The sequence below is a fragment of the Salminus brasiliensis genome, chromosome 12 (assembly GCF_030463535.1).
Source record: "Salminus brasiliensis chromosome 12, fSalBra1.hap2, whole genome shotgun sequence".
NCBI classification, from domain to species: Eukaryota; Metazoa; Chordata; class Actinopteri; order Characiformes; family Bryconidae; genus Salminus; species Salminus brasiliensis.
This window is the reverse complement of record NC_132889.1, coordinates 34863825-34935047: the sequence shown is the minus strand read 5'-3', so window position 1 is coordinate 34935047 and position 71223 is coordinate 34863825. Positions and strand designations below refer to the sequence as shown.

The following is a 71223-nucleotide window of genomic DNA, read 5'->3' as shown; positions in this document are numbered from 1 at the left end:
AGTCCTGGACTCTGCAAGTTTTCCTTGTGTAAAGTCACAGTACAACAATGCTGCACTCTACTCCGATCAGCCATAACATTAAAACCACTGTCAGGTGAAATTTATAACATGTTGCAGTGATTATCTGATTGCAGTTGCACCTGCCAAGGTGTGGGATCTGCAAGCGAACAGTCAGTTCTCAAGTCTTTGGACGTATTGACTTTGACAAGATATGCAGTGATCCTGGTATGCTGTGGTCATTACTTACGAATACTGCTTCGAGGAAAGACAACTGGTGAACTAGCGACAGGGTCATAAGGGCGCCCTAAGCTCATCGATGCTCCTAGAGGCCCCACCTCACAGCTTACAGGACTTAAAGGATCTGCTGCTAACGTCCTATTGCCAGATATGGAGTCCTTGCCTCGACAAGTCAAGAGTATTTTGCATAGGCAGGTGGTTGTAATCTTATGGCTGATCGGTCTGTGTCGAATAGTATTCAAACACCCTTTCTAATTATAGAATTCAGCCACTTTAAGTGCACCCAGGGGGGCTGAACACTGTTAAAAAGGGGTTGGTTTCCAAAAGGGTTCTTTTCGCAGTGCCACAGAAGTCGTCTTTTAAGGTTTACAAAACTCCATGTAATGTAAAAAATCTCGCATTTCTTTTTTAACCAGGCGAAAGTGCGTCTGCTATGGACTTTTGCGCAAAGGACCATTTGTTGCAGCGTTCATGGTCTCCATAGAAAAGCACTACCAGTAAAATAGGACGCTCTGGAGACGCCGCACATGAGCCCAGAGTGGCACCGTGTCGGCTAGAGGGGTATAAAGTCCCCCAGCATTGAGCTGTGGAGCAGTGGAAGAAGTGTGTTCTCTGGAGTGATGGAGCTCAATCCAGTACCTTAGATGAGTGGCAGACCTAATCATACAACATCAGAACCTGACCTCTCTCCTTATGCTCCCTCAAAGCTCTCTTGTTAATACCCTTGATTTCAGAAGAAACGCAGGATGAGCTGCTTTTTCCAAATCCAGACGGACTACAATTCATTAACATGGGCATACTGTACATACGAGATCAGACTGAACGTTTCCCAGGTCCCGATTTGCCAAACATGCTGGTGTTTTCCTGACACTCAGCACCTTTGTGAAGGCGTGAGGGCCAGCGAGTTCTTCTACAGATGCAGCAGATGTCCTCAGATCTGCATAAATCTGTCGGAGAAAGGAAAAACCGGAGTCCAAGCCGGAGTCCGGCCGCCTCCTTCACTGCTCTATATTTACTGGACGTTCTTCAAATGCTTTGAGGAATTTCGTGTCATATCTCTCCTCAGTAAGAGAGAGGAGGAGATCTGCTGATGAAATGATCCATTCCCCCCAAGTTCCCTTCACCGCCTTTCCAGTAGCATCCCTTTTTTAATCTGTCCGAGGCGTGACGTGTCTCAGGGCACAGCTTCACGGTTATCAAAAAACATTGAGGTTTTGCTTTTGCAAAAGAATATCCGGCTTCAGTAGACCCTCTGCTCTGGCTTCTCCTCTCCAGATTGCTGGGCTTCGAGGAATCGTTCCTGAAGAGCAGCACCTTCACCGAGCAAAAGGACGTTTTTGGTTCCTCGTGTTCCTTCAGTCCATCTGGGATGTTTTGGACCTGTTGAAGTTATTCTGACCAGAACTTGCTATAATAAGAAAATATCCTGGGCATTATCTAACTGTGTTTCATGTTATTGAGCTGTTACTCAGCCGCAGAAATGTATTTTCAGTGTATAGAGTTTTTAATTTTTCAATGACGTGATATATTTTCATGAATGACGAAGCATTCGGTTCACATCTGGGGCAGTGGATCAGAGACCACTTCATCAGGCACCAGGAGAAAAGCTGTCTGATTCAGTGCATTGTGTGAATTTAAAGCGCGGAACGGTGCGTTGTGAGATTCCAGGGCTCTGGCACACCAAGCCGACGATCGAGGAGCACCTGTGGCCTGTGACCATTGCCCATCATTTTTACGGGCTGTTCCACAGTGTTGGATCGGGTCAGATCTTGCCAGCCGTTTCTGACCAATGGTGAAAGAGAGAGAAAGAGAGAGAGAGAGAGAGAGAGCTCTGAAATACTGTTCAGCCTAGTGCAGTGTATCTCAAACCTGGTCCTGGAGGCCCACTGCCCTGTGCATGTTTAGTGCTTTTCCTGCTTTAACACACCCACTTCAGCTCAATAATGGGCTGTTAATCAGCTGAGTAGTTGGATCCGGTGTGTTGGGAGCAGGGAAAACACTGCAAAGTGCAGGGCAGGGGGTCTCCAGGACTGGGGTTAAGAAATACTGGTCTAGTGAATCAGTGCATGAGAAGAAACAGGAGAGTGATCAAAGCAAGCAAAGCAGTTTCTGCAGGTCTGAACTGACAAATGTCTCAATAGTATTTGAGTAGAGGGCTGAACGATATTGGGGAAAAACTGACATTGTGATATTTATTTCTGCGTGATATTAAACATCGTAGGAATTTCCCCCAGATTTCAGCAGAAGTCAATAATCCAACATGTTGTGATATTAATAACACTCTGAGTACCCAAGAATGGAGTAAAATAAACAATACTGGGCAGATTTACTACATTTACTAGACCTGAAACTAGCAGATTCATGGAAAATGAGAACAGCTTTTCTCCTTGATTTAAAGCTGCAAGTCCTGCAATGCGACTATTGTGCATGCGAAAATCATAGTGACGATGCTGAAACGATATATCGTGCCACCCTATTTGAGTATCTCATTCGCAAACAGAATATCATTGTCACACAAAAACCTTGTATCTCCATTTTTGCCATTTTCTCATGTTTTGACACAATATGAATCTGCCAGTTTTTTACATTGTATAAGACTTCCATGATGAATTGACCAATAGAAATGGTCCCAAAATGTTTCCATGGACTTCCATGGAAGGTTTTTTCCTTCTCCTGTGAAGCTGCAATTTTGGAGAAGACGTTTTTTGAATGACAGTGACGATATGAGAGCTCTGAAGGTTTCTCAGGCTGACAACATGCGTAAAGCCTACATAAAGAACCCAATGACCAGCCATGTCATGTTAGACTGGCATCCATTAATTAAGTATCCTTAACAGTGGATATGATAATGGATGGATATTTGGTTAACAGTGGGGCAGGCCAGAATAAAGCCCAGACAGAATGAACACAGAACTGTAGGCTTAGGCAGCCAGAAAGTAGCACAGTAGCACAACAATGTAGCAGCTCCCCGAGGAACACTTTTGAAAGGTTGAATTCATCCAAAATTGCCAAGGGACGTTTTTCAGTAGGTTGCACAATGGAGGGGTACTCTCCAGATGAGCTCCAGGAGCTGCAGGAGCTGCAGTAACATGGTAACTTGCTCATGTTAAGGCACTCATGCTACATTGTGTATCAGTTATACCTTAAAATAGCAGCATCTCAACCATGCTGATGCTCCACTGACTGAGGGATAACAGGGAGAACAGCGTCTCTGGGCCAGAATGCTGCTACTGCACTATAAAAGAACCTTGGTGGAGCTGCAGGAGGAGAACCTCTCTCCAGAACTGCCTCAAGTCTTGCAGTACTACTCTCCCGCCCACACATGCTTTTCTACCTTCAGCTGCTGCTTCTGGAGCTCAGCTCAGCCTGTCCAGAAATGCACATGTACAGCTGTCCACAAGGGGGCGCTCACAGTGTGATTTGTATTTACTGCAGTGGAGTAAAAGTGAATTCCACTCCCCACCTGTAGGGGGAGGCCAGGAGCAAAAAAATATCAGTTCTTGCACAACACTGCTTTAAGCCAGGCCTAATATAATATGAATATTAATAATAGCAATAGTCATAAATACATAAAAACACACCATGGGTATCACGACAAGTCCCTGACCCCCTTAGCCGCATTTGCCCAAATCTCTGCTATCCCCATGCTAGAGCCGTAGACCCTTACAGTGAAAAGTGACAGATTAATAGGCACACTTGTACTGTATCGTTGATTTTGCCGGATTTTCTTTTTCTTTCATTCGGAATCGGAGCGTCTGGAATTGAGCAGCACTACTATCCGCTGCTTCCTCAGCGTCGGCTTGGTGGCTCAGGGCCCTTAATGCTGTTCATTTTTTTAACTGAAGTGGATATTTTAAAGCCCTCTTCTCTGCTGGGTTGATGAGCGTGTGCTTAGGCATGTGTGTGTGTGTGTGTGTGCGATAGTGATAGTGGGATGCGTCAGACATGCTACACATCATGAGAGGTTTGTGTGCTCTTGTGTACTATAAACTGTCACTATTTTTGACGTGATTTGTGTGTGTGTGTGTGTGTAAGAGAGAGAGAGAGGGAGAGAGAGGGAGGTTTCTGAAGGTGGTATGAACCTGCATTCTGTAGAAGTTCTGGTCTATGTGGAGAGGATGTGTCTGGATCACAGTGTGCTGCTGGTGCTGAGTGGGCGTGGCCGTGTGGAGGAGGGGAATGTGTGTTTAATTCAGATGAAAACCTTATTGGACTGTTAAGGTTTCCAAAAGCACAACAAGCTTCTACTGTTATTACTGTTTCTGTTTTTTAGATTAAAGATTATTTATAACACACCAGTGCAGAATGTGCTGACTCTGTCTGTCTGTGTGTGTGTGTGTGTGTGTGTGTGTGTGTGTGTGTGTGTGTAATCATTTATTTTATGTTATGACTTAGGACTCTATGGACTCTGATCTGGTAATATTTATTATTATTATTATTATTATGAATAATATTCAGAACCTATAGTCTTATTCACCTCCCCATTTTGGGTACAGTCCAACAGAATAGGACTCTGGAGCAGATAAACATAAACCTTTTGGCTCCATGCTGCCTTATACTAGGTGTGTGCTAGAGGGGGATAAAGCCCCCCAGCATTGTGGAGCTGTGGAGCAGTGGAACTACTGTGTTGTCTGGAATGATGGATGGTGCTCAGATCCAGTACTTCTGGGATAAGTTGGGGAGTTGGGGCTCTTGCTGCAATCAAATCCTCACAGCAATGCTCCAAAATCATTAAGTGCAAGGCAGGAATAGTATCTCATCGCTGTCCAATGAAAACCATGTATCTCCAAAAATGGTCTTCCCTCTGAATGGAAGTCAGTGTAGAATAAGAGTTTATTCCAGGTGATTTCGAGCATTTCTATTGGTCCATTCATCCAGCAGTATTTACACAGTGTACAAAAGCAGCAACAGGGTTCAAACCAAGGAGAAAACTGACAAGCGGACAGAAATTGAGATTCTGCGTTGGACAGCAGCAATATAATAATAATAATAATAATAATAATAGTTCTGCACTGGCACCCTGTCCAGTACCCTCTTTGTACTCTGAGTATCAGTATTAATTTTACTGAACGTGTAACTCTTAATGCTATAAGCAATCTGTAATGCAGCTCCAGACAGATTTAGTCCTAATGTCTACTCATTATAACATGTTTATTTATCTGCATCAGCAGACATGAAAATAAAAAATATCAGACATTGGAATTGGGCCATAATTCCCAGATCAGCTGATTCCCATTATAAATGTCTGGAAACATAATGTGAACGACTGCGATTATGAATGCACCAGAATATCATCTTACTGCTACTGGCACATTATTTAGTCCAAGGTCCTACATTTTATCTACATAAGTCTTTATATGCACACACACACACACTGTATGTCCAAATATATGTGTTGGACCCAATACACCCATTCTAATGAATGCATTCAGCTGCTTTAAGTTGCACACATTGCTGACACAGACGTGCAAATGCACACACACAGCTCGTCTAGTCCCTGTAGAGAAGTACTGCCAATAGAATGGGACTCTCTGGAGCAGATCAACAGGAACCTATTGGCTCCATGCTGCCTAATGGCAGGTGTGGGCTAGAGGGGTATGAAGTCCCGCAGCACTGTGGAGCAGTGGAAGAACAGTGTTCTCTGGAATTATGATGGATGGTGCTCAATCCAATACTTTTGGGATGAGTTAGGGCTCTTGTTGCAATCAAATCCTTACAGCAATGCTCCTCCTAAATCTAGTAGAGAGCTTTCTACTCTGGATAGTAGGAAAAGTTACTCCAACAAAAGCAGTATATATATATATATATATATTTTTTTTTTTTTCTTTTTAAACACCCTTGATTTTGGAAAAAAACTATGAACAAGCAGGTGTCCCAATACTTTTGTCCACATAGTGTATCAGCATTAGCACGGAGATATGAACATTAGCATTGGCCCACAAGTATATATATATATATATATGTATATATGTGTGTGTGTGTGTGTGTGTGTGTGTGTGTGTGTGTGTGTGTGTGTGTGTGTGTGTATATATATATATATATATATATATATATATATATATATATATATATACACACACACACACACACACACACACACACACACACACACACACAGGTCGGAGAGTGTAGTGTTAGGAGTCTTTCCCAAAGACGGACTCTTATGGGTGTAGAGTGGTGGGCTTGAACTAAACCTCAGCTTCCAGTGGGGATGGGCAATTTTGGTACCCACTACACAACACACACACACACACACACACACACACACACACACACATTGGTTTCTATATTCCAGTGTGAGGCAGCCTCTTGTTCTAGCCTCAGGAATATTGGTGCAGCATCACTCAAATATCTCAAAAATCCAAACATCAGTCACGGAGCAGCTTTCTGGAAGAACAATGCAAGTTTATTAATAGAAAAAACATTGCGTTTGGGCACACACATGTAATCATATACGCACTCTGTCTGAGAGCACTGGGTCAGGATGAGCTCGCCAGAGCCTTCCCTTCCACCACGTTCACCTTCAGCTGTCCTGAAACACTGACTAGAACTGACTATTACAATGTACTCGTATCACAGCCAGGACAGTTCCCTGGACAGAGCAAATGACCGGAGACAGCGAACTTTGTCTGGAGAACAAAAGAAAGTCACGACATCGCATCGCCCTAGCTTATTTATAATATTTATATATGTATGTACATCTCTCACATTGAGCACAAACATGCTGTAAAAGGGAGTGGCCTTCTGACGGCAACAAAAGCGGGATGAAAAAGGCGAGGGGAGAGGGTGGGAAGGAGACCGAGGACACGAGTGAGGAAAACGTGAGAGCGGGTAAGATCTCAGCTTTCAGTTTTTAAAAGTAAAACAAAATAAAAAAGGCCAGACTGATCTCCGGCCCGTTATCTCCTGGCCAGATAAGAGCGACTTGCATTAGAAGACGGCCTCGGATATGAGGCGTCGTTTGGCTTACAGGTGGAGTTGAAGATGACTGGACAGTCAGGATGGACTACAGTTCCCTAATCTCTAAGCTCAAGTCTATTTAGCATGCTCACAGCTGTCAATCAAATGCAGCACATTTCAGTCATTACGTGAGGTTGACAGACCTGGATACTAGCATACCATTGATGTGGCAAAAAAAAAAAATTGTGGCGTTTGAGATGAAAGACAGAAATTAAACAGGGTTTTGGCATATTTCAGCAGATTTTACTTCGAGTTTTGCCACAAGCTAATTCATATTTATATAAAAAAAAAGAAAAGAAAAGAAAAGAAAAGCATCATTCCAAGGTAATCTCAGTGCTGGCGCTTGGTAACTATAGCTAGTCTTTTCTACTTGAAAACAGAGGATGCTTACACAGAGCAACATTGAGAGCATTTCTTTATAATATACTGGTCTGAAAACTCGGCTGTGTTCACGGCGTTGATATGTCTACACACACCGGAATATCAATATCATCGCAAAAGGAACCTGCCAGAGAGTTACAACGCAAACTGAAGAAAGGACCCCATAATGAGCCTAATACGAGAATACCAACATAAAACAAAATAATGAAGGACAAACAGAAATGAAATGCAACAAAACCACAAAACCACACGCATCTATAAACAAACCCCCCCCCCGCCCCACACACACACTTCATACACATTCATACACATGCATACACACCACCCCAGAACCTTCTCCACCCTACCCAAACCCACCAGCAACCTCTAGACCTCTACAACAGCACAGAAACCAGCCACTCCCTCCTTCTCCATCTCCTTCTTCTTCTTCTTCTTTTTCTTCTTCTCCTCCTCCTCCTCCTTCTTCTTCTTCTTCATCCTCCTTCTCCTCCTCCTCTTCTTCTTCTCTCTCGCTGGGACTAGCCCCGCTCTCCGCTTGCGGAGAGTCAGGGCCAGTATCAGCTTCACTGTTAAACCCGCAGGATCTCCAAGCAGTTGTTATAGCAGATGGCGATCCAGTCGGGCTGAGTGGACGCCCACTGCACGTTGTTGATTTCTCCCTCAGCCGTGTAGGCCAGGATGGGGTCCTCGATGGCCCGCGGCATCTGCTGGATGTCCCAGATCAGCGCCTGGTGATCGTCCGCTACAGTTTAAATGAAAGAAAGAGAGGACCAGGTAAAGAGGGCCGATCAAAACCGGGCACAGTGACCTTAGCTCTGAAATGTGGTCGATCAGTCAGATGCCTGGGATGCAGGCCTGTGGTTGCACCCAGGTCTTATTTCGAGGTCTCTGGCATTCGGGCACAGTGTAGTGTATGTATGGAGCTGTTGGTTATTGTGTATCAGTACTGACTTTTGTACTGGGCAGGAGCTAAGCCAGAGGGATCTTTGGACTAAGTGCCATCTGTGTAAATGTAACATAGATATCAAGTAAATGGAACTTAATGTTGAGTAATCAACAGACGTGCTCCTGTAGTCTCCCTAGCTTGTTAGCTACAATAGCCTCATATCTCCAGTGCAGGGCTAAAGAAGCAAACCGTAAACACGCCTTGGCTGATCGGCAACATTTGAAGTAAGGGAGAAAACTGTCAATTTAATTCATTCTTACTAGAAAACAATTTTCCCCCCAATCTCAATGTTTCACTTTTTGACATAATGTGAATCTGGCAGCTGGTCTCTACATTGTGTCAAAGTTTTAATAATGAATGGACCAATAGAAATGCTCCAAAATTACTTTTTTTTTTTACATCGACAGAATAAGGAAGGGATTTTCCTCCTCCTGTAAATTTGCCATTACAGAGATCAATAAAGTGTCTTTGCCCAAGTGAGGACTCGAAAACTAGTTTAGGATTAGTAGGTAAACCTAGTGTGTGTGTGTGTGTGTGTGTGTGTGTGTGTGTGTGTGTGTGTGTGTGTAGCTGTGCTGGTCTCTTACCTGCAGTACAGATGTGGCAGGAGGAGTGTGGAGCCCATGCGATGCCGTTTACACATGCACGGTGATTATTCAGCCGAGCCACCGGCGTACAGGGCACACGCACGTCCAGAATGACCACCTACAGCACAAACACCTGAGTTCAACACAAACTACACCACCAATCTAAACTACGGCTGCTGCTGCTGTCGCTGTCAAGGATTACAGTACTGTATAAAGGTTTTACCCCCCTGTGAATGAAAAGGCTGCTTATCTGAGCAGTAAGAATAACACTCCTACAGAAAGTGGTGGAGGTGGTTCTCCGTCACCGTGTTCATCATTAGAACATCTCCAGAGTTCTCCTCATGGAGTCTAGTATTATTTAGAGTTCTCCTTAGATCAACACCTGGTTTGGTGGTAAATCAGGGCTTAATGATGGTAAATCAGGTGAGCTGCTGCTGCTGCTGCTGCTGCTGCTGATGGAGTTGAACACATCCTCCACGCTGTGCTGGCTGGACTGGGGGGCGTCCAGGAGAAACCAGGAGGAACCGAGCTCTGTTCTTCAGACTAGCTCACCGACAAGATCTCACTACTTTCTTTCTTCAGAATGAGAAGCTCTTGTTTCTCCTTTTTACTGGATTTATGTTCACCTGCTTTATCTGTTCTGATGAGATCTGGAGCTTCTACAGTAAAAACTCTCTCACTGCTGAGAGACAAGGGTTTAAATAATGTGCTCAGGGGCTAAAAGTGCTGTATATCTTCAGCCTTGAATGCCATTGTTATCCATGTTCCTTACAAACACTATTACCTGTCTATAGGCTGTATACCAGGGTCAACTGTAGCCTAATAAATTAAAAAATAATAATTTTTGGTGTTTTTTCAGCCAAAAACATAAAAAGTGGCAAATGTTTTCAGGTGAAAATGGCAAAACATTAGGTTATTGCTAATGTGTTCAAACAGCAAAGTATTACCAATACAACTGATCAGTTTCAGCCAGGAATGTTAAACCAAATACAGAAATAAAGGTCACTCGCGAGATCATGAAGCTACTCATTGGGTTTATATGCTTGCCATGTTCTAACCGAACCCTAGACTCCCACTTGCTGAAGTTACCTCCATGCCGTCCATGGCCATGGTGGCCAGGTAGTTGGGGTCCTGCTTGTTCCAGCAGAGGCGGAGCAGCGGGTGGTGTTGAGGGTCTTCGTAGATAATGGTGCTGTGCTCCAGGTGACGGAGGTCAAACATTCGCACTGAGCCGTCTGCTCCCACAGACGCAAACATGTCTCGTCCTCCACCCGCACGGCTGAACGCGATGTCATACACCTGCGGCCCAATCACAAGGATGAGTTTTAGAAAGGGTTTACTGACACTGACCAGAAAAGCTGTTTAACGGGTCGCTGCTGCTTTGCAGGTTCAGTGGTTTAAACTCGAGCAGTACATATGCAGCACTAGTACAGGGGGAATGTTTTTTGGGCAGAAATGCTACTAATTTTTCTACCAGTCCCTTAAACCAAAAACTCCCTCTCCGGGCTTAAGGGGGAGGGCTGTTATGAAGGATGTTATGAACTAAATGTTATTCTGTAATGGTCTCAGCTCTACATTCAGTCGTTGCCATGGTGACTAAATAGGGCTGGATTCCCCGAAAGCATTGAGACAATTAGACAACCATATTGACCATTTGTGACATTTTTTGTGACACAGATGGAATTTGGCTTCCGCTTTTATCCCATCCGTGCAGCGCGCACGCACACACACACACACACACACACACACACACCAAAATGAAGATACAAGGCTTTTGTCTGACAGCAATATGTAGATATTAACTGATGCAACATATTTATCATCATTTATGTTCATTAGCTCTGTTAGCTCTCTGTTGTTTCTAAAAGGCTAGTGTGCACACAAGGTACAGATGATAAGTGATTTCAAACTTCTGAATGTTAACGTACATGAACACATTATTAGGAGTGTGGAGTGGACGGCATAAAGGCTGTCAGTACTGCGTTTATTATGCTTATGCTTCGTGTTGAGGGCTCACCTCTTTGTCGTGAGCAATGAGCTGAGTTTTGACATGCCCTGACACCAGGTTTACCCTCCCCAGCACCTGCCCCGTCTCCAGACCCCATATGGTACAGGTGGTGTCGATACTTGAAGTGCCTAAAAGACCATAATATAGATGATTATGAGATTCTGATATGATACAAAACACACGTACACATATACACATATAACACACACATAAGTAAATATATAAATATATATAAAAAAAAATGCAGCAGGTTTCTTACCCAGAAGATTGGGGTCGACCTCATTCCAGTCAAAAGAAGTCAGAGGAGCACAGAAGTCTGAATTTTTGTTGTTGTTCAGGAGGCATTCAAGACGAGTCTCTGTGTCATTCACCTGAGGCAGAAAGATGTGCCCGACAGTCAGTAAACAAAACAAACAGAGACATACAGAGCATTCATTTAATGTGCATTACCGCTGTGCACCAAGTTCTAGCGAGGACAGACCCAAGCGAGGAATCATGAGAAATAAGTGCGTACCCTCCAGATCCGCAGGTAATCTCCACTCGTGGCCAGCAAGTCTGGGTAGACCCCCTTAGTGTCAGGAATCCACATGATCTTGGTGGTGGGATAGGGGTGATCGAATGTGTTCCTGCACACGAACTCTGAGCTCTCCTCATCAAGACCAACTAGCTGCACCTACAAAGCAACACCAGGAGAAAGAAAGCTTAATGGCGTGAGTTTACTTTTTTATTATTTATGATTATCTGATTAATTGCAGGACATCTGTGTAATGTACTGTTAATAAACTGCCCAAAGGTTACTGTGGACATTTATGACCAACACCAGACACAGGCCCATTCAATTTATTCCTTATTCAACGCCTTAGAATAACCTTATAACAGACATGAACTGATATGGGAAATGTGGACTGATGCAGATACCTGATATACTTTCATGGAGTGTGGTTTTATAAGTAGTAAATAAAATAAATAAAATGCAGATATTTAATTTATGCAGATATAATATTTACTGGTCTGCACTTTTCTAGTTATAGTCTCATTAGTAGATGAGGACATTTTTCCCCTCAAACTCAAAACTCTGATTGTGAAGTGAATCAACCCCCCAAAGGCAGACTTTACTTTAAACTCTTAGTTCTGAGATACTACAGACGTATTATAATAACAATAATAATCCATTTAATTTCTATTAATTTACAGAGCACATAAAGTGCATTTATAAAGGCAGGGTTTTACCTTACTAAGTGACCCTCTAAACTCTGAAAGTAAGCTCACACTTCATTACTGTCATAATTTACATCAATTTCATAGGCCCTAAAATAGAACCCTGTGGGACTCCACAAACCCATTAGGACTTCTCTAAGCTTAACAGCTATACAATTAGGCCTGTCATGATAACGACACTTTTTTTTGGATGATATGGTCCCAGACATAATGAAGCACTGAATGATTGTCACTGAATATTGTCATTTTAAGACCATTTTATGGTCACTAATTTAATGATAATATAATAGTGTAATAATGCAACTGCACCCTCTTTAAAAAGCAATTAACTTTTGATATAAACAAATATTCAGATCTGAATATAGAAATGTTAGAATATCCTAAAATAAATAACACATAATATAATCACTGTTTTTAATAAAGTTGCCATACAGACTGACCATGTTAATGGGCTCTCCTCACCAAGTAAACACAGCAAAAATAATTGAGGTCAAATTCATATTTACATACAGGGCATACAGGTTTAGGTGCGATGCTGGATATGATGGGATAGGGACCCCAATTCCCAGGGAGATCAGCCCCGTGCTGCCTTCACCTCCCAGCACTATTTCTTACACTCTCATCTGGCTATCTAGGCCGATGGCTATCCCTGCGCTCAGAGCAGCGTTCTGCAGCTCTATAAGGGCTTGGACTTGAGCTGATGTCTTGACTCAGGAGCAGGAGAAGCGTACATATAGATTCCAAAATTCCCATGCTAGAAATGTCCAAAAGTTTTCAGACACCTGCTCTTCCTGCGTTTCTTCTGAAAACAATGCTATTAATAGATATTCTGTCCCCATTTGCTGCAGTTACAGGCTCCACTCTTCTGGAAGGGCTTTGCATAAGAGTTTAGAGCACTGCTACAAGGATTTGATTGCATTCAGTATTCAGAGAGAGCACTGAGGTCAAGTACAGATACTTGATGATTAGTTCTGCTGCTCCAATTCATCCAAAAGGTGCAGAACAGAACTTCATCACTCCAGAGAACCCGGTTCCACTGCTAAACAGGATGCTGACCTTTAGTGTGGCATTGGACATGTTGACCTTAATGTGTACCTGCTCCAATACACATCCCAGTGCATTCTGCTGGCATCGCTTTACAACAGCGATTATCCCAGATATGTGCACAAATTAAAAGGGGTGTCCAGATACTTAATGAATGGACAGTAGTTTTGGGGCACTAGTTAGAAGGGGTGTCTGGATACTTTGGGACATTTAGCACTATTAGACAACTGTTACAATTTTCGAAAATAGAGCCCTGTGGGACTCCACTGTTAAGCTAAAATGGATGTACATTCGTTTTGGGGCACTAATTAGAAGGGGTGTCCAGGTACTTTTGGAAATTTAGCATAGTACTTACAAAAAATAGAGCCTTGTGGGACTCCACTGTTAAGCTAAATTGATGTACAGTAGACACTAATTATAAGGGGCGTCTGGATGACTTTGGACATTTAGCACCATCAGAAAGAAGTCAATATTTACATCAGCTTCATGGGGCCTAAAATAGAGCCCTGTGGGACTCCACTGTTACGCTAAATGGATGCACTACAGTTTTTGGGCACTAATTAGAAGGGGTGTCCGGACACTTTTGGACATTTAGCATAGTATTTACAAAAAATAGAGCCTTGTGGGACTTCTACTGTACACCCATTTAGCTTAACAGTGTTTTGGGCACTAATTATAAGGGGTGTTTGGATACTTTTGGACATTTAGCACCATCAGAAAGAAGTCAATATTTACATCAGTTTCATGGGGCCTAAAATAGAGCCCTGTGGGACTCCACTGTTTAGCTAAATGGATATACATTAGTTTTGGGCACTAATTAGAAGGGGTGTCTGGATACTTTTGGACATTTAGCACCATCAGAAAGAAGTCAATATTTGATACTTTTGGACATTTAGCATAGTATTTACAAAAAATAGAGCCTTGTGGGACTTCTACTGTACACCCATTTAGCTTAACAGTGTTTTGGGCACTAGTTAGAAGGGGTGTCCGGATACTTTTGGACATTTAGCACGACCAGACAACTGTCAGATTTAACAGTTTCACAGGCCCTAAAATAGAGCCCTGTGGGACTCCACTGTTCAGCTAAATGGGTGTACGGTAGTTTTGGGCACTAATTATAAGGGGTGTCCGGAAACTTTTGGACATTTAGCATAGTATTTACAAAAAATAGAGCCTTGTGGGACTTCTACTGTACACCCATTTAGCTTAACAGTGTTTTGGGTACTAATTATAAGGGGTGTCCGGATACTTTTGGACATTTAGCACCATCAGAAAGAAGTCAATATTTACATCAGCTTCACAGGCCCTAAAACAGTGGCTGTACAGCAGCTGAGGTGCACCACATGAGAAGGAGTGACTGGATGCTTTCAGGGTTGGCGGCCCCTGGTAAACATGGCCGGGTTCGGCCCGCAGGACGAGCTCAGGCTAAAATAAAGGTGCAGTCTGGGGTAAAAGGGCTTGATCTGATTACCCCGCGTACCTTGTTATTGTACTCCTCCACGAAGCTGCCCAGAGCCAGGCGAAAGCGCTTGTCGGGTCTCACGCTCCAGTTCATCGCGTACACCGTCCACGGAGCCTCGTACTTATAGATCTCTTTCCTCTTACCGTGCAGAGACATGGCAGGCGAATCGGCTCCACACGAACCCGGACCGAGTACAGATGGTTCCTTACAGACGAAATAAACTTCAAACACGCGGGAAACGACGGATTTACGACGAAAACACGACCAAACGTCCCGTTAAGGCAAACAAAGGGAATGTCATAACACCGCCGAGGTTTTCCTGCAGCAGCGGAGCTAAACTACGCAGCCCGCGAGCTCAGCTCGGCTAGATTCCCTCGCTCCGCTTATCGCTATTAAAATGCTAATTATTCTGCATAACTAAAACATCCGATTCATTGTTTTTAAACCGATAAATAACCCCGAAGACTCATCGGGCCTTTTCTGTTGAGCACACAGCTAAAAGACGACGGGTTGAGGTTTTGATGGAAAATGTCTTGGTGGACTTCAAAATAAAAGTCCTGCCTGCAGCGAGGCTTTAAATGTAAATGTAAAATAAATAAAACAACTAAAAACAAACACATCGATTTTCAATTTAGTGATTTTTTGGTCATCTTTTAAAATTCTGAAGTCAAAATGGAAAAATACCTAAAACGAATTAAAATATATTTTTTATATTTTTCATATATATTGAAATTATACGTTTATTTTATGTATAATCTGCATCTATATGTTTAATTTTATTGTTTTATATGGTAGTTTCTATAAAAATATATATATATAACAATAATGTCGTTATATATAGTTTCACCGCCCACCACTTCCACTCATCATCAAGCAAATTACTGAATTATTTTTTTTAATTATTATTGTTATTTTATTATTAGTTTTATCTTTATGTTAAATTAATTATTTAAATTTGTGTTAAGTTGTTCTGCTCGGCAGTTATAATGCATTTAGTAATTAGCTATATATAGTCGACCAAAATATTCTACAATACGAGTGCACTCGCTAATGGCCTGTCCCAAAATCCAGGCATAGGATTAAAGTATTGGAGCACACTTAAAAACATTTCTCAATGTAGAAAAGGTGTAAAAATAAAATAAAATAAATAAATAAATAAAAAGTATTTCTTAAAGGTCCTTCCTAAATGTGTTAGATCAGCGCCAGCACACTGGACCGTAGGGCCAAGTGTCCCTTTGAAGCGGTAAAGGGTGCATTCAGCGAAATGGGACACCTAAATCCTGTCTGAACACATGAAATACACATAAATATGGACTTTAGGGCAAAAGATAAGAGACCATAGTGCTAACTGTTTTCGAACAGAAGTGAAAGCCAGTAAACGGTAAACAAGTGCTCACTAGCTAAGAGCCCTAGTGCCCTTATGAGAGCACAGACCCACGCCATATTCTTGTAGCGGTACTGCGTGGACTTGTGGGATTGAATTTGGGACGCGGCCCAGGCTAGCTGGAAGCGTCGGACGAGCTGAGCATTTCTGTCGACCCAAGCAAGACGCGCCTGGCTTATAACATCGTAACACAGGACAGAACTGAAGGTAAATGGGTTAACTTTGTACCACTGTTGTTGTTGTGGCTTGTTTGAGGGTGTAGTCTGAGCGCAGAGGGTCATTGTCTAACTTCCACCAAACCGATTGGGACATGGCCTCTGCGAAACGCTGGGCTGGGAGCACTAGCATTGAGTAGCGGTAGGGGTTTTAGGGGTTTTACAGTGTAGATCAAATGGATAAAGACATGGGATATAGCTAGCTAATATTCGTCGTTTCATCTAAACTGACTTAAAAGATAATTCACCTCTTAAACGAGGATTTCTTATCGTTCATTTTCTCCGTTCCACCTTAAACAGCGCTGCCGTTTAAGGTGGAACGGGAGAAACTTCGGGTCGCTGGCTGCTCTCGCTGCTCTCGCTGTTATTACTTAGCCACAAACTAACAACCCAGGCTTATAAATGCTTAGCTTTCTTATTTTAATACTTTATTAGAGCTAGATATCTAATAAATCTGAGCCACCTTAGTGGAGCACCTGTCCCGTCCCGTTAGCTTAGCCACAGGAAAGCTAGCTAGCTAGCGCTAGCTCCTTGCTTAATTAGCCAGCTAGCGTAGTTAGCTAGCATAGTTGCTAACTCGTTGTCGACGGGGATATTACACACGTAGTTCTAAAACTCTGGAAATACTGGAGATATTATAGCTAAGGACAGTCGGACTACGATATAGTTAGCTGGTTGAAGTAGCAAAAGCAGGGCGGTAGCTTGTGTTTGGGTGCGGGGTAGTGGGTCGTACAGCGCGGTAGGGCTGGGTGGGCTGCTAGCTAGCTAGCTTGCTAAGCTAAGCTAAGCTAAGCTAGTGCTAGCTAACTAAGCTGATGGGCTCTAATCTGTCCAGCTGGTTAAAATCAGTAGATTGAAATCTGTGGAGATTTGACTTGTCAGCAGTTGGACTCTTATTAGATTAGGGATTTGTCCCAGTTGCAGGTGGACAGTGGAGCTGGAGGTTCACTTGCTCTGTGTTTGACCTTAGTTTAGTGAAGTGAAGGGGAACTGATCAGGTGTTTGGGTGTAAGGACACACAGCTCGACTTGTGGGATTGAATCAATAAAATGTATATTTTTTTTTTTTACATGAACAGCCATAATTTATCTAATAAAATCACAAAGAATGGCCTAATTGAAATATTATATTGACCTCCATTGAATGATGATGTTTTCCCCCATTTTTCCTCCTCCTCCTGTGAAGTTGATGTGTGACAGCAGCTGTACACCGATCAGCCATAACCTCAAAACCACTGACTGGTACCGCTGAACGAGATCCTCTGGTTCCAGTGGCCCCTGTAGGCAGTGAGTGAACGGTCAGTCCTTGAGTCTGACTTAAGGTGCACGTATTTGTCACTGTACAGCGAAATGTGTCCTCCGCATTTAACCCATCTGGTAGTGAACACACACTCACACACACACTAGTGAACTAGGGGCAGTGAGTACACACACACACACACACACACCCAGAGCGGTGGGCAGCCAACTCCAGCGCCCGGGGAGCAGAGAGGGTAAAGGGCCTTGCTCAAGGGCCCAACAGTGGCAGCTTGCCGAGCCCGGGAATCGAACCCACAACCCTGTTACTTGAGCCTGAACCACTTTAACAAGACCCAAGCTGTGATGGCTAGACGACTAAGGATCTCCAAAGCATCAGGCAGGTGTTGTGGGGTGTACCCGGTACGCAGTGGTCAGTACCTACTGAAAGTGGCCCAAGAAAGAACAAACGGTAGACTGCTGACTGGGTCATGGGCACCTAGGGCTCATTAATGCGATCCATGGAGCCCCTCCTCACAAAGGGTCTTGAAGGATCTGCTGCTAACATCTTAGTGAAGTCTGGAGTGCCTTACCGTGCCGTGCCTTGATAGGTCAGAGCTGTGAGCTTTGCCAGGCTGAGGAGGGCCTACGCAATATTAGGCAGGTGGTGTTAATGTTATGGGTGATTGCTGTATGGATGTAAAATCCCAACACTTATCTTTGCATCTATGCAACACTTATCTAACTTCTCATGTGGCTTTTGTCTGGAGCGTTAGATTGGGACACTAATGTCTTTGTCTTCCTGAAGGGTAGTGTGTGTTTTGGCCAAGCCCTTAGGTCTTGGGTGGGAGTCTTTCTCTGGTTTACTAATAACAGAAGGTGAGAGTTGGGGGGATGTGGGCATGCTGTTGTAGAGTTTGAATGCCCGGTAAAGATGTTTGTTGTACACACAACTTTAACAATGGCTGTTTTCACACATCTGAGGTCAGTAAGACAGCTGCTGTCTTTGATTGAGGTGTTGGTTCTCTGAAGATGGCCTGCTGGTTGTGTTGGTTTCTGGTCTTGATCTATCAGGCAGATCTTGTGTTGTGGTTGGCTCATGACTGATTAGTTGGGCCTTGGGGAGCTATTTACTAAAATACCATGACTCCATATTTGAACACTGCTTTTTTTTTTGTAGGTGAGCACATTCAGCATTCAGACAATTGATTGAATTGAAGTTACACTTGGTTTTTTGATGCTCTTTATTTTATGTCATGTTTTTTAAGTAGGTTACTGATGTGTCATATTTCAAGAGTGCGCAATATTGATATTGTGACTTTGGCGAGTAGTAAATGCAGGAAATGTGCTAATGTTTCATGTTTATTTATATTAATTACACACTGAGCTGCATAAAGCAATAGTTTTTTTAATAATTGTATAATTTGGTTGTAAAATCTAAATCTGAAGCAGCCATAAGAATCATAATTGCTGCATCCCCGCATTTACATTTCTTAATTGCATGTCTCTCAACAAGAAGGTTTGAGATCCTATCCTATGAGATCTGATTTTATCCATGTGACCCTAAATTGCCTGTAAAACGCAGCTACTAGCTTATACCTTCATGACCTGGTACCAATGCTGCTGTATCTATATGTATCTATATGTATCTCCCTAAATGCAATTTTACATTTCCATCAGCCTCAGATTTACACCCCTATCTTTATCTCTGTTTAGCTTGTCCAGACTGAGCCATGAGGAGCGGTCTGTTTCTGCTCCCGGCCCTGCTGCTGCTGCTGGCCCTGCCCGACACAAGGGGGCGCTACAACGATGAGTTCGACGATGGTGAAGACCTGACTGAGTTTGATGACAACGACTTTGCTGAATTTGAGGACGTTAGCGAGGACCCAACAGTGGAGACTGAGAGTGAGCCTCCTCCACGGCCAGCGCCTTCGTCCGCGGCTGTAGAAGATGATGAGGATGAAGCCACGGTGGAGATTGAGGACGGGCAAGATGAGTTTGATGATGCAGATGCACAGGTGAGGGTAACATGCTTTCAGAGCCAAGTAAAGCTTGGCCTTCTGATTTTGGGTTGTTTAATTGTCTCATGATTTGTTCAGATGAACATATGAGCATGTAATTGCTGTTATGGGGGGGGGGGGGGGGCAGTAATTATGTTTAATGTTCTGGACATTTCTTCTTTTTTTATGACTGTAAATATTTAATTCATCCCAAAAAGGACAACATATTGCCTTCTGCCCCATGTGTATCATCCCGGTCTGCTTTTGCAGGATCAAGACATGTTCAACAAGTATGACAATGAGGAGTTTGAGGGTTATGATAAAAGCAACCCATCCTTCAAAGACACGCTCATCTATCGAGAGGTAAAATGTTTCACAGATACTCTGATCTTCATAGAGCTGCACAAAACTTCTAAAGCAACAAGAAGAAGAAAATACAGAGACTGATCTTGTGTGTTTACTGATCGTTTGTGTTCCAGGTCCCAGCACATCTCCAGAATAGCTGGGAGAGCTACTACATGGAGATCCTAATGGTCACCGGCCTCCTTGCCTACATCATGAATTACATCATTGGGAAGAACAAGAACAGCAGACTGGCTCAGGCATGGTTTAACTCCCATAGGGAGCTGCTGGAGAGCAACTTCGCCCTTGTTGGTAAATCACTTTAGAGCAAAACCGGTATCTTCATTATTCCAGAGACGCAGGCAGAAGTTTCTATTCTATTAGGATGAAAATTTCTTAATTTATTCAGTAATTGGCTTTTTGTTGTTGTTTTTCTTTTTCCTAACTTGGGAGTTATGTTTACGTATATGGCAATTGGCTGACGCTCTCGTCCAGTGTAGTGTTAGGAGTCTTGCTCAAGGACTCTTATTGGTGTAGCGCAGAATAATCACCCAGCTTAAAAAACAAACCCCAGTCTCTGTTGTGCAACACCATTTTGATCATTTTAATAGCAAATAATCCATTATAATAATGAATTTTATAATCATGACAATCAGTCATTATAAAGTAAAGCAGAGCTGTGAACAATTCTGCGCTTTAAAACCACATCATGAATTTGACTTGGACGTTTTAATGTAGTATGATTCTTATTGCAAGTCATTTTGGACAATTTCTCTCTGCCCAGTCATCATCATAAGTCTTACACAAGCTGCTATTTTCAAAGGAGGTGAAAATGTCCAGAGAGTCATGAGATTTTGATTAGGTGCCGTTTTCAGGTTCTGAAAACCTGTGTGCTGCTGTTGATTCACAGGGGACGATGGCACAAGTAAGGAAGCTACCAGCACAGGGAAGCTAAACCAAGAGAACGAACACATCTATAACCTGTGGTGCTCAGGACGCGTCTGCTGTGAAGGCATGCTCATTCAGCTCAAGGTAAGGGAAGTTTTGTTAGGAATAGCACATATCGTCACTGTCCAATTGTCCAAAGCTTTTCTATTGGTCTGTTCATCAAGAATTACTACTGGCTTACAATGATTGAGAAACCTAAAAACAGGCAAAAATAGAGATGCATGTTTTTCGACTGGACAGCAGCGGTATGTAGTGTTGCATTTGCTGTCCTGCCTTAACATAGCTGAATATACTCAAGTATACTCACGGATGTTTAATGATTTTTGTAAATGAAAATATTAGCAATATATTTTGACACTGTTTGTTACAGAGACTTTTTTTAATATATTAAATTGTTGCTTCACAGTTTCTGAAAAGGCAGGACCTGCTAAACGTGCTGGCCAGGATGATGAGACCAACCTGTGATCAAGTGGTGAGTGTACAAATGCACATACTCTCATATAGGCACATATAGGCCTTATTTACTAAAGTCAATGTCCTTTGAGTTACCCCTAATTTGTTCTTCAGAAAAGATTCATGATGTGTTTTTAAAGTGCTGAGTTTTTCGCAGCTCTGCTTTTATAATAATGGGCCTGATTGTATGTATACACAGAAAATGAGGGGTTAAAGATGTAATTTCTTTTTAGGAACAGCTGGTGAATGAGGCCTGTGGTCTTATGGAGTTTTGGAGGGTAGAGTTTGATTTGTATCTTTATTTCAACAGCAAATCAAAGTGACTCTGAATGATGAGGACATGGACACGTTTGTGTTTGCTGTGGGCAGCCGGAAGACCATGGGCCGGCTGCAGAAGGAGATGCAGGACCTGGTAAGAAAAGTTGTCGTTTGTGGCACATGCAGGAGATGAAGTTCTGCTTTTCTGCCTTTTGCTACCCTCTTTCTGTTAACCTGTCTTAAGTATTGTATTTCTTGTCTTGTTTGTCCTCCAGAGTGAGTTCTGCGGAGACAAGCCCAAGTCGGGGGCGAAGTATGGCCTTCCTGACTCTCTTGCCATCCTATCAGAGATGGGTGAGGTCACGGATGGAGTGTTGGACAGCAAGGTGAGCTGAAGACTCTGAAACAGCGGCTCAGTGTGGGCCAGGCTGCTTGTATGTTTGAAGTCCTTAGATCTGGTCGTTGTTGACGGGTCATTTTGCCTCTCTGTCTTTTAGATGGTACATTACATCATCAACCATGCCGACAAGATTGAGTCCATCCATTTCTCGGACCAATTTTCTGGTCCAAAAGTTATGCAAGAGTAAGAGTTACCAAGTGTTTATCTCATTTTTGCTGTTTATTTCATTTTAATGTAAAAATAAATGTCACATATCAGGGCTCAGAGTGGTCCAGGGGACTAAGGCACTGCTACTATGATTCAGGGATCTCTGGTTTGAATTCGGGGTCATGCTGCCATCAGCAGCCGGAGTCAGAGAGAGCACAATTGGCCTTGCTCTCTCAGGGGTGGGTTGATTGCACTTCCTCCCCACATTACTTCTAGTGTGTTGTTGGTCAGCATAGGGGTCTGTTGTATCAGTGCTGGGGAGCCTCGCTTGCTTCCCAATCCCTGTTTATGTGTTTCACATACATTGGGTAACTTGAAGAAAGAAAAGGAAAAGCTACATATATTGATATGCACTGTTCTGTTGTTGTGGTGTGTTTTAGGGAGGGCCAGCCCTTAAAGCTCCCTGAGACCAAGAAAACGCTGCTGTTTACATTTAACGGTGAGAGACATATGGACATGGAGAACCTGTCTATCTTAAACATCTAGAATCCTCTCATTGAGATTTTTCTGAATTCTGTTTTCTGTAATTGAGACCAAATGTTTTCTGTAGTTGTTAATATTAAAAGCATTGATTTGTGCCTCCAGTGCCTGGGATGGGTAACACATCTCCCAAAGACATGGACAGCCTGCTGCCCCTAATGAACATGGTGATCTACAGCATCGACAAAGTCAAGAAGCTGCGCCTCAACAGAGAGGTGAGTGCACAGACTGACACAGATGCTGAAATGTGTTCAACACAATGATCTGTGTCTCTCTCAGCCTCTCAGCATGGAAAATGGAAGTTAGGAGTTCTATAAAAAAATTAAAAAAAAAGCTGAGAGACTAGGCTTAGGCAGGTGCTGTTAGGGTAGAAAGCAGCAGGTTGCCACCCACTACTACTACTACTTAATAGAGGAAAAATCCTCTCTCTTGCATCATCAGTTGAGTTTACAGAGTTACCGATGCAGCAGAACTGAATTGTCACCCTATAGGGGGCATACTAGCTAGGTTTAGAACTGCAAAAGTGTAATTTATCATCATTAAATGGCTTTTGCAGGACAGATCACTTGTTTTAACAGATTCTACAAGAATTATAAAGATTTAAAAAAAAATTCTTTATTGTTTACTTATTAAAATTGTGTAAATATTTTTGAGCATTTCTTGTTTGTCTGGTATTTTTGATGTAGCACTCAAGTTTTCTCACAATTCTCTTATATAGGAGAGCAGATTATTTCATTATTTATAAATTTAGCCCTTCCAAAGTCTAGCCTGTCTAATAGGAGACTGAGCCACATTCCTATTGCTATTCCTAGAGCTGAGAAATCTGGGAAATTCAGCTTTGTGTAAAAACTCCTAGCTCTGCAAAAACAAACACGCATAAAATGTAGAGAGGAGTGTTTTGCTTGACTTTAGAACCCAAATGTTTGGATTTACAGGTCACTCACTGATTTGTTGGGGTGTGTGTGCTTTTGTAGGGAAAGCTGAAGGCGGATCGTAACCGTGCCCGTGTGGAGGAGAACTTCCTGAAGCAGACTCACGCTCAGAGGCAGGAGGCAGCTCAGACTCGTCGAGAGGAGAAGAAGAGAGCTGAGAAAGAACGAATCATGAATGAGGAGGACCCTGAGAGGCAGCGCCGCCTAGAGGTGTGTGGGGGGAGGGTGATTAATGGGAAAGACATGAATAAATTTAAGCAAATCACTGTAAGGTTAAGAGATTTACACCCCCACTGTGTGTGTTCTGCACTGTTTCACCACAGCCATTATTTAATTAATGGATGACCTGTTGGCACAGTAGTGAAAACAGACCATAAAGATAACTTCCACATTTAAAAGTAGCCTGAGAACCAAAGTATGGGCAGATGCAGATGGGGAAAATACAATTGAATCACTTCAGTGCACTGATGTAGTTAAACGTCCCCTAAATAATCAACTCCCCTTTCTCGCCGTTTCTCTTCCAGGAAGCTGCTCAGCGCAGAGAGCAGAAGAAACTGGAGAAGAAGCAGATGAAGATGAAGCAAATTAAAGTGAAAGCCATGTAAAAACACACACACCCTACTTCCACAGCTCCTGGCATCTGAGAATGTATCCACTACTTCCATTGCTCCTGCCTGAACCTGCCATCGGACGCTCTCTACTTCTTATTTGCATGCGTGCATCGTTTGATCTGCTGCTCTGCCCACAGAAACACTCTGTCCAACCCTCTTAATCAGTTGCTAGTTTTCAAATGGAGCAGTATGTTCTGTTAGAGGCCACTGGCTCGGGGAAGAGGCTGAAAATACTAACCACAAATACTAACTTACTACTCAGTAGTGTAATACAGAATTCAGCAGGATGTTCTGAAAAGGAAACCTGCATATAATACAGGGGCAACACAAGATGACTGCCATTCCTAATACTTATCTACTGCTGTATTCTTGGCGTTTTATAGGAATTACAGGCTGTTCAGCTTCTGTTTTTGAAAGCTGTGGTCACACTAGACATTTGCCGTTTACCTTACCTTATGATAGAGATGTGACAGAGGCTGGACCAGTAGCTTTGTTAAAAGTATGAGCAAAATTGATCATTGCACTAATTCCCATTGAAGCAAATTTAAATTTGCTCTCAAAAGTTCACAGACAGAAGCCTTGTTTTGGCAGAAAGTAGCAAAATAACCACTTCCCCCAATGCAGTCGTCTCCTCTAGCTCGATTTTTGCTCAAACCCACTTAAATGCAGCACAATCGAATTTCCAATCCAGTACATTTCACACTACATGCCACACAGATGCAGCTAATAGATTACACGCATCTGGTCCCAGATATTCGCTTCCTTATTCCACTAAACTGAACTAAACTCTCCTGTCCTTAAAGGTATACTGCAGTGTTTTCTAGTCTGAAGTCTGTCCTCCACCTTTGTATTGTACAGTCAGTTTCCACGGGCGGTAGTTGTGATTGTGCATTTCTCTGTACTCAGAAAGGATGAGCGAAAACCGACTGACTCAAAAGTCGCTTATAATAGAAGCCATGGGGTTCTGAATTCTGTGGGTTGAGCTATAGATGACCTGTACAGTGAATTAAGGACTGAGACACTGGGTGTAGGTGTAATCTTTACTTTCTTTTAGGTGGTCAGGTGACGCCTAACCTCTTTTAGTGGCTGCACTGGAAGACCCTCGAGTCCCTCTTTCCCATCTCTGAAAGAATATAGAAGATATACAGGGCCACCTTTTAAAAATGTGATCTACTAAAATACAGAACTCAGCTTCTGCCCAGTGGCTTCTATTATACACACTTTTGAGTGAACTGGTGTGGTGTTCTTCCCTGTGTGCGAGAAGTAAGTCAAAACTGTCCTCCTGAAGACGTTACAGGACGTTATACTGCAGATGTGTTGGATAGAAATTAGGTTAAAGAAATGCTGGAGTGTTGATTTTGAACCACTCAGAAAACTGTGCGCGGTGGGAAAGGGGTGTGTGGCTCCTTTAACTTCCTTTGCTTCACCTGTCCTGTTCCCTTTCTCTGCCCTTGTCCTGGAGCGGTAGCCATGCTGCTTTTAACAGCTGATTCGGGGATGATTTAACAGCTGAAACAGCGTTTTTAACAGGAAGCACATGCTGTGTTTTGTAATAATGCACGCTTTCCTGTCCCTTCTTTCTTTCGCAAGTCTTTAGATTCAGACTCTTTTATACACAAATGGTGAAAATTTTTTTAAGATAATGAGGAAAGGCTCGGCATGTCTGCTTGTCATTGTTGAGCAAATGCAATCCGTGTATGTATTTAATATAAGTAACGTTTTTAATTTATCTTAAGTGTGTGCTTCATCTCAGCATCGCGTGGACGTGTTCATGCTGGTGCTTATTGAGAGAGAAGCCCTACTTTTCCACCTGTTTCTGTAACGTTTGTCTTTTTCTTCAGAGACGGTGAGCAAATCTAAATAAAATGTGCACTGAACAAATTAATTACAGCCAATTTACACTTCTTTACCATCCTGTTTCTTAAGCCTTTGCTTGTTATATCTCTTGGAGAGCACACAGTTGACCTACTCTGATGGCACCTCCTCCCCACATCGCTACCTAGTGTCAGCACAGACATCTGTTAGCTGTTGTATCGGAGCTGGGGAACCTAGTAGCTTGGATGCACCAACACTGTTCAACCTTATTGATGCTATTGGGACTTTCCACTGTTTGGAGTTGAGACGTTAAAATACTAAATGATTCCTTTTAAAACTATAAAAATATGCCTTCTTTTACTGGAACGTCTAAAACCAAATTCATATGGTGCATGATGGGCTTGAGTAACTGAGGACTGTGCAACTGACAGCAGCTGGTGTCTACGTGGGGGTGTTGCACTAAATGTGGCAGTAAGCTGCGTCAGCAGTTTGGAACAGGACCGCAATACACTGCTTCATATTACAGCCGGGGGGTTTCGCATTTAGCTGAGGCTGGTGACCCTGAGCTGCCTCTGAACAGCTTTGGACAAAATAACAGAAACCATGTATAAATTGCCCTTATTTATGTACAAGTAATTTCTTTGTGTATTTGAGACTCACATCAGCTCTTAACAAAATCCAATGAAAGTCAGACACAGACACAGTCATGCACAGTTCAACAAGCAGTGAAATGCTTTGACAACAGTCTGATCACATAGAAGATGAAGAGACATGAAGAGATTTTAAGATAAATAGAATTATGAAAAATCATGGATTAAACTGTTTAATATAGAATATATTATGATAAGAATGGGAAATGCACATACAAGGACTGGACTAAAAAAAAAATCTGACCACTACCTCTGAAGGACAGTTAGCTAGGTGTAGTTCAGTGTGTATCTCTCAGTAGTTACAAAATATTACATGTTTATATATGTTATATAATTATGTTTATTTTTTTATGAATTCTGTGAGTTTTCTGAAAGTTGAAGATTTGGTCATCTGAACTGTCTGTCACAGAAACCAATGGAGAAAAACAAAGGTACACCTTACTTGGAGAATGTCGGCATATTTCCATGTTTTCTTTTAGAAAATTGCTGTTGAAAAGCTTTTGTAAACTGAGGAAATGAGTCAAAATGTTTGACAGACCTATATCTGATTTCTTACTTTTCTTTTGACAAAGCCAAAGTGGTTCTGTTCCTTCTCAGGAACCTTTTCCTGTTGGAAAAGGTTCAAAGAGAGTGTTCTATTATTCCAAAAAGACAGAAAGCAGCCCTTTCTCTTTTATTGAAAAATCTTTGTATATATTAGATTATATATATATATATATATATAAACAATACAAACACAACAACACAAAACAACACAAAACAAGTTCATATTTAACCCCTTAAATTTCATTACTTTTATAATTGACATTAATTCTATAGGCCCTAAAATAGAACCTTGTGTTACTCCACACAATCTCTGAACGTACATTGCTTTACAGTGCTTTTCGCTTCAGGATTAATAATGTTATTATTAATTTAAGGTTTAAGGGGTGGTTTTGTGGTTGAGGTTTGATGACGTTGGCCTATAGTTTCCAGGGCTGGCTGAGCACAAGGCTTGGAGTATGGTGATCACAGAGCTCAGAACAACATAAAAGACCATGAAGATCAAGTCAACTGGCTGAAAGTCCAAGTAGAAGTCGGTGTTCTAAGCCCCAAAGACAAATGACAAACTCTCTACTGATGTATAAAAGCACTACTACGCTATATGGACAAAAGTATTGGGACAGTGAAAGTTTGTCCTGCTTTTGTTGTAGTCTCTACTGTCTAAGGAAGGCTTTCTACAAGATTTTGGAACATTGATTGATTTTGGGTTTGATTGCACGCGTTAGTGAGGTTGGGATGTTGGATGATCACTATCCAACCTCATCCCCAACTCATCCCAAAAGTATTGGATGGAGCACTAGCCATCAGTCCAGAGTTCACAGTTCCACTGCTCCACAGCTCAATGCTAGCCCACGTCTGGCATTAGTAGGCATGTTTTATTCTACTGGTATTACTTCTCTACAGGGACTAGACAAGCCGTATGTGCATTTGCCCATCTGTGTCAGCAATGGTTACAACTTAAAGCAGCTAAATGCATTTATTAGAAGAGATGTCCACAAATGTTTGGACATACAGTGAGAATGTATGAGAATGTGGTACCCAGCTTATTTACACTGTAAAGGAACACCAAAGGTGTTGCAAAGCCAGACACTGTGGAGATCAACATTACCAACGGGATCTCAAAACAGAAAACCTTCTGAAAGTCTGAATGAACTACGGACCTGTACGTGTAGAAGGAAGCTATGGGCAAGTAGTACACCAACATCACCACCAGGATGCTCAGAATAACCCGGAAGGCCCTTCTCTTGGCAGGGCTGAGCATTTGGTTTGTGTTTCCAGGTCCAGCGGAGTACAAGGCCCTCAATGTAGAGATGTTGAAGAACACCACAGCAGGAAGACCGACATAGAATGACATCATATTGAGGGGGTGAAAATAGGATATGTTGAAAATGATAGTCATCGCCGATAGAGCAAAGGCGTACACCCAAACTAGCGTCGTGCACAGTGGCCCCCGATGAGGCAGGTTCTTGGCTGTCCTGTACACCACTGGGTAAACGACGGCCAAGTAACAGTCCACACAGATGGCCACTAAGAACAGGGGCACGGCCGAGAAGCTTGGACTGTACAGAAAACTGAAGTAGAGGATATTGAACTTCCAGGCAGTGACTTCATGAAGTGCAACCACCAGAATATAGGCACAGTAGCAGATGTTAATGAAGCTGATGTGCAGGAGAAAGACTTCGGACAGTGACGAGGTTGAGGAGACACTCCTCTTCTTGTATTTTCTCTTCAGAAGCTCCATGATAACAATCATGTTGGCTGGGAAGCTATAGATGACAAAAATGATCTGTGTTATTAACCAGACCAGATCTGTGTACAGAGTGTTGCAGTGGGGGTAAACTAGTCCAGTTGGGAAAGTCCAGTTGTGATCTTGGGGCAGACTGGTCAGATTGTTATCCTTAGCATCCATGTTTCATCCCTGGGTCGACGAGGTCCACCAGCGTCCTTCCAACTTCAAAATCTGCAACTAGAAAAACAGGATGGCAAAAATTGCACAGTGGTTCTGTCCAATTTCAAGCCCAGACCCCTTCTCTTTTGTCTTTCAGGAGTATGCAAAGACCTATAATGGCCTATACATACTATGCTGAATTTGCATATGTCATAGATGGATTTCGCATGGAAAAAGAAAGGTGCAGCCAGTTAAAAAAAATGCCATATTATGCAACCTGACAGAAAACATACACCATATGTCCAAATGTTTGTGGACACCCCTGCTACTTTAGGTTGCACCCATTGCTGAGACAGTTATAACTAGTCTAGTCCATGTAGAGATGTATTGCCAATAGAACATACATGAACCTGTTGACACCATGCCTAATAATGCTAGGCATGGGCTAGAGGGGTATAAAGACCCCCAGCATTGAGCTGTGGAGCAGTGAAAGAACTGTGTTCTCTGGAATGATAATTGGTACTCCATCCAATACTTTTGGGATGGGTTGGGGAGTTGGAAGTGAGGTGGGATGGTAATCATCCAACATTTTGATTTGAGTGAAAATTTGTCTCTTCAGTAGAGACAGATTCTCCAACAAAAGCAGAATACCCCTTATTTCAGAAGACACTTTGAATGAGCAGGTGTCCCAATCCTTTTTTTATTTAACTGATGCAACGTTACCAGGAAAACAAAATGCTAAGAAAAGCACTGGTTACCCAGCTCTGAAGCATCAGCTAGCAGACTCCAGTTCCAGCCAGCATCACGCCTGGGAGAACAGAGAGCAGGGCCATTTGTGCTCTCTCAGGCTCCGTCTGTTGATGGCAGATAGATTGACTTTGGGATTTGAATATGTGACGAATACCAATCTAATATACATATGATAGACAGCTGAATGATAGCCTGTTTACATAGAGAGCCATGGGTGCAAATGACAGCAAGTAATACAGAGCCTGCTGTTACAGAAGGAGCATAAAGAGCTTTAGTTAAGGTCTGTGCTCCAGTGATGGATGGTAGAAATGGTCCTCCACTCCAGTACAACTTGTGGCATTAGAGTAACCTAGTCATCTAGTCGCCTGGGTCTCTCAAAACTGCCAATATCATTAAGGTGATGATACAAATAGTAATAATAGAGGTTATATTAGTTTGAGAATTAGTATAATCACATGATCATAATGACCTAAGCAGTCTAGAGCAAGCTGACGAACAAATATAGTAACACACAACCAGCGGTTCAAGTCTTGACTGAGCAACCACAGGTACCCAGTTTGCCTAGGCTGTACAGAAATAGTATAGGTGCCACAAACTTGCACATTTTGGGCAGCAGCATCACCACGGGTACCTCAAGACAGGAAAACGTCTCAGAGGTAGTCGGTACCATGAACCTGTAGGTGTAGAATAACACTATGGGCAGGTAGTACACCACCATCACCACCAACATGCTCAGAAGGATCTTGAAGGCCCTTTTCTTGGCAGGGCTGAGCATTTGGTTGTTTTTCCCAGGCCCAGCAGAGTACAAGACCCTCAGTGTGGAGACGTTGAAGAACACCACAGCAGGAATACTGACATAGAAGGCCAGCAGGTTGACGGGGTGAAAAAAGGGGAGGTTGTAAATGACCGTGATCAGCCATATGATGAAGGCATACACCCAAACTAGGGTTGTGTACAGCAGCCCCCGGTGCCGTAGGTTCTTGGCAGCCATGTACACCACCGGGTAAACGACGGCTAAGTAACAGTCCACACAGATGGCCACTAGGAACAAGGGCACTGAGGTGAAGCCTGGACTGTAGAGGATATAAACATAGAGGAGATTGACCTGCCAGACTTTCAGTTTCTCAAGAAGAACCACCAGGAGATAGACACAGTAGGAGATGTTGATTGAGCTGATGTGCAGGAGGAAGACTTCAAGCATTGAAGATGTTGAGGACACACTCTGCTCTTTTCTTTTTTTATATTTTCTCTTCAGAAGCTCCATGACAACAACCGTGTTGGCAGGAAAACCATAGATAATAAAAATAATATCCAGGATGAAGTGGAATTTCAGGTGAGGTCTGCTGCATTCAACAACAGCTGAAGTCCAGTTTTGGTCTTGGGGCAGGGTCAGGTTGGCTGAATCGGCCTTCATCTTGTACTCCTGGGTCAGTGGGGTCCTTATTCCTTCACAAGTATGTGTGACCAGACAAACTGGACGGCAAAAACTGAACTGAGCAGTTCAATTCATTCTGTATTATAACCAGGTTACAACCCACCCCTTTTGTGCAGGTTGATACAGTTGTGGTCAGAAGTTTACATACAATCATGATGGACGTGGATGCCTTGGCAATATTGGGCTTTTAATGGCTTCTTTTCCGGGGTGCAGCAATCTGATGCTTTGTATCAGTATCGCTCCAATACTGGCCAAACTCCCTGGATCGGATATTGGAAGGAAAAAAATATATATCCCGTGAATGCATAAACATGTGTGGCTCAAGCCTACATACTGGTTTTCTAGGCTTCATAATTTCATATCAGTGTAGCTTACAGACAGATACACAATTTACCCTGTCTAACCATGTCTTTATAGTCTGGGACAACCCAAGAGCCACCACGGCTCAGGCCTGCCATGAACTGGAAGCTGCTGGAACACCAGGATTTTTGCATCGCCGTGGACGGAGAGGCTGCCATCCAAGAGGGAAGCCCCTGCTCCGAAAACGGCATCTTACAGCTCAACTAGGGTTTGCAGCTGAACCACATAGACAAGGAATAAGCCTTGTGGAGAAAACCTTTATAGTCAGATGAGGCCTTCAACCCTAGGAACGCTGTGCCAGCTGTTAAGCATGGTGGTGGTAGCAACATGTTCCGGGGCTGTTTTGGAACTGAAACATTGTGGATTGTGGATGGAGTCAGGTTTGTGCTAATACCTTTGATTGAACTCTACCAATCCAACCAGAATTCAGCCAGAAGCTGAAGTGTCTGTTGTGTCTGGTTAAGGTGTACATATGGATGCCCACCAGGGCCTGTGATGGGACCAGGAGGGGGTTATAAATGGGCCTCATCTGGGTTGTACACTGCATATGGAGCCTAGATGGGACTGTCAAGGTGGAAGATCAAGGTGGGCTGTAACAGTGGGTCTCAGGAACAAAGTATGTATAGACCCACTCAGAGCCCATGCCTACCTGGAACCCACCCAGTGTCACATGCTGTATGTATAATTGTGATCCTGTGTAGACTTCAGAAATGACCTCAAAAATGAAGACTTTTATTAGAATACATTTTAAACAGCTCAATGGAACCACTGAAAGACCAATAGTGCCGAAATGCTGATGTTCATGATAAGTGTACATAAACTTAGAGTAGAGCTGATGAATTTGTATGCCATCATTATCCTTACGACCCAGCATCTGTTATTAGCTGAATGCTAGGATATGCAAACAGTGTGTTCACAGACATATGGCTATGTGGATTTAACATCCAAATAAGTAGATGCTGGCACGTTAGGCTGTGTAGTAGGAATAGGAGAGCACTCTCATTTGAAAGCCAGTCCTGGAAGGCAACATGATCTCCTAAATGTGCCCAGGTTAGCTACTACCTATCAGCAAATGGAATCAATGATCCCTATGATGGAGCTGTATGATGGCATATTTGCATACAGCACCTGTCCTTGAGTTGACATTTGAAAAGAAGCTCTGTTCTCCCAGTGCATTTTAATAGGATATCATATTATATAGCATTGGTTTTATTATTTGAATACAGGTTATTACGACTTAGGGTTAATCAATTATGCAATTCTACATATTAGTCTTGGTGACAAGGCAGGCAATATCAGTCTAAACACCTAAACAGGTCTTAACTCACTGAGATGATGTGTGAAGCTTGATGTGTGCAAAGGTTTTGGCCAATATTTCATGTATATTTTATATATTATGTATTTGTATATGTTTAATTAAGTAAAATATTATCTACAGCAGGGGTCTCAAACTGGCCACTAGCCAGGCAGTGTTCTCCAAGAAGGGACTAGAGCTGTCCAAGTATTTTTGGATGTAAATATCAGGGTGAAAAGCTCTTCTTCACTCCTGTGCTCCTATGAACTGTTCGCTGTGCATGACCGATGACATCCCACAGCCTCTGGAACATGGTCTAAGTGGTACACTGGGACATTGCGTGTGGACTGGACATAACTAGAGGACTGGAGTCCTGATGAGCTCATCACACAGCAAGGCTTGTGTGCTGTGAGTGGTGAGCCAGCACCTGCGCGTTGCACGAGACGCATGGCGAGCAGGCTGGGATTAGCCAGCTTGTTGCCTGGCGAAAAACATGAGATGCAGCCATCTGCAGAACCAGCTGCAGTTCTAGACCTGCAGTTTCAGACCTGCAGTTTCAGACCAGGTGGTGCACGGTTTGAAGGGAACGCTGTGGCTCTTGGTTGAAGAAGCTGGAGCTGTGTTAACATGAAGCATTAAAGCGACCCCTGCTTCAGCCTGGTGAAGAGACTGCTGCTGCTTCTCTTATAGAAATTAGCATCGTTTCAGTGTGATCAAATCAAAAGTTTTTAGAGTTCTGAGAGTATTAGCAGTTATTAATAACGATATAGAGATGATAAATGCCTATAAGGACTTTGGTAGTATTTATTGTTTACCTATACAAGAGAATCTCAGGTGTTGTTGAGACCTGCTGTGAATAATAAGTAAAGCAGAGGAGCTTATTTTTAATAAACGCTTTTAAGAATCACAAAAATATTACTGTAAACAGGTTGGCGATTCATTAAGAGGAAGCCATATTTAGCCAAGCTTATACTTATTATAATTCTTATTTTCAAAGTCAAAATTGCGTTACTCTCAGACCCATGGTGCAACAATAAATATTAAACATTTAACTAAACATTAAACATTAAATAACCCTCGTTACCATCAGATCAGGCTAGACAGCAGTCATCCAACATACAGCCTGTTTACCATACTGTCATCAGGCAGGAGATACCGCAGCATCCAGACCAGAACAACCCGGCTAATGAACAGTTTCTACCCACTGGCTGTCAGGCTTCTGAACAAACTGTGAAGCTGAAAGACCCCAATACCATTTCACTCGGCCTCTTTTCAATATTATTTATTTATATATCGCTGCTACGGTTCATATCACTAAGTCACTTTTAATATATACTGTATATATCTTTTGTATATATATATTAACCTGCCTATACAAAATGTTCTACAGTGTTTCTATATACATTTATATTCCTTTATGGTATTATCTGAAATGATGGATGGTGGAGCTCCATCCTGTACTTCATCCAGCATCCTGACCTCACTAACGCTCTTGCCACTTAATGCAATCAAATCCTCACAGCAATGCTCCTACAAAATCTAGAAGAAAGCCTTCCTCCCTGGACCGTACAGACAGTTACTCCAGCAGGAGCAGGACAAATTTGTTTAATAAAACCCTTGATTTGAGAAAAAAAACAAAGAATACACAGGTGTCCCAATACTTTTGTCCATTTTTGTGTAAATGAACTAAGCTCTGAAGCCCTACATATAGTTTGGAGAGTCCTAGGAAGCTAAACCCAGAGTCCATCAATCACACCGAGGCCAGAAGTGTTGTCTGCACTGCTCGATTTATTGAAGTTACAGGATAATTCTGGGGATATTAACACGCTTCAGGCCTTTTCCGCAGACACTGAGACTTTACTATACGGACACTTGTATAAACGCTGTTAAATGATGCATACAATATCAACCAAGCCTGTAAGCACTCGAGTGAGGTCATATATGATGGAACTTCCACTTCCACAAGCTGAGGCATCATATTTCATATTTTAAGACAAAAGAGAGATATGGACAGTGTGTGTGTGTGAGAGATATAGAGAGAGAGAGAGAGAGAGAGATAGAGTAGTTATGTATGTATAGTTATTATATATAATATATATCTTCTATATCTAAATCTATAGGTGTTTAAGACTGTCTCAGTCTGTATCTTCATCCTGGACTGCCACAGTGAGTTTGGCGGAGCACAGCGCCTCCCCGAGGATGTTAGTGGCTCTGCAGGAGTATGTGCCGCTCTGCTCCAGGGATACATTCTCCAGGATCAGGGTGCAGGTGCCGCCCTCCTCGTACTCTACCTGCACACTGCCCTCTATCTCCTTCAGCACCTCTCCATCCTTCAGCCACACCACCTCAGGGTCCGGGTAACCTGAGAGATATAATGTAAAGTAAAATGAAGGACAATAAGTGGTTTCTAATAAATACAGCAAGTGGACGGACAGTGCAGGTATGTCTAACCTGTGACCTGGCAGAAGAACTCGGCGATGGAGTCCTCAAAGACAGACAGGTCAATCGGAGTCTTACTGAACTCAGGCTTGGACTGCATCTTCTTCTCTAGAGACTGGAGAGCATGCTCAGTTTCTGTGCGAGACCAAAGACAGGACAGGTCACACACATATAGAAAAAAGGACCAGCCATTACATTAGAACCACCTGCTTAATAGTGTTTAGGCCCCCCTTGTGCAGCTAAAACTGCTCTAACTTGTCGAGGCATTTCCTTTGTGTGATTGGTCCAGGCAGTCTAGCATTCGCTCCCCACCCACATCAGTGGGTCCTGGGTGACCATGAGCTAGTCGTTGGTTCACTGGTCGTCCTTTCTTGGAGCATTTTGGTATGTACTATCCACTGCATACCGGGAACACCCCACAAGAGCTGCCTGATGTTCTTGAGATGTTCTGACCCAGTCGTCTGGTCCAGTCAACCTGGCTCTCTTGTTGAAGAAGCTCAGATTCTTATGCCTGACCATTTTCCCTGCTTCCAACACCAATCATCCTAAAGAACTGACTGTTTACTTGCTGCCTAATATGTAGATCCCACCTCTTGACAGATGCCATTGGAACTAGATCATCAATGACTGCACACCAAACATACACTATATGGACAAAAGTATTGGGACACACTTCTTAATCAGGGGTGTGAGGGGTATTATTGAACAGTGGAACCACAGCGACTCTCAGCAGACCACGTAAAGTGACAGAGCGGGGTCAGGGCCGAGTGCTGAGCTCAGAGCACAGTGCAGAAAAGTCTCCAATGCTCTGCTGCTGATTCGATAACTGCACAGCTCCAGACATGCTGCTGTTAAAGCTGCAGAGCAAAGGGGGGCCAGCTGTGTAGCTGTCCCAATACTTTTGTCCATATAGTGATTAGTCAACTACATGTTGGGGTATTTCATGGGGGGGATTATGTCCAGACAGGAAGATGCATGACTTGTCAGAGTGTGAGTGTATTTTACCGTCCACAGGGCTGGGGAGAGAAGCCGAGCTGTCGGCTTTCGACAGTAAGGCCATCCTCTTCAGAGCCAGCACGGCTTTGCCTGTTTTCTGCACATAAACACAGAGTCCATTCAGTCTGGGCTAATCTCAGACACCATCTTGAGGACACACAGAACCTAAGAGCGGCCTTTATGGCTTCCTGTAAAGTCTCCTGTGTGAGTACTGTTGTGGTACCTTCCACTTCTGCCTGGCTAAGAACTTCTTCATCTTGTCTTTGGAGAGATTTTTGGCGGTGCTGGGGTTCGCAGAGTCCACCATCCAGGAGTGAGCCAGAGCTTCTTCACAAGACAACCGGCGTCTGTCAGAGACAGAGAAATGTGTATGAGTGGGTGCGTTTTTTCCTCTTTATGGGACAAGATGACCAAATGAGCTTGAGTGAATTAGCGGACAGAGGAACGGCTGATTTGATCAAAAAAGACAAAGGGGGTCTTCATGGGGTGTCCTAATTTTGTCACATGTCTGTGTATGACGACTTTGCCTGACCTGACATCTTTGTGCAGCAGAGAACTGATGAAATCTTTGGCCTGGCGAGTGATGTCCTCAAAGCTTTCCTCATCAAACTCCCACTGGGCTCCAGTCACTAGAGCCAAGGTTTCTGAATCATTGTCCCCAAGGAATGGAGACTCACCACTCAACCTTTATACACACACACACACAGAAGAACACAGACGGACACCAGACAAACAAATATTGCTGTTACATTATTATTATTGTTATTATTATCATATTTAATACTAGGATGAACACATGTAATCACAGCAGGAACCCCTGTGTGAGAGGACACAGCTAAGACTGTGTCTGCAGTCTAATCACAGTCAGTCTCATAACCAGCAAGGTGGTGATTAAGGCCAATCACAGTTTGGAGATTAGGACTAATCACAGAGAAAGGCCTTAGGCCGTAGACACTGATCTTGATGATTAGGACCAATCACAGTCAGGGGGAGGGCTCAGAACAAGTTATATTGTAATTAGGACCAATCACAGTCAGGGGGAGATCTCAGAACAAATGTTTTTGTAATAGGGGCCAATCACAGTCAGGGGGAGAGCTCAGAACAAACATTGGTCTTGATGATTAGGACCAATCACAGTCAGGGGGAGGGCTCAGAACAAATGTTTTTGTAATAGGAGCCAATCACAGTCAGGGGGAGAGCTCAGAACAAACATTGGTATTGATGATTTCGACCAGTCACAGTTAGAGGGAGGTTCCAGAACAAATAATACAGTGATTAGGAACAATCACAGTCAGGGGGAGGTTCCAGAACAAATAATACAGTGATTAGGAACAATCACAGTCAGGGGGAGGTTCCAGAGCAAATAATACAGTGGTTAGGACCAATCACAGTCAGGGGGAGGTCTCAGAACAAATTATTTTGTGATAGGGGCCAATCACAGTCTGGAGAAAGTCTGGGATAAAAAGAGGAGGCCATTAATTGCCAATCTCTGTCAGGGGAAAACAAACAATATAGTGATAGTCAGGGGGAGGTCTTAGATCAATCAAGGAGATGATTAGAACCAAATCACGGTCAGGGGGAGGTCTTAGAACAAACATTAGTCTTGATGATTAGGACCAGTCGCAGTCAGGAAGAAGTGAGATTGGTAACAGTCCAAGTCCAGTGATTGTTAGCAATATTAGTGTAGCATTTCCTATTGTACACTAAAGCAAGAGGCAAACCAAGGTAAATAGCTGATGCATACACACACACACACACACACAATTATGACTCACAGTATATAACAGATCACTCCAATGCTCCACATATCAGTGGCCAAACAGATGGGTTCATAGTTAATGACCTCTGGAGCCACAAATTCCGGAGTGCCGTGCATCACCTTCACTGGGTTCGAGGGATCTGAAAATATACACACACATAAACACCCATATAGACTCCCTCAGCAACAGGTACTAATGAAACTAAGGATTGGGAGCCCCCTAGTGGCCAGAATGCCCAATCATTAATATACAGAATACACACACACAAATAAAAAGGGTAGAGAATTCAGGTCCACAAAGTAAACAAATCCGGCCCACACCAGCACATGCTAATGCTCTCCCACTGACACTGTGACCTGCAGACACACTCACCCAGCTTGGCGGCGAGTCCGAAGTCGATGATTTTAATCTGAATGCCGGTTCTGTTCACACACACAATGTTCTCAGGTTTGAGGTCCAGGTGGACGATGTTCTGCTCGTGCATGTACTGGATCCCCTGCAGGATCTGACGCATGTAGCCCACACTCGACGGCTCTGTGTGCTCATAATTATCATCCACGATGCGCTCAAACAGCTCTCCACCTGCAATACTACACACACACACACACACACACACACACACACATTTAAAATATAAACCACACAGGAGTTCATTGTTTGTCTTATTGAAATTGCATCAATAGTGGGAAAAGCCACCCGTGGCTCGTATTACACTAGCGAGACGTCTGGGCATGGACTGACTGTACCCCTCTGGCATCAATGACCTGTGGGGCGCCACTGTTATGGTGTTGGGAGGCCCTCTAGACCATCCCACAAAGTTAGTGGTTTGCGAGATGCTACCAGCCTTCGCCCACTGTTACAGTCATATCAAAATATTATGACCACCCCTGGGGTGGAATGAACTTGGCCCGGGACGTCACAGATGCTGTGTGACCGGGTTTACTGCACATATATATAAATAAGCACGCACACCAGTCAGCTGTAGCAGGGAGCACATTGATCATCAAGGGCAAAAGACATGATCTAAATGATGTCCAATAGGGCATGATATTAGGGAACCGGGCGAACCGGGCCACTCAGTTCGTGGGATGTTTTAGAGCATGCCGAAATAAAGGTGTAATGAGATGTACAATTCACCTCTATAATGACCACCTTCCGCCACAGTCCATACAGTCCATGCCAGTCTCGCTGTGTAAATTTGTACTTCATGTTTTTTTATTTAGCACACTGAGTTAACATCCACAGTGCAGGCTGGAAAAAGTAAGTGGTTCTGAATCAGACACTCACAACTCCATCACCATCACTATCTCAGGCTTGTTGTCGTAAGCTGCCAGGCACTGCACCAGCTTAGGATGGTGGAGGAAGTTCATCAGTTCTATCTCTTTCTTGGCCGCCTCTCTCTCCTTCGCACGCCGACCCTTATAGAACTTCCCAGCACACACGCGTCCCGTCTGCTTATGGGTCAGCCGGAACACCTGACCAAACTTCCCTCTGCGAGAGAATAAGAGAGAGAGAGCAAGAGAGTGAGAGAGAGACAAGCAATAAAGCTTTAGAGCCCCGTGTCACAGAAACCCACAGTGCTTCTTATGGTTCTTTGAGCGATGCCATAGGAGAACCTCTTTTGGTTCCAAAAAGAACATTTCAAAGGTCTGAAGAACCTTCACTGGAGGTTCTTTACCAATTTAAAGGTTCCTCACACTCACACACACATCTCTTACAAATATCCTTCTTTATGGAACCAAGATGCTTCCTCCATGGCCTCACTCAAAGAACCTTTTAGAGACATTTTTATGTATTAGAATATACATGTCCAAATGTTTGTGGACGCCTCTTCTAATGAATGCATTCAGCAATTTTAAGTTGCAATCAGTGCTGATACAGATGTGCAAGTGTACACATACACACACGTACACACACACAGCTTGTCTAGTCCCTATAGAGAGGCACTGCCAATAGAATAGGACTGTTGTCTAATGCCAGGTGTGGGCTAGAGGGATATAGGTGTATATATGGGTTTATAGGGGTATATAGGGGTATATAGGGGTACACCACACATTTATGTGTTCTCCCGCCCCCAAAAATTCAAGGACGTGCTAGCTTACATTTTAACCTGTGATTAATCAAAATTACTTAATTAATGTGATTAACGGCATTAAACTTTTTAATAGATAAAAACATTATTATGAACCCTAAAGCCGGCGTGGAGTCCTAAATTAGACAGAGACCGGACTTTGTTGGAACACGCTTCACGTTTTTTTTTGTTATCTGATCCAATAATAATCCGTCCTCTAAGTGACCTTTTCCTAAGAATTTAAGGCTCTTTGAGTCTGTCAGCTAATACAGGGGGCCGTTACGTCTTAACACAACTATGCCTACACACCCTCTCCCCAAACCTACACACACACTCATCACCTGAGCCGTTTCAGAGAACCTGAATGTTGGGATATTTTCTGAACAAGAGCGGACAAGACTGCAGTTTTCTACGTGTGTGTGAGTTTGTTTATTTGGTTTAATATAGTTTCAAGACATACACACTATATGTCCAAATGTTTGTGGACACCCCTTTCGAACAAATGCACTCAGCTACTTTACGTTGCACCCATTGCTGACACAGATGTGCAAATGAACACACACAGCTTGTCTAGGCCCAGTAGAGAAGTATTATTGCCAATAGAATAGGACTCTCTGGAACAGATCAAGAACAGATGAAGCTATTGGCACCATGCTGCCTAATGCCAGGTGTGGGCTACAGGGGTATAGAGGGGCATTGAGCTGTGGAGCTATGGAGCAGTGGAAGAACTGTGTTCTCTGGAATGATGGTTGGTGCCCCATCCAATACTTTTGGGGAGGTGGGGTGGTGAGCATCAAACATCCTGACCTCACTAACACTACCTTTTGTAGCTGAATGCAATCAAATCCTCACAGAAATTCTACAAAAACTAGTAGAATGCCTTCTTCCCTGAACAGTAGAGACAGTTACTCCAGCCTTGATGAGTTAGCCTTGATTTCAGAAGTAATGAATGAGCAGGTGTCCCAATATTTTTGTCTATATTGTGAACATCTATACACCCACTAATTCATGCAATTATCTAATCAGCCAATGATTTGGCAGCAGTGCAATTCATAATATCATGCAGATATGGGCCCTGACTCTACCATCTGTGAGCCTCAGTGTGTGTGTGTGTGTGTGTGTGTGTGTGTGTGTGTGTGCAAAGATACTTACACTCCTAGTTTCTCCAATACATTGTAGTGGTCAGCGACTTTGTGCACATCATCAATTTGAACGGTCACATAATCGTTCATCTTCTCCTCATGCTGCTCCCCTGTAAAGCAGAGCACAGAGTACATCAGCACAGACCAACACCCCAACATCACTGAACACAGCTGTCACATACTGTCGATACACTACTGCAGATAGTACAACACTTCATTTCCTATGTCCAGTACACACGTACGGTCAAATATAATTGGACACATTGCCAATGTTATATTACATGTAATAAAACTAGACCTGCTGCTTTTGTAAAGTTGGGCATGTTTGTGCGGTAAATCCTGCTATAAAAGCAGCAGAATGAACAAGTGAGCAGGTGTCCCAATACTTTTGTCCATATCGTGAATGTATATAAATACATAGGAACACCTATACACCTTCTTATTTATGTCATTATTGAATCAGCCAATGATTTGGCAGCTGTGCAATTCATAAAATCATGCAGCTATGGGCCCTGACTCTACCATCTGTGAACCTCAGTGTGTGTGTGTGTGTGTGTGTATTGCTACATATAATAAATCTGCTGCTTTTGTAAATTGAGCATGTTTATGCTAAAGTAAATTCCACGATAAAAAACAGCGGGTGTGAGGCAGTGGTTTCAGAATGGTTGACAGCATTTAGAGTCAGTTAAGCTTGTCAGTGACTTCATAACTAAGGCAGGTCAAGGGAAGACAAGGCCAGGTTGTTTACACAGCAAGGGAATACAAGGCGCTTGCATAAATGAAAGCAAAATGAAATAAAAACACAGCATAAAAAAGTGATTTAATGCATTTTTAATTAAATAAATAAAGTGAAGTGAATTTAATAAAGTTAAATGTAATAAAATTAAATAATTTATTTAAATTACACCATACTCAACCCCCCCCCTGCACACCCTCCTGCCACTGCTACCTGCCTAATGACTATGTTAAAATCTACATAGACTCTCAACTATCTGCCACCAGTATTGTTATTATTACTATTATTATTAGCATCACTACTATCATCAATAATTTATAAATAGCTCTGACCAGAAGAAGACAGTGCTCTCCTAGTGAGTCTTGGTTGCTCCTAAGGTTTCTCTCTCCAGCTCTGAGGGAGTTTTACTTGCCACTGTGGCCTTTGGTTTGCTTACCGGGGGTCTTGGGTCTCGGTGACCTCCTGTGCTCTTACAGATTCTGTAAAGCTGCTTTGTCACAATGGTAGTTGTAAAAAGTGATATACAAATACGTTTGATTTGATATTGTCTTATTTTATTTCTATATTTATATATTGATATATTTTCAGCTTTAATGTTGGTGTACTTTACCATCGTTGCATCTGAAACAGTCACTCCAACAAAGCCAACCTGAACTGAACTGAACTCGAAAACAGTGGCGATAAAGGACGAGAGCAACAGAAAGTAAACAGGAAAATACTAAAAGGGTGCAAAGCGGCTCATTAAAAAGTCTAAAAGTCACATGCTTCTAAAATAAAAAGGGTGCTATTGAGCGAGGCCACAGAGGAACCACTGGTTCCCTATTTGACCCGTTTGAACCAGCTGCTGCTGATGAGAGTAAAGAGGGGTTTATTTGAGTTATTTTGTGCTGTTTGAGGACTTTTATTCACTGTAGAGCACTGTTTACAGTTAGAGCTCTGTAGAAAAGAGACTACATTGGAAATCAGAAAATATGTGTAATGTCCAATGTAGTAATAAATGCATGTATTTGAATAATACATAAATAACATTGCAAATAATTTTGCTGCAGTTGAATTACGTTTACATTAAAGGCATTTTCTTAAGAGCGACTTACAAAAGTGCTTCTCTGTTCACTCAGAAAATACCCTTAGCTAGTTTGTATAGACTAGGATCCTAAAGATCCATCTAAGCTTAGATACTACTAAATACAGAAGTCAGTAAGGAGAGCACAATAGTTTGAAGACAGTGAGACACCCAGAAATAAGGTCTGGATGCTTGGATCATCTTATGTAATTTATTTTATGTATTTATGTTGTCAGGTTATTTAACCCTGCCCTGTTTTATTGTACTGTATTTATTTACTTGTTATGTATTGCAGTAATGTGGGTTTGTGTACTAAAACAGTCCTTTTATGCAACAGTTCTTCATTACTTTCTCCCCCTTAGGCTACATTTTGATTACTGTGCCTTTAAGACAGTAGGAATGATCTCTGTTTTGATTGACTGACCTGTTTTGTGGCATATTCAAAGTCTGTCAGTGCAGGGAAATCAGCAAACTGTGCTTCTGCCCGGTCCCAGTTGCTCACCCCTGGTCTAGACTGTAACACTCCTTATAACTTCAGCGTGGATGCGTGCTATAGGCTGCTATAGATATATGTACTGTATGTAAGTATGTTGTTTTTCATGACGTCTAAGTTGGTGAAATTTCTCTTTCTAGATCTTCCACTATCAGCTGTGAGGGGTATTATTGAAGAGTGGAAGCGTTTAGGAACCACAGCAGCTCACAGAAGACCATGTAAAGCTACAGAGCGGGGTCAGGGCCGAGTGCTGAGCTCAGAGTGTAGCTCAGAAAAGTACCTCTGACTCAATAACTGCAGAGCTCCAGAACTGCTGCTGTTAGAGCTTAGAGCAAAGGGGGACCAGCTCCATATTAATAATGCCTATGGGTTTAGAATGGGACATCATTAAAGCTCCTGTAAGTGTAATGTGTGAGGTGTCCCAATACTTTTGTTCATATAGTGTATGAGATAAATATATATTTATATCATTGTTCACCTGAGCTGTCCATCTTGATTACTGGTGACTCCTGGCTGGGTTCGCTGACCCCCACTGCGTTACAGGCCCTCACTCTGAAGCGGTACACTCCTTGTGGCTGGAGTCCGGAGCTCACTCTTAGGGATGTGCTCCTGCAGTGGGCAGAAAGCTCGGTCCAGTGGTTACTGTGGTCAGAGCCTACAGACTGAACCTCAACCACGTAGCCGGTGACGGCAGAACCTCCGTCGTAACACGGGCCGGACCAGGAGAGGACCACTGAGTGCTCGGAGAGAACACACACGACTGGGCACGATGCAGGGGGCTGGGGTCGCTCTGAAACATACAGACAGATAAGAAGTGGAATTAAATATTAAATATACATTATATACTAATTTACAAATATACTAGGTCATTTTGCAGCATTTCTATTGGTCCATTGATCATAAAGATCGTAAAGAACAGATAGCAGCTTTCAAATGTGTTAAAGGTTTTGCTCATGATATGCAGGGACCACACCAAAGAACCATAAGAGCAAAGTCAATAGTGTTGGAGCTTCAAGATACAGTACCAGCAAGTGTGTAGTGGGCAGAGCTTACCAATGACGGACAGGGTGAGAGTGTGTTGGGTGAAGCTATTGCGGTCTCGTATGACCAGAGTATATCGTCCAGAGTCCTCAGGCCGAGCGTCAGAAATGACCAGAGTGCTTCTGTCACTATTGCTCTCTATAGAGTACCTACAACCCTCCAACACCTAGAGAGAGAGAGCAATTATTTCTCTTGTGAATGTGTGTGTGTGTGTGTGTGTGTGTGTGTGTGTGTGTGTAAATGTATATAGGCTTCAGTACCTCCTTTCTGTTGCGGATCCAGCAGGACACGACTGGGTGGCTGCCTTTAAACTCACAGCTCAAACGCACACTCTCCCCAACCCGAACCTCCACTTGATTGCAGGGGGAGATCACCTGCAGTGGGACAACTGGACACACAGAGCAACAAGCTTGGGTCAGATGACATTAATACACACCTCCACTAATGAAACAGCTTTACACAAACACCTCCACTAACAGCAAACACCCTCATGAACCCATTCAACATCACACAAATATCTTCACTAACGCACAAACACTTTCTAACCACCTACACAAATACCCCTAAAACACCCTTTCTTTAATAAAATACCTTCATAAACTCCTCCACTAAAAACAAAACACCCCCTTGAACACCTGAATACCTTCACAAACACCTTTACTAACACCTGTACTAACAAAAACAACAAAACATCTTCACTAACAACTTCACAACAAAGCACCTTCAGAAACACCATCACTACACCAAACGCCATCAACACACCTTCACAAACACCATCACAACACCAAACACCTCCAAAGCACCTTCACAAACACCATCACAACACCAAACACCTCCAAAGCACCTTCACAAACACCATCACAACACCAAACACCTCCAAAGCACCTTCACAAACACCATCACAACACCAAACACCTCCAAAGCACCTTCACAAACACCATCAAAACACCAAAGCACCTTCACAAACACCATCACAACACCAAACACATCCAAAGCACCTTCACAAACACCATCACAACACCAAAGCACCTTCACAAACACCATCACAACACCAAACACATCCAAAGCACCTTCACAAACACCATCACAAGACCAAATTACACCAAAGCACATTCACAAACACCATCAAATCACCAAAGCACCTTCACAAACACCATCACAACACCAAACACACCAACATATCTTTATAAACACCTTCACAAAACCAAAGCACTTTAACAAACACCATCACAACACTAAAGCACCTTCACATAGAATACATTTACTATCATCTTCATAAACATCTTCACAACATCAAAAATCTTCAAAAGAACCCACCCTGAACCCAGAGTGCCAAACAGTTCTGCACCGCTCTAATCAGAGATATTCATTCTCGCTTTTCTAATATCTATACATCCACCTACAGTAAAGCAACTGTGGCTGTGGCCAGAGGTGGATGTACACTTAGGACTGTTTACTGAAAACTCAATGGGAGGCTGGATGACCTCAGGCTTACATTAAAGCTCTCGAACCCTCCTCCCTGTCCTGAGTCAATATTTACCACTCGATTTTACTGCTTCCTTCGGGTCACCTGTTCACCAATGCTTTGATACACATAATTAATCATCCCCTCTGCCACACACACACACACACATCAGTGTACAAAACACACACACACACACACACACAGTATCTGCCTTTATAGTCCTGCAGCAAATAAAACGCTCAATTCTCACTAAGAGCCGCAAAAGCTGCCATTATTCAAATCAGAGCCGTTAACTTAATTTGACTGCACGTGACAGAAGCCGGCCTTATGCCTTCACTGACCACATGTTGCAATTAGCATGCTAAAAACTGACCTCAGCTATCAGAGGGTTTTACATAAAAGGCCGAAAAGGCTTCAGCTAACACACATAGCACTGTAACCCCATTCAAACAAGCAGCAGCAGCCTCTGGAAACAGCGAGTCTGTGTGTACGCTGATGTAATCTGGCGCTCGGCCACAGCACGCCTTCCTTTCACGGCCTTTGTTTTGGGGTTTTTTCAGAACGTGACGCGAGAAAACAGTATCTGTGAAAACCTGCTTCCTCTGTGATCGCTCTGCAGCTCTGTGCTCACAACTTTGAAAAGATATATCATGTGTCCAAATATTTGTGGACACTCTTTATATTTATAATGAATATCTTGTAATGCATTCGACTACTTTAAGCTGCACTGTTTGCTGACACTGATGTGCAAATACACACACAGCTTGTCTAGTGCCTGTGGAGAAGTATTGCCAATAGAATAGGACTCTCTAGAGCAAAACAAACATTAACCTATTAATTGGCACCATGCTGCCTAATGCCAGACGTGGGCTTGAGGGGTATAAAGCCCCCCAGCACTGAGCTGTTGAGCAGTGGAACTACTGTGTGGTTGGTGCTCTGTCCAATACCTGACTTGGGATGAGTTGGGGAGTGGGTTGGTTGGTTAAGGTGGGGTCATGAGCATCCAACATAATGACCTCACTCTTGTTCTTGTCGCTAAATGCTATCAAATTCTCCATGACATTTCCACCGCCATGCTTCACAGTTTTCACATTCTTCTGTCTGATGGTAGGTGCTGTACTTTATTGTGGCGAGAGCAACCTGTAGGTCCTGTGGTGACATTTTAGGACTGTTGGAGACGTCTTTACTCATCTCGTGGTCTCCACTCATGGACTGAACTTGCTAGGACGGTCTGATCTGGCCCTGCTGGCAGTTCTTTTCAATGTCCTCCACTTGTAGATGATGTAGTGGACAGTGGAACATCTGATTTCTAACTGTTCTGAGATCTTCTTAAACCCCTTCCCAGACGGACCTGCATCTACAACCTTCTTTCTGAAGGCCTCAGAGAGCTCTTTGGCTCTGACCTTGATGGTGAACTTCACGTCTCACTTCAACAATCAAGAGCAGACCAGAATAAACGTCTGAGGTTTAAATAAGACCTCAGACTCCTCCAGAATAATCCTCTCCAACCATGCTCTGATCATCTGCAGCTGATGCTCTGCACCTGATTCTAATTTTACACAATTTTACAATTTTAGGTGTATTAGCCCCATCTCTCAGTACCTCAGTACTTCACAGGTGGAGTTGAAATATCCAGATGTTTAAATATATTGGTCCTAACTTTTTCACATGTCTAGATAACAGCATATTAACTATGGGACCCACCAACTAGGGAATGTGTGCTAATGCCAATACAATAAGCAAGCCGCTTTGGCAGTAAGTAGGTTGGTGTAACCTAGTGATTACCCTGTTGTAGACTAAGGTCCAGTTCCCTGGCTTGCCAAGCACACCACACTACCCTCTTACAAATAATGGTGCTACAAAAGGTTATTTGGCTACAGTTTTGGTTCCAAGACGAACAATGATGAGTGTGGAGAACCTTTACATTAATACATCAAGGGATAAAGCGGTTCCTCTATGATACGGCTCTAAGAACCCTTTATTTGTAAGAACCTTTATCTATAAGAGCGTCCCACAAGCTCTCACTGGTGGTGATTTTGTTGCCATAGCCTGAACTTCCCCACTTCTCAACCCACTTGATGGGTGCTGTGGCTTGCGGTGTTGTCTGGTTGGCATTTTGAGTCATTGTTTGAGTCAATAGATGTCTTAAACAGCCCCAGCACAGCTGCCCAACATCAGCGTATGACGTCGGAACATCTGGGCAAATGTTGTTCTGACTGCCAGCGTCTACAGAGTAGTGCAGAGCAAGTGTGTCTATAAAAGTCACTTTTCCAAGAAAACCTGATCTCAGAAGGCCTGTGAGTGGAGAGCAGGCTGTACTGTGCGTAGAGAGGGCTGATTGAATTAACCTAGGAAGCGGAGGTCACATTAGTTACAGTTTAACTGACTTTTATGGACTAAAAGAGCGGCATTACTAGGTCGAAATGTCGCATGACTGATCTTTTCACTGAAATCCAGCTTTGTTGAAAGCTGTAAGGATCAAGGATCAGAGGCCAAAACAGAGAATAGACAGAGCCAATGTATAAATATCTCAGAATAAGGTCACTGATATAAGCTCATCTTCTGAAATGCATTAAATAAACATACAAAAATGTTAAAACATCCATAAATCCAACATATATTTGTCACATATTAACTTTAAAATTAGAATTTGCACATTTCAAGTTTGGGAGACCCATCTTAGTCAGACTTTAACAGATACACAGTATAAGTGTAAGACATATTAATCAATATATGACAGAAAATATTCTTATTATTATATTATTATTATATAAGCTGCCTTCAAATAGAAATATATGCTACCTTCAAATATATATAAACAATTTAAATGTAACATATATATATGTTTTATATGAATATAATGATAAATTGACCAATAGAAATGCTCCAAAATTATAAAAAAAAAAATATATATATATATATATAGTCAATGTAAGATTTCATTCCATGTAATTTTGGAGTATTTCTATTGGTCGATTCATCATCATATTTTATTACAATGTAATGAACAACTGCCAGATTCACATTGGGACAAAAAATTAAAAACTTCAAAAATAGAGATTTGTTTTTGTGACAGCGACAATATGTACATATATTTTAAAATATGTCCCCAAACCTTTATGATTTATGCGCGTATGATCATATATCAGATTCCTCTACAGGTCCAAATTCAATAAAGTTTACTAACTGAGAACCCACATAGCTGCAAAGCCTCAGTGAGGGTGAAGCTGGAACAGAGAGAAAGGAGAGTGGACTGATGGAGAGCTGGAGAGATGAAGGGCAGTAGTGATGGTCTTACCTGTCCCTGAGCTGCTTCTCCTCTTCGCTGTGACTTCTAGGACAGGTGAAGAAGAAACACTGGTGAGCAAACACTCATGCACATGCAGGGGAGGGGTTTAAAAGAGGTGTGTGGTGTGCATTTGTGGCAGTGATATGCATGTGGCAGAAATGGACACTTCCCTTAAAAGGGAAGAGTTCAGGTATGCCTGAAAAAAGAGAACAGGTAAAGCCGGCACTGCAGGATAAAGGGCATTTAGAGCATGGCTATCTTCAGCTAGACCAGAAACACACATGCTATTCATACACAAATATGAGATATGGCTGTTTCCTGCTTGGCTATGGCTGTTTTACACAACAGGGAGGAAGCATCAGTGTGACGTCATTAAAGACAATGTAGTCAAGACATATTTGGTCCCTCATTTTTGCTTCGTTTTGTGTCCTAGAGGGTCTCTAGGGTCTCTTATCTTTAGCATAGGTGACAATAAGAGTTCAGTACATGAAAGTGACAAACCGTGAACCTCAAACACTGCTGTTCCTCCTTCAAAACAACATCCAGCAGAACCAAAACAGAGCTGGAAAACAGGCCGATTCCAAAACCCCAAAACTGTTACATCACAGTCTTGACGTGCTAGATTTACACCCCCAGAATGTACATAAACTCCGCCTTCTAGAGAAGCCTTAGGCTGCATCCCAATTGTGTACTGTACATTAGAGCTGGGCAATATGAAATATGAAATATAAATGGCCACCCAGCCCAACCTGCTGGAAGATTGCCCGCTGAGGTCCCCTCTACCTGCGTCAGACCAGCTGCCACCTATCGGTCCAACCAGCAGGCCCCCCACCCACCACCACCCATAGCAGACCAGCCGTACACCCTCCTACCACTGCTACCTGTTTAGTGACCATGTTAAAACCATTTTGAACTATCTGTTATACCTGGTTTGGTAATTTTGATCATTAATGTTTAAATAGTTCTGATCAGAGGAGGACGGGTCGGGTCCCCCTTGTGAGTCTTGGTTCCTCCCAAGGTTTCTTCCTCCAGCTCTGAGGGAGGTTCTCCTTGCCACTGTCTCCGTTGGCTGCTCACTGGGGGTCTTTGACCCTTCATGTCTTTTATTAATTACTAATTATGTAAAGCTGCTTTGTGACGACAACAGTTATAAAAAGCTATACAAATAAATCTGACTTAACTTGACTATGACAATATTCTATCGTATCGTGATAAATTTTGCATTATGCATTTATGAGTGTATCATGATATCGTCCGTGCTTAAAGAACACTGATATTTATATTTTGAGTAAAAATCACAGTACTCAGTATTGGAGAGTATTTGGAAAGCAGTTAAAAAAAAACGCTGCTGGTGCATTTTGTCTTCATGACGAGATATTAGATAAATATCGTATATTGTAAAAAAAAGTATTTAAATATCGTGATATGAAATTGTTCCATATCGCCCAGCTCTACTGCACACTAATACTATAAGGTAAAGACTAATCTTAATAGTATCCATAGTATCCACTTATCTCAATAAAGAGGGTTTGGCAGGTTAGGACATGAAAATATTGACATACTAGCTAACATGCTAACAGGAAGTGATGAAGTGTTGCTATGCCAACATACGTCACGGCAACTTCTTCAGCTGTCATTGCCGCTGTACTTGCATCCTTATTTGCCACATTTAAACACTTTTTTCCAAATAAAAGAAGCTCCTCCTTTTCCGTGTTGCATTGCGGGACAATAGTGTTGCTATATTGTCGCTGGCGGACAAAAACCTTATATCTCCAAAATGCTGACTTTACAAGAGAAGGAAAAAACTTCTTAACTTTCAATGGAAGTCAATGTAAAAAGTGAGTACTTCTATTGGTCCATTCATCATGAAATTCTGATACAATGTAAAGAACAATTGCCATTTACATAACATTACATTTATGGCATTTTGCAGACGCTCTTATCCAGAGCGACATACAAGGTTATTCATATCACAGAGGTGGGCCAACGTAGTGTTAGGAGTCTGGCCCAAGGACTCTTATTGGTGTAGCGCAGCACAGTCACCCAGACCGGGAATCGAACCCTGGTCTCCCACATGGTGTTATAACTCAGTGGCAGGTAGTGGCGTTATCTGTTGCGCCACACCAACCACACCAACCATTGCCAGATTCACATTATGTCAAAAAGTGAAAAACGTAAAAATGGAGGTACAAGGTTTTTGCAGGGCAGCGACGATACTCTACATGCGCAAAACTAGTCAGGATTACTAATGGCTACACAATTGTGACAAACTGTTAGTCAAAGTGACTTCAGGAAAATATGGTGTTGTTGATACTGGAGAGCAGCTCATCACCTCCAGACTCTGCTAGTAATGGGAAATATGGGCTGCAATGGGAGCCAGGCCTTGTGATCACAGCTTTTCCTGTGCCCGTGTCTGTCTATTCTCTCCATCGTCTGCTCCGTAGAAAACAAGCTGAAACAATCTGGAGCTAAACTCACATCAGAAGACAAAACAACCGGAAGAAGGCGAAACAACCCAGGGAAGCAAAGGGGTGAGAGCGAATGAGAGAAAGGCTAAAAGCTAACTGGCTACAGCACATTACACCGAGTGGACACAGCGAGGGGACATAAGACTGTTTTTATATTATCTATGCTATAAGAGTTCAGGGTTGTTGTTTTTTCATGGGGAGCTAGTGGGCAAAAAGTCATCTAAATAAGAAACAGTACCACTAGCACCAAGAAACTAGCACCACTTTGTAGGCTGTGATAGAAATGCCATTCATGCAAGTCTTTGTAGTTCATTTGGGTAAACAGCAGGGTGTGATCTGGCAACCACTGTTTTACCCTATTAGCTTCGACTACTTGTTTAGCCTTTAGTGCAGAACTAAAAATGCTGTAGTCTTGGCTAATCAGCTACATTTGTGGTCAGAGAGAAACTGTGCACATTTCTAAGCTTTAGTAAGATCTGCTTTAGCAAAGGTTTACCTTTCCTGTGAGTCGGACTTTCGGTTTGAGGAGAACCTGCTCCTCTGAAAACACTGCTGTCGTTCAGAACGTTCTGAGGTGATTTCACAGCACCGTTTTTCAGTCCAGGAGCAGGAGCTTGAGGCGAGCGGGAGTGACCGTGCTGGACTAAAATGACCATTTCTTGGATTTATATAAGAAGAGAGAGAGAGAGAGAGAGAGAGAGAGAGAGAGAGATTAATAAAGTCAGATAATGAAGATACTGCTGTCATTCATTCATCCATCCATCCATCCATACAGCTGTCCATCCATTTTCTTATCCTGGTCAGGGTCACAGTGGGTCTAGCCCACCTGAAACCACTGGTCACAAGACAGTACCCTCTGGCCAGGGCACAAGTCCATTATGGGGTAGGCCACTCACACCTTCACACCTAGGGACAATTTAGCATAGCAAATTCCCCCAGCATCTACATATATCCCAGTATCTACTGTCCTGAGACAGCAGACCCCCAAAACCTTCTTCCAAGGTGGACTAAAATTGAGCCGTATAAGTGCTGATATGTGATGATAACATGTCTTGGATATGATTTATATTGTCAGAAAAAACCCTGATCCTAAACGGCCACTTTACAGAAGAAAAAACCTTCTCAGCTTTCAATGGACGTCAATGTAAAAAAAAATTATCCAAGTATTTCTGGAGCGTTTCTATTGGTCCGTTTATCATCAAGAAATTCTATAAGAGTGTAAAGAACCAACGGCAGATAATCATCATGTCAAACAGTAAAAACAACAGAAATGGAGGATTTCACATTAAACAGGGGATATACAGTGTGTGTGGATCTGTGTCTCAAGCGGCGTCCTATTTGAACTGGGATGTTGGAATTTCCATGATGGCCGCATGGCACTTTAACAGTAGTAAAAGCAGCAGTATTACACAGTTTATTAGCACTTCCAGCTGTCTGTGTCTCATTAGGTCAGTCGTGTCCACAGTACTGGACTACGTCTATCTGTGGACGAGATTCTAAGGTGAGCAAAATACTGTATAATGTGTTGTTATCGACTGGTATCGCTAACAATGCTAACCTGGGTCAATGCTATCCTGGGACAATGCTAACCTGGGTCAATGCTAACCTGTGCGTAGTAAAACGCGGGACATATGGTTAGATTTGCCTTAAAACACATTAAAGGATTATCAAACCAGTTGTGGTAAATATAATCTTTAAAAATGTGCTGAAATACACTACCGGTCAAAAGTTTTAGAACACTCCCAATTTTCCATTGTTTTTATTGACATTTAAGTCCATTTACCAATAACTTGGTATGTTATAAAGTCCTGTGACTTCAAATAGTACAAAATTAAGCAGCAAACTGCCGGGGCTTTAGAGTAAAATGAACTAAAAATTGAAATTAGAAAATCATTGGAAGTCATTGGTAAAGAATTTACAGATTTACAACCCCGTTATCTACATAGAATCAGTGTAGAGCTGTGTTACAGCAGTCTGCACCGCAGGATTTCGAGGTCATTGCGCTTTCAGAGGTCTGTTATAATGTCTGGAAGAAGACGCTTAATACAGGAAAGTATACTGACCTCCTAAAAGTGTTGCTCTGCCCTTTGAGAAATTACAGGTGAAAAGGGAATGTTCTAAGGATGGTTTCCTTCATCATGAAGCTCTTTAAAACTAGAGAAAACTGAAGTCTGGTACAGTAAGAGGTCTGACAGACTCGCATCCACAACATCCTCAGAAGACGGGTTTCTGAGAGTCAACGCTCACATGACAACAGGACCAGGTCTCAGTTTCAGCTGTGAGGAGAAGACCTGGGGCTGCAGGTTTGACTGCAGGTGGACTGGCAGTAAGAAAGTCAGTGCTGAGATGGCAAAGCAAGCAGAGCAGGCTTGCGTGGGCCGTACAACACTGACAGTGGACCACTGAAAAAATGGAGGGTGGAGTAAAACGTCTGACCGGCAGTGTAGTGTAGAATTATCAGAATGTTTAACTGGAATGCGGCCAACTCTGGTATGTCATTCCCAGCTCCAACATCCAGCTTCCGAGGTAAATGTAACGCAGCAGGGGTCTAACCCTGATCGTATGCTTAAGATTTTGTAAAGAGCTCTTTACACAGTGAGGCTCGCTCCGCTGGGGCTGTAGGTCAGGACTTTTTGGCCCCCAGAAAACACCCTCCTGCAGCTCCTGGACAGGAGGTCACTGAAGCACAACAACTTCTCTGAAATGACTCAACAGATTGTGAGGTGTGTGTGTGTGTGTGTGTGTGTGTGTCTGTGCATGGTGGGAGCTACCTTTGATACACACGGCTGAACTGCTAGAAGTTTTCCCAGCAGTGTTTTCAGCTACGCAGGTGTACGCTCCGGCATCTTCCGGGAGACATTCCCTAATGACCAGCCTTGCCTCTCCACTGACCAACGAGGACTCACCAAACCTCACCTCCTCACCTGAGAGAGAGAGAGAGAGAGAGAGAGAGAGAGAGAGAGAGAGAGAAAGATGGGGGGAGATAGAGAGGGGGAGAAAAAAGAAATAGAGAGAGAGACATTGAAGAGACAAGAGAGAGAAGAGAGAGAAAAAGAGAGAGAGAGAAATGGGAAGAGAGAGATGGAGAGAGAGGGAGAGAAATTGGGAAATAGAAGAGAGAGACAGAAATGGGGAGAGAAAAGAAAGAGATAGGAAGAGAGACGAGAGAGAGATGGTTGAGAGAGAAGGGAGAGAGAAATGGTGTGAGAGAGAAGAGAGATAGGGAGAGAGAAGAGAGAGAAATGGGGAGAGAGAAGAGAGAGAGAGAAATGGGGAGAGAGAAGAGAGAGAGAGAGAGAGAGAGAGAGAAATTTGAAAGAGAAGAGAGAAAGAAATGTGAAGAGGGAAGAGAGAGAGAGATGGAAAGAGAGAAGAGAGAAATGGGGAGAGAGAAAAGGGAGATGGAGAGAGACGAGAGAGAAATGGGGAGAGAAGAGAAAGAGAGAGATGAGAAGAGGGAAGAGAGAAAGATGGTTGAGAGAGAAGGGAGAGAGAAATGGTGTGAGAGAGAAGAGAGATAGGGAGAGAGAAGAGAGACAGATGGGGAGAGAGAAGAGAGAGAGAGAGAAATGGGAGAGAGAAGAGAGAGAAATGGGGAGAGAGAAGAGAGAGAAATGGTGAGAGAGGAGAGAGAGAGAAATGGTGAGAGAGGAGAGAGAGAGAAGTGGGGAGAGAGAAGAGAGAGAAATTGTGAGAGAGGAGAGAGAGAGAAGTGGGGAGAGAGAAGAGAGAGAAATGGTGAGAGAGGAGAGAGAGAGAAGTGGGGAGAGAGAAGAGAGAGAAATTGTGAGAGAGGAGAGAGAGAGAAATGGTGAGAGAGGAGAGAGAGAGAAGTGGGGAGAGAGAAGAGAGAGAAATTGTGAGAGAGGAGAGAGAGAGAAGTGGGGAGAGAGAAGAGAGAGAAATGGTGAGAGAGGAGAGAGAGAGAAATGGGAAGAGAGAGAAGAGAGAGAGAAATGGGGAGAGAGACGAGAGAGAGAAATGGGGAGAGAGATGGGAAGAGAGAGAAGAGAGAGAGAGAAATGGGGAGAGAGAAAAGAGAGAGAAATGGGGAGAGAGACGAGAGAGAGAGAGAGAGAGAGAGAGAGAGAGAGAGAGAGAGAGAGAGAGCGAGATGGGGATTGAGAAAAAGAGAGAGAGAAGGAAGAGAGAGATATTGATACAGAGTGATAGAAGAGAGTGTAAGAAAGAAGAAGAGAGAGAGAGGAGAGAGAGTCAGTCCACTGAAGAGTGTAGGTGTATTTAAAATATATACTCTTTTACTAATTTCCTGAGTTTTACTGTTTTAAAGAAAACTCACCATTATGAAACCAGGACACTCTGATTGGCTGCTTTCCCGTAATGACACCCCTTAATGTGATGTCACTTCCTTCATCCACCAGACTGTCCTGAAGGGGCTCGAGGAAGACGGGAGCAGCACCTTTATCCACTTCATCCACTGCGGCAATAAATGACCACATGTATCAGTTATGGGGGAGAGGGAGGGCCATTTCCTTCAGCCCAACGTCAGCTGTGGACCATCAGACCTGCTTGGTGGCTGTGGTACTTTGTGAAATTAGTGGAAAGGTGCCATTGAGTATTAACGTTGGTGTTTGCTCCATAAACAGTAAGAGTGGGACTGCTTTGTGCTCTGCTTTGATTGGCTGGTTTAGGTCACCACGACAGCTCACAGGACCCATATAGCTTAGCTTAGCATAGAGCTTAGCATAGCATAGCTTTGTTTTTAGCACTGTAACAAGAACACTGTCATTATTTCAGTGTCCTCCAAGATCCTGCGCTGTGGTGTTCGCTTAGCTAGCTGAAGAGATGGTAAAGCTGGTCAGCTGAGGTTAGCTTTTAGTCTAGCATGAAAACTCATTCACTACCTGGGCTTTTGCTACGTTGCATGCCGAGTTTGAGCTCCCCTTCTGCGGACACTGGCACAGGAGAAGTGTGAGAAAGCTCTCAGTGAGGAGTTATCTATAGTACGAGCTGTACACACATGCACAAATACACACAGCCATTTGTAGAACTCACTGAGAGTACTGAGAGGCCTGAAGATCATTTCTCTGCATTGATGGACTTTATATCACACCTACTACGCTTTCCTCACCTCCACCCAACTGAACATGTGTCAAACCGCAATGGCATGACAGCCACAGGCATGTGAGATGTAGGCCCGTACCCATACTGCATAACCCCTGCGTTTACTGCTCTCTCAGCACAGTCTCACTTATCAGTCTGAACAATCTATGCAAGACGTTGGGTGGAGAACAGCCGAGTACATGATCATTAACCTTTGCGCATGTGTCGCCTGGAGACTTGCAACATGTTCAGCTTTCTCCACGTCATCCGTTAGGCCTTACTGGTCAAGCCCGCGGAGCCGCCATGTTTGCTTTCCTCTTTCTGGACTTCTTTATTTTCTATGCAACAGACACTATGTGTCCAAATATTTGTGGACACCTTTTCTAATAAATGCATTCAGCTACTTTAAGTTGCACCCATTGCTGACGCAGATGTGCATATGCCCACACACACACACACACACACACACACACACACACAGCTTGTCTAGTCCTTGTAGAGAAGTACTGTCAATAGAATAGGACTCTCTGCAGCAGCATGCCTAATGCCAGGCGTGGGCTTGAGGAGTGTACAGCCCCCCTCTGTTCTCTGAAATTATGGAGGGTGATCCATCCAATACTTTTGGGATGAGTTGGGGGTGATGAGGTGGGGTGGTGATTATCCAACATCCTGACCTCACTAATGCTCTTGTCGCTGAATGCAATCAAATCCTCACAGGAGTGCCCCACTCCAAATTCTTGGAGAAAGCCTTCTTCCCTGGACAGTAGAGAGAGTTACTCCGACACAAGCAGGATCAACTCTTTAATAATACCGTCGATTTCGGAAGAAACCGTAAATGAACATAAATGAGTGTCCCAATACTTTTGTCCATGTAGCGTATATTTAATTGTTGGGTAATATACAGTATTAACAGTATTCTAGTTCAAATTTGTACCATGTAGCATAGCCAGCATTACATTTTATGGGGTGGCCTAGATACAGGTTGGGGGGATCATATAGGAAGCACTATAGAGGAACCAGGCTATAGTAGCTAGCCTATTTTCTTTAGCTTCCATAACCATGGCTCCGGCTGCTGATGGCAGGCAGCATGACCCAGGATTTAAGGTGGGAGCATTCACAAGGGTGTGCACCTCATTGTTTACATGATTCACACATTGTTTTCATGCCTGTGTCTCAAGAGTGCTCTAGAGAGTGCTCTGTGGGAGAGCACTGGTTAACTCTCAGTGTGTGCAGTACTGACTGTGGTGCCCTTGTTATGATGCAGCTGCATTACGCTGTATTAGTGCTCATGTGAGACTTCAGTATCAGGGGAACATTTTCACGTACAGTGATAGTACAGGCCAAACATGCCTTTTTAAAAGTGTCTAGTGGTTTCCTACTACCGGGTGTGAAGCGATTACCTGCATACATCTTCTAGACAACACATCCAGTCTAGTCATAACATCCACATTACTACGTATTGTACTCATCTGTCCCGTCATGACTAGCCTAATCACAAACATGACCCCAACCCTAAATCACCTCAAATATGCACACACACTCTGACATACACCATGTGAATTAGATAACTGGACATACCCCAATAGGAAGGTCTCTTAAATATATTATATAAATATATCACTAATATTAATAATAATATAATAGTAAGTCTCAGGAGTTTCAGGAACGGTAGCACTTCCTCATCCAGAGGCTCTGGAGAGGAAGCAGTGGATTACAAACAGGGGCAGGATTTCCTCCAGCCTGTTTACATCAAGCGTCCTGGAACAACAGCTGCCATTTATATCACAAAAACCTCGTATCTTCATTTTTGACAATTCCACTTCTTGACATAACGTGAATCTGGCTGCTGCTTTTTACATGAGCTAAAATTGGTCTCCTCAGTGACTCGTTTGAATGTTTGAATGAAAAAGGAATGAAAGGGAATCTGTAGGCCATGATAACGCTGTGCTCAGCAGTCTCAGCAGCACTCTCCACAAGGGGGAGCTGTGAGCACTCAAACACTGCTGTGTTCGCCACTGAAAAACACACACTCACACCAGCAGGAGCTACTGCTAGCTGTGACAAACTGTGTGTATAGAAAGTAAAGTATCTATCCCTGGGTAACTATCCCAAACAGCTCAGCAGTCAGCGAACAGGCCACTCTTAAGGTAACTCAGGTTACTGGTAAACACGGCAGCACTGCGCACAGGTTTTAGGCCCTTAATCACATTATCATGAATCATGTCTTTAAACAGTGAGAGAGTTTTTACTGTAGAAGCTCCAGATCTCATCAGAACAGATAAAGCAGGTGAACATAAATCCAGTAAAATGGAGAAACAAGAGCTTCTCAATCTGAAGAAAGAAAGTAGTGAGATCTTGTTGGTGAGCTAGTCTGAAGAACAGAGCTTGGTTCCTCCAGGTTTCTCCTGGACGCCCCCCAGTCCAGCCAGCACAGCGTGGAGGATGTGTTCAACTCCATCAGCATCAGCAGCAGCAGCAGCAGCAGCAGCTCACCTGATGTACCATCATTAAGCCCTGATTTACCACCAAACCAGGTGTTGATCTGAGGAGAACTCTAAATAATACTAGACTCCATGAGGAGAACTTTGGAGATGTTCTAATGATGAACACAGTGATGGAGAACCTCAACTTTTTCTATCTATTTATTGTAATATTAGAGTTTTACTAGAGCAAATAAACACTTACTGCCCAGATAAGCAGCTAGTTTACTGTGTTTATAAGCTGCAGTGCTGCAGTGATTTACATCATATATATACACAGTCATATCAGAACATTATGACCACCCCTCGACCTGGGATGGCACAGATGTCACGTGACAGGGTTCCCTAGAAGACATACAGCGTTGCTACAATGTAGTCCAAAGGTAACACACCTCATTATTAGGTAACGCTGCCTCTTGTTAATTAGACTACCTTTGGACAACTTTCCAAAACCCCAATCATGTTCAATGGTTCATTTTCTGACAGTAGAACATCATATGTTTTAGAACACGTGTTTGCTGGGTTGGCTGCACATATAAACAGGCGAGCACACCAGTCAGTGGTAGCAGAGCACAGAATGATCGTCACAGGCAAAGGACGCGATCTGGCAATCTGACTGATGTCAAAAGGGGATGATACTAGAGTACCGGACAAAGAATGGCAGCATCTCGGACACTACGCCGAGAATGGACCTCTCACACATTTAGAGCCTCCCAACGGCACAACAGTGGTGCCAAATGGGCCACTGATGCCAGAGGGGAGTGACGACTCCAGTAAGTGGTACAGAGCAATCCACGCTCTACTGTGGAGCAGCTAACCTCTATAATGACCACCTTCATCACCTGATACAGTCAGCCCAGCCACGACGTCCCGCTACTGTCATCCAAGCCAAGGGTGCTTATTCCCACTATTAAATAAGTGGTTATAATATTCTGATATTGGCCTATAAATACTAATCTGATTATGTGACTAATCTGCAAAATAATACTAATAACTCTTAGATTACTAATATAATCAATACTGACTGCCCTAATTAGCATAATGTTACGGCTAATCAATCACTGTTGCCTTTCATTAATTGTTAGCAATGTTAGCCGATCACTCTGACTGCAGAGGACTTCATAACGGGCAGCAGTTGCCCAATATATGCACCCACCGACACACTCCCACACACATACACACACACACACTTACCGGGGTTGTTTGTTTGTCTCTCTCCACTCCTCGAGGTGCTGCTGGTGGTGCTGTAGGCGTTTGAGCGTTTGGCTCCTCCAGATGTTGGAGCTGACAGCTGGATCCTGAGAGTGGACACATATCGCTTCTGTCCTCCACAAGCAGTCATAGCCTTCCACACCGGACAAACACACACACACACACACTCACACTCACACTGGCTGGACTGAAATAGAGCTCTAATACATTTCCCCTCACTGCTTATCAAACTTCCACCCTTGCTTCTGCTCTCTCTCTCTCTCTCTCTCTCTCTCTCTCTCTCTCTCTCTCTCTCTCACTCGCTCAGTCTTTCACTGTCTTGTAATTTCCTCATGCACTAAAGCTGCCCTTACTGCTTTGAACATGCCCCCTCCTCTCTCCTCCCTCTCTGACAGTTCAGCAGCTCTAAATCTGAAAAGTAAAACTGCTCCACTCTAGCTGTAACTGTAGCCCTCTCTCTCTCTCTCTCTCTCTCTCTGATTTCTTCTCTACTGTCTTCCTTCGCCTCTGTTCTTTGATCACTTTTATTTCTTTGATTTTTCCTCTTGATTTTTTCTATACCACCTTTACCCATTCATTTTTTTCCATTCTTTAATTTTCGTTCTTTGATCTTTTTTGCTACTTAACCCTTTCCTTTGTTCTTTCTTTTTCTTCTCTAATGTACTTCCTTTACTGTTTTCTTCTTTTATCTTTTCCCTTTCTTTCTTTTATCTTGTCCTTTTTCTTTCTTACTTTACCCTTTTCTCTCTCTTTCTGCTCTACTTTCTTTCTTTTCCCCTTTTTCTCTTTGCTCTGTGCCTCTCTCTCTCTCTCTCTCTCTCTCTCTCTCTCTCTCTCTCTCTCTCTGTGTGTGTGTGTGTGTGTGTGTTCATACACTCCTGATTTTGCCCTCAGGGTCTTCCTCTCTCATTGGGGGACTTTGCTGCTGGGATTTTGTTTGTTTTTTCCTCGTTCCTCTCTCTCTCTCTCTCTCTCTCTCTCTCTCTCTCTCTCTCTCTCTGAATGCCTATCAGTTGAACTTTGGATGTTTGTGTGTGTTATCAGTGCGTCGTCCAAGGATACAGCAGCGTGCTTAATGTGTAATTAAATATGGTGACAGGAATCTGTTTAGAGCAGCAGAGTAATAAACTCAAACTGGGGAGTTTACTCTCTTACGCTCCACATTCATAAAGTACAGCTAAACAGTCGGCCCTTTACCTTCGGCAGGAACTGTGATGATGTCATATTTATTGATTATGATTTATTATAGGTATATATTACATTCATGCTGAAATAAGGGACACAGCTGAATCAGCACTTTGTTGTTTGACTGTGAGCAGATACAAACCCAGAGATCTCTACAGCTGCTGGTCATCAACCGTTCCCTCTGAACAGCAGCTTCACAGGAGGAGGAGAAGCTTTCTCTGAATGAAAGTCAATGAGAGAAAAGGTCATTTTGGAGCATTTCTATTGGTCCATTCATCCCGGATTTCTTATATAATGTACACAATGGTATAATAGAGATACAAGCTTTTTGCATGACAGAAATAAAATGTGTGTGTGAAGTGAAGTGAAAGTAAATGTATTGACTGTGGTCTGTACAAACCAGCTCTGAAGAGTGTAAAACCCTGTACACACATCAGCAGCATTAACAGCCACACTGGACTGGTTGAGCTGGCCTGACGTCTCTGACTCTTTAAGCTCTTACTGGGAGCCGCTGTCGGTTCTGTGATGACTAGAAACACTGTGATTGAGTGGGTGAGAGAGAGAGACACACACACAGAGAGAGAGAGAGAGAGAGAGAGAGAGAGAGAGAAGGGGTAAGGGAGAGAGAGAGAAGGTAAGAGAGAGAGAGAGAAAGAGAAGTTGACAGAGTTAGAGACAGAGGGTAAGACTGAATGTGTGAGAGAGCTAAAGAGAGTGGGTGAGCGAGTGAGAGAGAGATAGAGAAAGTGGGTAAGTGAGAAAAAGTGAGTAAGAGAGAGATAGAGAGAGTGGGTAAGTGATAAAGAGAGAGCGTGAGTGAGAGAGAGAGAGTGGGTAAGTGATAAAGAGAGTGGGTTAGTGAAAGAGAGAGAGTGGGTAAGTGAGAATGAGTGGGCGATTGAGAGAGAAAGTGAGCAAGTGATAAAGAGAGTGGGTGAGTGAGAGAGAGTGGGCTAGTGAAAGAGAGAGAGTGGGTAAGTGAGAAAGAGAGTGGGTGAGTGAGAGAGAGAGAGGGTGAGTGAGAGAGAGAGAGAGTGGGTAAGTGAGAAAGAGAGTGGGTGAGTGAGAGAGAGAGAGTGGGTGAGTGAGAGAGAGAGAGTAGGTAAGTGAGAAAGAGTGGGTGAGCGAGAGAGAGAGAGTGGGTAAGTGAGAAAGAGAGTGGGTGAGTGAGAATGAGTGGGTGAGTGAGAGAGAAAGTGAGCAAGTGATAAAGAGAGTGGGTGAGTGAGAGAGAGTGGGCTAGTGAAAGAGAGAGAGTGGGTAAGTGAGAAAGAGAGTGGGTGAGTGAGAGAGAGAGAGTGGGTGAGTGAGAGAGAGAGAGTAGGTAAGTGAGAAAGAGTGGGTGAGCGAGAGAGAGAGTGGGTAAGTGAGAAAGAGAGTGGGTGAGTGAGAGAGAGAGTGGGTGAGTGAGAATGAGTGGGTGAGTGAGAGAGAAAGTGAGCAAGTAATAAAGAGAGTGGGTGAGTGAGAGAGAGTGGGCTAGTGAAAGAGAGAGAGTGGGCTAGTGAAAGAGAGAGAGTGGGTAAGTGAGAAAGAGAGTGGGTGAGTGAGTGAGAGAGAGAGAGGGTGAGTGAGAGAGAGAGAGAGAGTGGGTAAGTGAGAAAGAGAGTGGGTGAGTGAGAGAGAGAGAGTGGGTGAGTGAGAGAGAGAGAGAGTGGGTGAGTGAGAGAGAGAGAGTGGGTGAGTGAGAGAGAGAGAGTAGGTAAGTGAGAAAGAGTGGGTGAGCGAGAGAGAGAGAGAAAGTGGGTAAGTGAAAGAAAGAGAGAGAGAGAGAGGGTAAGTGATAAAAAGAGTGGGTGAGTGAGAGAGAGAGTTAAAAAGTGAGAAAGAGAAAAAATGATAGGGAGAGAGAGAGAGGGAGAGAGAGAGAGAGAGGGAGAGAGAGGGAAAGAGAGAGGGAGAGTCAAATAATCTAAGTAATTATTTCTGACACAATCTGAAAGGACTGGAATGTTAGCTCCGCCCACTCTGGACTCTCTCACTCTGGATAATGAGATTAAAGCAGAGAGCGCTGAACAGACCGGCACTCAAACCCAGTCAAAACCAGCTCAGCTTTAAAATAATCAACATTTAAAGAAAATTAGAAAAATCCATATATCCAAAACCGTGGGTTCGCACACACACACACACACACACACACCTATTCAGAATTCAGTCATTTTGTGACATTTACTTGTATCTGCTCATTCACTCTGCTTATATAGCAGTTTAGCCCCGCCCACTCAAGTCAGAAGGAGTATTTCAGGCTGGACTGGTTGTCGTGCAATTACAGGCCAGACAATCCAAACAGAGGTCATTCACATTCACTATGTCCAAATGTTTGTGGACACCTCTTCTAAGGACTGCATTTAGCTACTTTAGGTTGCACACTTTGCTGACACAGATGTGCAAATGCACACACACAGCTTGCCTAGTCTCTGTAGAGAAGCACTGAGAGAGGCACCATGCTGCCTAATGCCAGGCGTGGGCTAGAGGGGCCCCCAGCATTGAGCTGCGGAGCAGTGGAACTGTGCTCTCTGTAATGATGGATGGTGCTCTATCCAATACTTTTTGAAAGAGTTGAGGAGTTTGGGATGAAATGGGGTGGAGATCATCATCCAACAACCTAACCTCACCAATGCTCTTGTCACTGAATGCAATAAAATCCTCACAGCAATGTTCAGAAATCTCAAATGAAGTAGAAAGCCTTCTTCCCTGGACAGTAGAGACAGTTACTCTAACAAAAGCAGGATCAACTCTTTTTAATACCCTTGGTTTCAGAAGAAACAATGAATGAGCAGGCGTCCCAAAACATTTGTCTAAATATAGTCTTAGTTCTTCATTCATTCTTCATGGCTGTTTGTGTCTAAGAGATGGAAATGGTCAAGCAAACAGGAAGTGTGATTATACGCTTGATAAACTGATCTCAGAGGAAGCAATAAAGGGTATGATGTAGGATATGGGCCCTTTAACTGCATAGCAGACCAAAACAGAGCCACAGGGCCCTGTCCAAGAGTTGGAAGAAGTGTTCCAGTAAGTGGAGAGAGGAGCGAGACACAGAGGAATGTGGTCACAGGCTAAAGGCAGTTTCGTGTTCAGGCATGCTGAATGTGCTGAGGAAGTAGCTTCTACACTTTGTTTTACATCATTTAGTGCATCACTTAGTCTGGCGTCTACAGCATTCCGATCACATGATCAGATAAAGCGTAAACACAGGACACACTGGCCCGAACCCCACTCTAACATTCCCACTTCCTGACAGGGAAATCCACTGATTCATACATTTCACCCATTGCTGACAGATGTGCAAATGCACACTCACAGAACAGACAAACATGAACCTTTTGGCACCATGTCCAATGCCAGACGTGGGCTAGAGGGGTATAAAGCACCCCCCCCCCCCAGCTACTGTGTTTTCTGGAATGATGGTTGGTGCTCCATCTACTACTTTTGGGATGAGTTGGGGAGTTTGGGATGAGGTGGGCGGTGATCATCCAACATCCTGACTCCACTAATGCTCTCGTCACTGAATGTAATCAAATCCTCACAGCAATCCTCCTCCAAAATCTAGTAAAAAGGATAGACTCTTTATTAATACCTTTGATTTAAGAAGAAATAGTGAATAAGCAGGTGTCCCAATACTTTCCGTATTCATATTAGGATTATATCGCATCTCTGATTGGACCGACTAAAGACCAGCACCTACTGAAGCTTCTCACCAACTACTCACCAAGACCCAGCGCTGAGGGGTCTGATCCGGAGCTGAGGGCTCTGTTTCTTAAGGGTTTTAATCAAACCTTGCTGAAACAGTTAGAATGAAGGTTGAAGGTTGAAGAGTTTCCAGTTTAGGACAAACATCAGTAAAGCTGTCCCGCTGTTCAGCCCTGCGTTCACTCCTCTTCAGTTGAACTCGTTTTATTGGACGCCTCGTTAAAAACGACACATGATGGGCGGAGCTTTTCGGCTGGAGTTGAACGTGTTTAAACTGGGTGGAGTGGAAACTCTGGTAAGTGAATTATGGGTGTATTTAGGAAAGAGCAGCAGCCTCAGCTATTGAATACACATGACCGGAAGCCGCTTAACGTTACTGTTTATATTTCAGAATTAATAAACGCAAAAGTGTAAGAATGGTCTACAGAGAGCTGTATGACCACTCTTATGACCACACTCAAACGCAGCAGTGCTTACGTCCCGACTGGACCTGTTTTTCCTTCATGGACTTCAGTAAACTTCCTTGTTAATAGTTTTAATATCTAATAATGACAATAATCTGAATAAATCTGTGGTAGTGTGTGATTTATTCAGCTTTCGGCCTCATGCCTACAAAATCAGTACACCAGTGCCAGTCTCACAGTACAGCACGACCTTGTGTTAATGCATACCTACAGAATTCCTATAATCTCTTACATCACGCTCGGATAGTGGTCCGGCCTTCAGACAGAAGGTTCGGCCCTGCTCAAATATACTGTATCTCATCAGTTCATTGCCCGGTTTGGTGTGTGTGTGTGTGTGTGTGTTTGAGTAAAGTAAGAAGCAAACTGCACTGAACTGCGCTGAACACTGGCACTATTCAGTGGTTTGTCTAGTAGGGGGCAGGGGTGGGGGACGTGACAGTTGACCACTAATTATCCCCCTAACGCAGCAAGGCTAATTACACACTAAGGTGTATTACTCAGTAACTACAGGGATGTCTCTACACACTGATGGGGCTATTCTTTGCTAATAGAAGTTTGCAATAACACTCTTGGCCAGCATACAGGCCATTGGCTCCAGTTGCGGAAGTCTCACACCCCAGACTCTGGGAATGATCAGGGGTAAAACTTGTCTTTTGGCCTAAAAATGTGAACGTTCCTGGCCTTGTGACCCATTTAGAAAGTGCAACTGTTTCTCAGAAGTGTGGGAGTGTAGAAATGATAAAACTGCTTCATGGTTGGACACAACATGACATAACCAGCCAGAGTACCATTACTTCATTATCTGCACTGTTCTGACAATTCCTTCAATTCCTTCAAGCCTATAAAACCTGCTGCAATCCACTTTACTTCCCATAAAACACTGGGGGTGACCATCTTTGTTTACTGTGTGTTAGACTGCCCAGTGCTACAGCTGATCCACTGATGTAGAGTACAAGCACAGTGAGTAGTGCAATATGCTCAAGGTGCTTACAAACACAACACAACGAGATCGAACTGCTGTGGGACGGCATATAACCATCCGACATCTTCTACAGAGGAGGATCTGCGTCTGTGGCTGAAGGCGCTAAAGCTAAAACATCCACCCAAACTTTCAAACGTCTGCTCTTACCATTCTGTGGAGGAGAAACCAACACCAGAACATCCTCACCCGGAGGAATGGCTGGGTTATGCAGCTCTGGTGAAGCGGACACGTCGGGTGCTAGTGAGGCTATTAGCTAAATTAGCTCTTAGGCTAAGAGCTCACCTGACATGTCCGCTTCACCGCAGCCTCCTAACCTCTAACTTCTCCTCCACAAGATGGTCAGAGCAGACGTATGGACGTTTGGGTGGATGTTTTAAACGTGGTGCCTTCAACTACAGACGCAGGTCCTCTTCTTCTTTAGATGTGGTGCTCCACAGACCTCTGATCTTTTGGAGTTGTCTGGGAAAGCTAGTAAAGCTGTGCTCTGAATTTGAAGATTTTACTTAACCGTGGTCCTGGAGGCACCTTATCCTGCACATTTTAGTGCTATCCCTGCTCCTAATACCCCTGATTAAGCTAATCAGCTCATTAACAGGCCCTTCTGAGTTGCAGGGGTGTGGTAAAGCAGGGACTCTGTCCACTACAATGTGCAGGGCAGTGTGCCTCCAGGACCAGGGTTGAGAAACACTGCTCTAAATGATGTTAAACAGCCTGTCTGAATGTTGAGTTAGCAGAGCTAGCCACTTTATGGTCTTGCAGACTGCATTCACATTGAATGCGATATGGCTGTAAACCATCTGATCCGAAATGACCGTGTCATCCAAGCCAAGGAAACCACACTAGCAAGATGTTGTGGCATGGAGTAACTGTATTAGATGATGGAAGGTGGTCATTATAGAGGGTAAACCGGTTGTGCTGTACCACTCACCGGAGTCATCGCTCCCCTCTGGCATCAATGGCCTGTGGGGCTTCACTGTTATGACTCTGGGAGGCTCTCAATGTGCGAGAAGCCACTACGGTGGCTCTAGAACATCCCATGAAGATAGCAGTTTCTGAGATGCTACCACCCTTCGCCCACTGTCACAGTCATATCAGAATATTATGACCACCCCTGGTTTGTAATGAACTCTGCCCGGGACGTCACATAAAATTGTCCGCTGGGGGAAAGTGTCAGGTCCCCAGCTCCACTGCACCAGGTAAGAGAGCCCTGTACCATGCCAACATCACTGATAGCATGATCAGGGGAAACAGTGATCTACACACCTGGAGAGAGCACCTGCAATTGTGTTCTCTCAGACTCTGGCTGCTGATGGCAAAGCGGCATGGCTCAGGACATGTTCATTTTTCTCTGGAGAGCTCGAGAGCACTAACCCGGTGGATTGTGGAATATGTAAGGCAGCAAAGGATACATTTACGCTGCAAGTTGAAGGTACCTGAGCAGATAGCATTTTATACGAACATCCTATTTGGACATGACTCTGTACCTTCCTGCCTTTGAATACAACCTCTAGTTGGATTGGAACCATGACGTCCATGTTTTCTACAGTCATTGCTACCAGTTACTGAATTACGGAGGAATTTTAAAAGATAAAAATGACAGATGAGAAGGAAGTGTGTTCCACTTTAAAGCTTTGGTACTTTTGGCATTTGATCCCATGATGTCTGAACCTGATAATCACACATTTTTTTCATGTGCAGCTTTTTATAATGTTAGGTTTGACTGTTGGCCTTAAACGGTGATTATTTCTGATTGGGCTTATAAAACCAGGCCTCAGAGACTTATAGCTGAAAATTAGCCAACAAGAAAACACTGGGACATGTATTTTTTGATGAATGTGCATTGTCTGTCAGACAGATAGATACATAGACAGACAGACAGATGGAATACAGGGTTAAACAGTATGGCCAAGGCAATGTAGGAGACCTGCTCCCTCTGGTGGTGAAAATCAGCAATGAAGTAAAAGTTAAAGCTGAACGTGTTCATTAGCAGCAGTTTCCACAAACATTTGGGCATACTTTACTTTGGCTTGTTAACCAGATCTGCACCACAAGCTTCAGAGTATTTGTATTGTCTATCTAATCACACAAGCATAATGTTATCAACGTGACTGATTAGAGGACAGCTGTCTGTGACAACTGAGCATCGTCAGAGCTTTGATTAAACCAATCAAGTGCTCAAGTATTCTAAAGGCTGATACTGTAGGTGTGTGTGTGTGTGTGTGTGTGTGTGTGTGTGTGTTGTGTAGTGGGTACCAAAATTGCCCATCTCCATTGGAAGCTGAGGTTTAGTTCAAGCCCACCACTCTACACCCATAAGAGTCCGTCTTTGGGAAAGACTCCTAACACTACACTCTCCGACCTGTGTAACATTATTTAAATGTACTACAGCTATAAATAAAGTTAGCTTATATTTAGGTGATATTCAGTCATATCAGAACATTATGACCACCCCTGGTTTGGGATGAGTTCATTCTATCAGCTCCACTTCCCATATAGGAGCACTGTGTAGTTCTATAACTCCAGACTGTCTCCATCTGTGTCCCTGCAGACTCTGTTATTACCCTCCTTTCACCCTCCTGTTCTTCAGTGCTCAGGACCCTCCACACAGGACTGACCACCACAGAGCAGGTAGTATTTGGGTGATGGGTGGGTCATTCTCAGCACTGCAGTGACACTGACTGACATCCTGGTGGTGAGTTAGTTAGTGTGTTAGTAGTATGTGTGTTGAGCTGCTGGTACGAGTGGATCAGACACAGCAGTGCTGCTGGACTGAGAAAAGTCCACCAACCAGAAACATCCAGCCAGCAACAGTGTCCTGTGGGCAGCAACGTCCTGTGAGCACTGATGAAGAACTAGAGGATGACCAACGCAAACTGTGCAGCAGCAGATACAGAGCTTCTGTCTCTGACTTTACCTACAGTGTGGAGCAGCTCGGCAGGAGTGTCTAATAGAGAGTGGACAGTGAGTGGACAGACAGACAGACACAGTGTTTAAGCACTCCAGCAGCACTGCTGTGTCTGATCCGCTTGTACTACCAGCACCACACACACTACTAACACCCTAACTAACTCACCACCACCACCACGTCAGTCAGTGTCACTGCAGTGCTGAGAATGACCCACCCACCACTCAAACACTACCTGCTCTGTGGTGGTCAGTCCTGTGTGTGGGGGGTCCTGAGCACTGAAGAACAGGAGGGTGAAAGGAGGGTAATAACAGGGTCTGCAGAGACACAGATGGAGACAGTCTGGAGTTATAGAACTACACAGTGCTCCTGTATGGGAAGTGGAATTGATATAGTGAGCCGAGTTCACTCCAAACCAAGGGTGGTCATAATATTATTTAGTAACTGTTTAGTTTAGCAGATTATATGGTTCTGTTTTAAGTTTGGTGAAATCGATGCTAATTGTGGCAGTAATGTACTACGGCAGTGAAGAACTGAGGTGTGGACCTACGTACTTTACCTGCTGAGGTATCATTTATTGGTGTGTGAACATGAGTAATGTTGGGAGGCACCAAGTTCTTTATTCTTGGACTTGAGTTGATGTTTCTGATTAGGTCTGAAGTCTCTGCTCCAATCTCGGGTTAGCAACCTTATCCATGTCCTCTTGGTCCATTGGGAATCTGGCAATTCCTATAAAAATTCAACATATTGGTGTATTTTGTCTGTATTTTTTTCAAACCATTAAGAGGACACTGCAGAAAATCTAGTGCCAGTAGCTGGTTTCAGAAAACCTGCATAAAGCTGCATAGTGTTTTCATATAATGAGTTTAATGGACTAGCTGGTCTATCCACATGACCATCGTGACCAAGCTGGTTGTCAAACTAGCCTCACTGGTTGACTAGTTTAGCCAAGCTACTCAGGCTGGATGACCAGCGTGCCCATACTGGTCAGGCTGGTCAACCGGTGTTGTCATGCTGGTCAACCAGCTAAACCCTCAAATGAAAACATACCCTATGTTAGATCCAGAACTATGCTGGTCAACCAGCTTTAACCAGCTGAACCAGCTTGAAATGGCCAGGCTGTGTTTTCCAGCAGGGTTCAGCAGGGTACACAAAGTTGCCATTTTATCAGAAACACCTACCCTACACACTACATGTCCAAATTTTTGTGGACAACCCTTCTATGGAAAGCATTG

General features: G+C 43.3%; 4 protein-coding genes across 8 annotated transcripts in view; 2 read left to right on the top strand and 2 right to left on the bottom strand.

Moving 5' to 3' along the window:
* kcnh6a (potassium voltage-gated channel, subfamily H (eag-related), member 6a) overlaps positions 1-4532 on the top strand; it is a 79663-nt gene extending 75131 nt beyond the window's left edge. Inside the window, exon 16 of the mRNA XM_072693256.1 lies at positions 1-4532. This exon is cut by the window's left edge and continues 888 nt beyond it. The gene's annotated coding sequence lies outside the window, so the exon portion shown is untranslated.
* A 3324-nt stretch (positions 4533-7856) lies between these two features.
* Positions 7857-15374, bottom strand: dcaf7 (ddb1 and cul4 associated factor 7). Of its 2 annotated transcripts, none has more exons than XM_072694205.1 (7): positions 14862-15374; positions 11634-11792; positions 11379-11490; positions 11129-11247; positions 10201-10410; positions 9112-9229; positions 7857-8320 (listed from the first exon to the last, which is right to left on the bottom strand). In XM_072694205.1, the coding sequence occupies exons 1-7, from the start codon at positions 14997-14999 to the stop codon at positions 8148-8150; spliced, it is 1029 nt and encodes a 342-aa protein (XP_072550306.1). In that variant the 5' UTR covers positions 15000-15374; the 3' UTR covers positions 7857-8147. The 2 variants fall into 2 exon arrangements, with proteins under 2 accessions (XP_072550306.1, XP_072550305.1); XM_072694204.1 differs by having other exon boundaries at positions 7857-8324; positions 9113-9229.
* Positions 15375-16302: 928 nt separating this feature from the next.
* On the top strand, positions 16303-26193 carry ccdc47 (coiled-coil domain containing 47). Of its 3 annotated transcripts, none has more exons than XM_072693978.1 (14): positions 16303-16434; positions 17628-17728; positions 19394-19695; positions 19948-20040; positions 20157-20331; positions 20930-21051; positions 21374-21439; positions 21731-21832; positions 21954-22064; positions 22176-22261; positions 22666-22724; positions 22871-22980; positions 23740-23907; positions 24222-26193. In XM_072693978.1, exons 3-14 carry the CDS (start codon positions 19411-19413, stop codon positions 24300-24302), a joined length of 1458 nt encoding a protein of 485 aa, XP_072550079.1. In that variant the 5' UTR covers positions 16303-16434; positions 17628-17728; positions 19394-19410; the 3' UTR covers positions 24303-26193. The 3 variants fall into 3 exon arrangements, with proteins under 3 accessions (XP_072550079.1, XP_072550078.1, XP_072550077.1); XM_072693977.1 differs by having other exon boundaries at positions 17628-17739; XM_072693976.1 differs by lacking the exon at positions 17628-17728.
* An 8618-nt stretch (positions 26194-34811) lies between these two features.
* mylk5 (myosin, light chain kinase 5) lies at positions 34812-61064 on the bottom strand. Of its 2 annotated transcripts, XM_072693551.1 has the most exons (17): positions 60745-61064; positions 56307-56444; positions 54778-54930; positions 52503-52664; positions 49548-49583; positions 45045-45172; positions 44797-44950; positions 44222-44533; positions 41462-41561; positions 39526-39729; positions 38611-38828; positions 38254-38377; positions 37011-37163; positions 36702-36825; positions 36488-36575; positions 35495-35617; positions 34812-35405 (listed from the first exon to the last, which is right to left on the bottom strand). In XM_072693551.1, the coding sequence occupies exons 1-17, from the start codon at positions 60890-60892 to the stop codon at positions 35179-35181; spliced, it is 2592 nt and encodes an 863-aa protein (XP_072549652.1). In that variant the 5' UTR covers positions 60893-61064; the 3' UTR covers positions 34812-35178. The 2 variants fall into 2 exon arrangements, with proteins under 2 accessions (XP_072549652.1, XP_072549653.1); XM_072693552.1 differs by lacking the exon at positions 49548-49583.
* Positions 61065-71223: the final 10159 nt, after the last annotated feature.

Bases quoted from the DNA above. Each gene is read 5' to 3' on its own strand.
- dcaf7 (XM_072694204.1), bottom strand. From the start codon at position 14,999: ATGTCTCTGCACGGTAAGAGGAAAGAGATCTATAAGTACGAGGCTCCG. The intron at 11,491-11,633 runs GTACGCACTTAT...TTTCTGCCTCAG, and splicing joins ATTACCTGCGGATCTGGAGG to GTGAATGACACAGAGACTCG. The intron at 8,325-9,112 runs GGTAAGAGACCA...TTCATTTAAACT, and splicing joins CCTGCCACATCTGTACTGCA to GTAGCGGACGATCACCAGGC.
- mylk5 (XM_072693551.1), bottom strand. From the start codon at position 60,892: ATGACTGCTTGTGGAGGACAGAAGCGATATGTGTCCACTCTCAGGATC. The intron at 39,730-41,461 runs GTAAGTATCTTT...ATTCTCTCGCAG, and splicing joins GTATTGGAGAAACTAGGAGT to AGGGAAGTTTGGTCAGGTGT. The intron at 36,826-37,010 runs GTCAGGCAAAGT...TGTCTCTGACAG, and splicing joins CTGCTGCACAAAGATGTCAG to ACGCCGGTTGTCTTGTGAAG.
- ccdc47 (XM_072693976.1), top strand. From the start codon at position 19,411: ATGAGGAGCGGTCTGTTTCTGCTCCCGGCCCTGCTGCTGCTGCTGGCC. The intron at 21,052-21,373 runs GTAAGGGAAGTT...GTTGCTTCACAG, and splicing joins GCATGCTCATTCAGCTCAAG to TTTCTGAAAAGGCAGGACCT. The intron at 21,440-21,730 runs GTGAGTGTACAA...TTATTTCAACAG, and splicing joins GACCAACCTGTGATCAAGTG to CAAATCAAAGTGACTCTGAA.